Source organism: Watersipora subatra, chromosome 5 (assembly GCF_963576615.1).
Source record: "Watersipora subatra chromosome 5, tzWatSuba1.1, whole genome shotgun sequence".
NCBI lineage: Eukaryota > Metazoa > Bryozoa > Gymnolaemata > Cheilostomatida > Watersiporidae > Watersipora > Watersipora subatra.
The window spans coordinates 871,589-943,677 of record NC_088712.1 but is presented as its reverse complement, the minus strand read 5'-3'; the positions used below and the strand labels follow the sequence as shown (position 1 = coordinate 943,677).

Here is a 72,089-nt window from a genome sequence, read left to right as displayed (position 1 = left end):
TACAGTATTCTATAAAGCGGACACACAATCAAGCACGCACGCAGACAGACAGACAGACAACGATTGCCGTTCATGTAGTAGATTACAACAGTTACAATAGAACTTCAAACCTCTATTTGAAATATGATTAGCAAAAACCGAAAGAAGTTTGAATATAACGGTTTGGTCAAACTCGGTAACCAAGGAATGTTTAAAGGAAATGACAAAATCTACAACTTAATGTTTTTCTCACTGTGCATTCAGTTTTTATAACTTTTTTGAAGTTATTTAAAAAACAATTGGCAGTTTCAGAATATGAAAAGTAGCTTTAACAATAGTTAATCCAAATAAAGCATTCCTCACAATGACTAAAATAAGAATGTGATTGTTGTCTCCATCAACTGTCCTGTAAATATTATCAGACTAGCTGTGCTACCCGGCAATAATAATTTCCTTATCTTGCTTTTGTATGCGTGTTCGACTACCTACACAGAAACCCAGCATGTAGCGATTGTATTGTACTTTTAACTGTGAAGAAAGTTAGAGTGACTTACCTTGCAAAGTATTACTCCAAACATGGTCACAGCAAGCTAGAATTAAGAAGAGTTGCTCGCCAAGAGCATAAATATGCAGAGCAGAAGCAATGGTGTGTAGACTTCTTATCTAAGCTGACATGTCAGGCCAGCCACTATGGAAGAGAAGGTTTGTGAAATTAAAGTGAATGGGTTATAGTTTTGCCTTCTTTTTTTCAATTTATTTTGCTTTGTGGAAAATCTCTAGTATAGAATCTATTAGGAATGGATTATACCTTTCACTGTGCTGTTTTAGGTGCACCTGAACAAAAGTACCTCAGCTCTTAATACAACATTCGCCGGCTTTACAACATCTTTGTGGCAGAGAATCATGATCGGAACAGTATATAAAGTTTAGTTACTTTTCGGGAGTGTTTTCTTATAGCTTCAACGTTGAATTTGGCTGTCCATCTACTAATGTGTGTGCAACTTGCACCCAGCTAAAATTGAAAATCAAAAACTCCTCCTTGTCAGCAGAGGATAAAACTGTTAATGTTTCTTTATTGATTGTTCACAGGCGTAAATCGAGATAATTTTATAACAAGCTGAATGCCACCACTGATGATAGCATTACTATTGTCTTTGATGTAATGGAAAACCTTGTTTTACCAAAGACACCTGTTTGTCAAGCCTAGTACAGCAGGCAGCTCTACCAGTATGTCTGTGCTGTTGTGCTACATCTGGAAAAACAATCGCGACAGTCTTTGGAGAATGTGCTGTTTTTTACCTAGAGATAAGATCAAGTTTCCAAAGATTCTAACATAATCTCTTCAGCTGTGCGGCGCGCTTTTACAGAACCATTCAAACATCACTGGAACATTGTAAACCAATTACGAATTTCAAGCGATTCATGCTTTGGTCAAAACAAAAACATGTGCATGATGTCTATGTTTCTGGCACTCGCTAATTGCCGATCACCCTCTTCACCCCTCAAAATACATGTAGATTACACCTTTTCTGTGAGAGGTCACAGCTATCTTTTAGGTGACTGTGTTTTTGGAAAGATTGAACAAGAAATCCGACAAAATGACACAATAATGTTGCCATCTGACTATGACAAGATCTTGGAAAACCATGGCATTGTTTTAAAGATACAAGACAATTTGATAGCTTACTACTTCAAAAAAAAGTCAAAAGCTATGTAAAGTCTAATAGAAGCTTCATAATATTAGATGCCCAAGTTATTCAGCTGAAAGATGGCAAGCTGGTAATGAAAGAAGCTTATATTGGTACGATGGCAGAGCATAGGGGCCTACTGCTCCCAAGCAAAAAAAATAGCGGATACTCTTTTGGCCGTCAGTTCTAGCTACTAGATCCTGTGTTAAGGCAGCAAAAGCTGAGGATGTACGAAAACTGCTAATTGAAATAGTGATAATGACTGTTAGAGACTTTATGTTGAACATTATGTCATAAAAATCTAAACTTTCTTTCACCTTATTAATTTGCTATCAAAGTTTAGTATCTTATTCTATATATTCATGTTTGTTCTCTTGCTCTTGTTCTCCTGTGTTTAGTGTTTTATTAGACTAATAACCACATTAATTATTAGTTCATGGAAAGCTGTGGTTAAAGTCAGGCTATTATTTAGGACGTATTGTTTAAATCACTAGTTGCCGATTATTTCATGTCAAAAGCAGTTATTTCTGAAAATAACTGCCTTTGAAAAGAAATGCAAAAATCTGTTGGCTGTTTACCATGGTTTTTGGCTTAAGCATTTTGGCATAAACTTTCATTGCCTTTGTTTGAGAAATAGCTAAAAACTATGCCAATTATATTAAACAATATGAAGTATACAAAATTTTCTTGTTTGTAAGAAATGCTAAAATCGGAAATACCTGGTTTTGGAAATGAACTCCTCATATTATTATTAGTATTATTTAAAAAAAAATTCACAACTAAGTAGTTGGTGGCAAGTAAGGCCAGGCTTTAGATTAAAACTGAAACTGTTTCGCTTTACAGATTTCTTTTACTGAATGATCTTCTTTATTATTGCAATAATATCAGCTTCTTGGTTTTAAGAGGTATCTCGTTGTGCTTTCTAAAAGCTTTCTGCTTTTTGTTACAATAACCTTTTCATAATACCTTTTCTTTGTTCACAGATGAACACAGCTAATAAAGTTTCTGTCAATAAACCAAAGATTCAAAGTATTTAAACAACAGGTTATGGGCAAAGTCAACCCATTAAATATTATCAAAGAACTATGGATGAGAAAGGCTGGACTATAGATAAGCTGAACACTGATAACTATGCCACATGGAAGTTCAAACTCAAACACCTACTCATAGCTAAGGACTTATTTGGACATGTGGATGGAACCATTACTCTGGAGGATGATGCTAATGCTGCCGCTAAAGCCGAGTACAAAAATAACTCAAGCAAAGCTTTTTCCCCACATGGTGCTTTCTGTGAGTGATAGTCTTATTTATCTCATCAGTAAATGTGAGGACCCAGGAGTTGCGTGGAACAAGCTCAGAGCTCACTATGAACGTGATACACTGGCGAATAAATTATTTCTCAAGAAACGGTACTTTAGGACTGTTATGAGCGAAGGTTCATCAATTGAAGACCACCTACGTCACATGAGAGCTATCACTGATAAACTTGCAGCTATTAATGCTAATATTAGCAAGGGAGACCAGGTGGTGACTCTACTTGGAAGCCTCCCGGAAAGCTATTCAACAGTAGTGACTGCACTCGAGGCTCGCGGTGACGATATAACTTTACAGTTCGCCACACAAACACTGATTAATGAAGAACAAAAAAAGGAACAAAGAGCACTGACTCCAGCCAGTGATTCTGGTGGTGTCAAGTCTAAAGCGAACTCTGACACTGCTCTACTGTCAGCAAGTAACCGCTTTAAACATAGTCAGCAACAATACAAAGACTGCTATATCTGTGGGTTTTACAACATTATCAAAACGGTTGTCCTAAAAACAACTATAATCAGAGCCGTGAATCGCGTCGCGGCCGAGAACGAGGTCATGGATATTAAAACAGTAACTCAAATCCACACCAGGCCAAAATATCTACATACGATGATACATGTAATAGCAAAGATGATGAATCGGCATTTACTGTATTGGAGACAAATGTTGACTCTCAAAAATTGCTGATTGACAGCGGTGCTACCAGTCACATGGCAAAAAATAAAGCTTTATTTTGTGATTATTTAAAGCTAGATTCACCTGAGTACGTTGTTGTTGCCGATGGGTCTCAAGTTCAAGTAGTCGGTAAAGGTATTGTTCAGCTGCAAATAAAAATTCATAGATATAAAACTAGACATGCTACACTTCATGATGTACTACACATAACTGACCTACACAGAAATCTATTTTCTGTAAAAGCGGCTACACAAAAAGGATATATAGTACAGTTTGGACATTCGAGATGCTGGATTAAGAATCAAAGAAAGATGTTGATAGCATCAGGATCTGTAGTAAACAGGCTATATTATTTTGATGTCAAGTTAGCTATTTATACTGCTAATGCTGCCGTGTCCTCCTCCCTACTGTGGCATCAACGTCTCGCTCATGTAAACGTAAGTAGCCTTAAAAACAGTAATCATTGATGTGAAATTGATTGTAATGTTACCGGCGAAATAGGTGTCTGTGAAACTTGCGTGATAAGTAAAATGTATCGACGTCCATTTCCAACTGACCATGGCATTAAATCAAGTAGGGTTCTTGAATTGGTACATACAGATGTGTGTGGCCCTATGCAAAATGAATATTTAGGTGGTAGCAAGTATTTTGTTTTATTTATTAATAATTTTAGTAGGCATGTCCAGATATATATTTTACGTGACAAATCTAGCGTGCTCCAGGCGTTTAGAACTTATGAATCATTAGTGACAAATCAAACTGGTCAGACTATAGGTACACTTAGAAGTGATGGTGATGGAGAATATACATCCAATGAGTTTGAGAGTTACCTTTCAGCCCAAGGTATACATCACCAAGTCACCACTCACTATTCTCCACAACAAAACGGCTGTGCTGCGAGATTTAATCGTACTGTTTGTGAAGCTGCTCGCTCGTTAATTTCTGAATCTCACCTTCCAAAGTCATTCTGGGCAGAGGCAATATCGACCGTGGTATACATTCGTAATCGCCTCTCCACACGAGCACTTGAATGGAATACAACTCCTTATGAAAAATGGAACAACAGAAAACCTGATCTTGGACACGTGAAAATTTGTGGATGTTTAGCCTATGCTGCCCTATGTTGACATAACCCTATATCTCTTCAATTTTTCAAAATTGATTTTTTAGTCTCAAACTCATTTTCCTTGCTCAATGTATGCTGGAAAAAAAAGTTTCTCAAATATTTCCACAGGAAAGCCATTTTTTACACCTCATAAACCCTATATCTCTCACTAATAAAATATAAACTGCGGACATAACCCTATATCAGCTAATACAGGGCTTTGTCTGCATAATGTGCTGTTTAATTGATGTCCAACCTGCAGACAAAGACAATCAACAACATTATGCCTTCAATTGTTTGCAATTCTTGCCGCTATAAGTTTGCCTTGTTGTTAATGACTAGACTGTGAGGCTTCATGGATAGGATTTGCAGAATGGTAATATATTCTGATTTCATGGAATCATATCACACTGTCTGAAGTTGTGTGATATAAGTTTTGCTGGCAGACTAATTTCACCAGTGAGTGCTAGTCAACCAACAGCAAGAGTTCACAGATATATTCAACTATACAACTCACAGCTATATTCAACTTTACAACTAAGTACTACTTTTAATATATATTTCCTCATATCCAAATGGATGGAGAAGCCAGACCACTTGATATCGGAACTCCAGCAGCAGCAGCAGGTATGCCTATTTCATCATTGCGATCCATCCACCACGAGTATATTTTGTGCGATAAACTTGTTCCTATATTAATATGATATAGCATATTTATCTTGCCATATTTTAGTATGTTCCAGTGACATTAATTAATTTATGGTTTATGTTTTAGGAAACCAAAATGATATTGGCACCACACCAAAACGTAGGAGGACAGATGAGGCAAAGAGGCAGCATGATATTGAGAAGAATCCCTTGCGGGAGCCATGTGCCTGCAAAGACAAATGCATAGACAAGATTCCACAGAGAGGTCGAATCAACATCTAGATAGCATATTGGATGCTGAACTATTATGAACGTAAAAACTTTATATATCAGTCTGTGGATAAATGTAACACCAAAGCATCAGCAGAATCTACTCGAAAGCAAAACATATTTAACAAGTACAAGCTAACCGATGCTAGTGGACAAAAAGTCAACAACTGCAAGGTGTTCTTACTCGCCACATTAAGATATAGCAGAAAAAGCAGCATTGTCCACGACACCTTAAGCTCCACTCCAGACCACTCCTTCACCGCTGCACAAGATCGGCGTGGAAAGCATAGACCCACACATGCTTCTGATCATCAGCTGATTGACAATCACAATGATTCATACAACCCTGGCATCTTTCACTACCGCAGGGCACACACTCCCAAACGCCTGTATCTCCTACATGAGTTCACTGTAGACGAAATGTGGAGTGACTATATCTTAAAACATCCTGAGAATAGTGTACATTATGCCACCTATCTGAGGCGTGTACACAGCAAAAACATCAGCTTTGCCGCACTGGGCATGGAGGAATGCGAAATCTGTGATGAGGTATAGCCCATGGAACATAACAAGGTCGATGGCACCTGCTTGGAGACGTGTAGGTCTTGCAACACTGTTGCCCATAGAGTAGCATATACTCAAGCCCAACAGGCATATGAAGCGGACGGGAAATCCGTGGCAGATAGATCAGTTGTTAGGAGTGTGGACCTGCAAAAGGTAATCATGTTACCACGCATTCCTGGACTGAAAACTGTATGTTTTACTCGTCGTCTAGTTGCATTCCACGAAACATTTTCCCCTGTTGGAGCATACAAAACTAACCTCAGGCCAACAGAGAGTGTTGCATGATACGAAGGCATAGCTGGTCTCAAGTGTCAAGACATAGCTTCTGCGTTTGTCATTGCACTATGAAAAGATCGTGACTATCAACACATCACATACTACATGGACAACTGCGCAGGTCAGAATAAAAACTGGACTCTGTTTACCGTGCTCACCAATTTCATAAACTTTGACGAAACCGAATCCAGCAGCATCACACTGAAATACCTTGAAGCAGGACACACATTTATGAGCGCCAACTCAGTTCACGCTGAGGTGGAGGGCAGAATGAAGAAGGCTGTAAATGTTTACGACTTTGATGACTTCACAAAGTGTGTGGCAGCAGCCTCAGTTAAGGTTACAGTGCCAGAGGTTACTCAGTTTGTTAATTACAAGAGCCACCAATCGCAACCTAAGCTGCAAGCAGCTGGCCATCCAATGCTCAGTGAAGTTAGTGTGATAAAGTTTGTAAGAGGAAGCAGAAACTTCTCTTACAAACTTAATCATGAAAATGGCACTCCATGACTGAAGTTCGACTTTCTAAAGTCACGGTATAAACTTTCGGCTGACCAAGGACTGTCGCAGTCAGCACATTGGCGAGTAAGCGAGCAGAAGAAGCAGGGACTGGTCAAGGACCTGGTTGAGAAACATGCCACCAAGCCGTCACCAATTTTGGAAAAATTTGGTAGTCAGCAATGCTGTAGACTTGGTCACTGACTTTGAGTAGACCCATATAACTATATGTTTAGCAAGTGGTCCTTCAATTATTATATAGCGTTACCGAGGTTTTACAATCGGTGTGGTATAATAATTATATTTGGCTGATCTCCATATGTGTTACGCAATGTTTCTCTCTTTTAAACCATATATCAATAATTCAATACATATTTGTTTAAACGTACATGCTAATATGTGGATTATTGCAGGTGATAAATTGCAGACAAAGCCCTATAGCTCAAGGTAAAGGGTTTTGTCTGCATAACTTTAGTCAACAAATGACAATATTAGCTCACTAAACCAATTATACCATTGTTTACCCTATTGTTTAACTCAAACCAAAATTTCACTTGATAATTATACTTGAGATAACCATACAAGCATAGTGTAAGAAATTTTTTTTTATTATAACCATATGGTAAGGCTAGACAACAAGCGCTCTTAAATCATCTCTGCTGAACAATTTCACATTCCGGAGATATAGGGTTATGTCAGCACAGGGAAGCATGCTCACATACCCGATCAGCTGAGACGTAAACTCGATGAGAAAGCAGAATCAATGGTGTTTGTGGGGTATAGCCTTAGTTCTAAAGCCTACAGACTCTACGATCCGATCACTAGAAAAATAGAGGTAAGACGTGATGTCACCTTTGATAAAACCAAGCTCGGTTTACCAAATCAGTCGTCAAAGCCAAGTGTAGAAAACTCTGAAGCGGTGAATATTGACCTATCAGAAAATGAAAAGGCTCCTCTAACACCGATGGTTACACATAGGCGATCACCAAGTTCCACTCAACCCATTGTTAGGTTTGGTATTGATGATTTCACAAACTTTGGTCACTCTGCTCGCTCAGCAACCAGCATTTTGGAGCCTCTTAGTTTGTCGCAAGCACAGGCTAGCACAAATTGTGATGCCTGGATCAAAGCCAGCAATGATGAGTATCAACCATTGATCAACAATGGTACATGGGAACTAGTTGATCTTCCGCCCGAGCACAAAGCGATTGGCTCTAAGTAGAGTTTCAAGGCTAAACACTCGTCTGATGGGTCTATAAGTAGATTCAAAGCTCAACTTGTGGCGAAGGGATATGCACAAAAGGCTGGGGTGGATTACGATGAAACATACGCCCTCGTGATTCACAGAACATTTCTGCGAGCACTCTTATCGGATGCTGTTGAGAGAGATATGATGATACACCAAATGAATCTACAAACGGCTTTTTTGAATGAAAAACTGTCAGAAGATGTACAGGTGTATATGGAACAGCCAGAGGGTTTTGTTGTGCCGGGTAAAAAAATTTAGTCTGCAAACTTAATCGCTCGCTGTATGGACTTAAACAGTCGCCTAAATGTTGGAACATGGTATTAGATGAATTTCTTAAATCATTAGGTTTCATGCAGTCCTCCGCTGACAACTGTATGTATATTCACTGGAAAAACGACCAGAAAGTGATGATTGGTGTCTATGTAGATGACTTGCGTACAATGTCAGACACTGGTGCTCAGTTGACCAAATTAAAACCGGCTCTCTCGTCTCGTTTCAAAATGACGGATCTCGGACCGCTTCATCATTGTCTGGGATTACTTATTGAGAGAGGAGAAAATTCTATGCGTCTAAGTCAGAAGCCTTACATTCAACAAATAATTCAAAAGTTCAACATGGAAAACTGTAAGCCTGTCGCAACTCCGGCAGCATATGATGTAAAGCTGAGTCACAAGGATGGAAGCAAATTAGCAGATCCCAATCTCTATCAATCGATGGTAGGAAGTCTCCTATATGCTGTCGTATCTACTCGTCCAGATATTGCTGAAGCAGTGGGAGCTTTAGCCAAGTTCAACGCTTGCTTCACCCAGACTCACTTGACCGCAGCCAAATGAGTAATACGCTACCTGAAGGGCACCAAGGATTTATGCTTGAATTTTAGCAAGCAAGGTAAACCAATGGTTGGATACACAGATGCAGATTATGCGAGCGATGCTGACCGGCACTCGAAATCGGGTGCAGTCTTCATTAATGCTGGTTGTCCAATCAGCTGGTCCAGCAAGCGTCAGTCAGTCGTTGCTCTCTCTACTACGGAATCAGAATATATTGCGTTGTTTGATGGTGTTGTTGAGTGCATGTGGTTACGTCAGCTATTCTCATATATTGGAACCACGCAACTTAATTCTACAATCATCTTTGTAGATAATCAATCAGCTGCAGCGATCGCAAACAGTCAGAAAACTGGCAAGCGTACAAAACACATAGATGTAAAATGCCACTACGTTCGTGAGGCGATTGAAGCTAGTGATGTCTGTACCGAGTTTTGTTCGACAAATGATAATATCACTGACATATTCACGAAGCCGCTGCCACGTGAGCGATTTGTCAAATTTAGAGACATGTTGGGTTTAAGTTAATTGTCTGACCACTGAACACAAGACTGTTATATTTTTGCTTTTTCGTTCATTGTATTTTTTGTGTGTCACAAACTGTCTGTTGGTGCAACCATGCAACTGAGTGGGAGTATTGTAATAATAGCAGCTTCATGGTTTTAAGAGCTATCTCGTTGTGCTTTCTGAAAGCTTTCCGCTTTTTGTTACAACAGCCTTTTCATAATACCTTCTCTTTGTTCACAACTGTCAAGATGAACACAGCTAACAAAGTTTCTGTCAATAAACTGAAGATTCAAAGTATTTAAACAACATTTATCATCTGTGCAGTTTCTAAAAGCGCTGTTTTCTGAATTGTTTCAAAAGACAGTTCAGCACTGACATCAGTAAAATATAACATAAGCTGGCTAGATTTTAAATGTTATTATTTTTGATATTATAATTGTTATATGTGCAACCATACACTACATGAGTGCTTATTACAAAAATGCTTGATATTAAGAATACGCCAGACACATTATGAGTATTATTAGTCATTAGGAATCAGTAATATGTAATGAATTAGTTGGTTGGTTGGTTCTGTTGTGTTAGTAGTGGATCATATAGTAGAAAAGCTGACTCATCTGTAGTGAACAGAGAGGGAAGTGAAGGTACATCAAGTGGTGGGATCGATTGAGGAATGTTGCTATGGCAGTAGTTGGTAGACTACAATGTTTGCTTCACTCCAGTTGGCTACATGTAGTCTGTCTTTGAAGATTTGCAGATCCACCTTGTCTTCTTGTCCAATATTAGAGTCTGTCAGTTCAGAGACTATTTCACCTGTAGAACAAAAGTTAAAATATAATTATCCCTGTAATACTGGTTATTATAGTATATTTATGACGATTTTTCTACCCACACTGCTAACTTTCCCATAGGTTTCCATGCTAGCTGAAAGGTTCAAAAACTATATGGTAGTATTTATTGTAATATACCTTACAAGATGAAATTATTCTTAAAGTTGAATTTGATGATAATTGTTTGTTCATGCAATCTCGCAGACTCAATTATTCGTTGATGAACACATTCGCAAATAAATTAGTTGGTAGTAGTAGCTGTGATAGGTCTAAAAAGGTTGGTCATCACTAAAAGGAAATTGTAACAAAAATAACAGTTTTTGCAAACCAAAACTCTGCTCAGCCTGAGCTGTAAACATATTTATTCTTGCATATATTATTCCTTGCTGTTGGCCAAATGTGTGCAGAATTGTTTTTTTTTTTCAATTAAATACAAACATGACTGGCTACTAATTAATTACTCACTAATCAAAGATCTTTGGTACAAAGTCTGATATAGTCTCAACAGGTGGCACTTAAACATAATCAAACTCTTGCTGAGCGGCACCCTGCGACTCAAGCAGCACAATGAGGTAAAGCTAACATTTAAAAGACTGTTCCAAATACTTTATCTGCCTTTGTACCTATGACAAAACATGCGTACTCTGAATTGTCACCAACAAACCCAAAAAATGTCAAAGATTCTAATCAATACAAATGTGTGAGTTTTTGTTAAAATATTTTTTATTCACAAATCCTTTTGATTTTTATTGATAAACAATTAAACAAGCGGCAGATATTGTGATCGAATCAATGTTGATAAAAGAGAATGAAAAGTAATATTGTGAGCTAGTTTCGATGCTAAAATAAGCATTTTGTTCCAAATTTTTGTTGCTGGCTTAATAAATAAATATTATTTTATTTTATAGCAGTCTGGTTATTGGCAATTTTTTCATTTTGTTTTTTTGCTATTATGAAAAGTCTAATAAAAGTAATTATCAATATTTTATTACCCACAAATAAACATATAAACCAAAAGCATTACCTACTTTATTAAACCCCGAAAGAGAGGCCATTTTTACCAGTTCTGTTTTATCAAACTTTAATCATTATGTAAAATATGATATTTTATTCAAATCTGAATTGTTTTAAAAGTAAACTAATTATTTCACAAACATTTACCTACCACATATTAAAATCACTTCTTGGTATCTTCTTTCATTTTATTTTGGAAATCATATTAGTTTTCTCAAGCAATCTAATACAACTATTTTTCAACTAACCAGTTCTATTTATAGCAAATACATAAACAAAACTAAACTTTCAAGCATTTATAGTTTGCAGTATATTTAAGCAAAGAAAATTTAAATGTAAAGAATTGAATATTATTTAAATTAGGTTGTGAATTGCAAAAAAATATGAAGTACCAAACTGATATTGAAAAAGGCAATATTAAAGGAATTAGTGAAACAATTTTTTGCAAAGTAGTTTACCGATTTTGATTAGTTGAGTGTCAAAAACCTGCTTTAATTAGTGGATTATTTACTAGAAGTTTTTGCATTTGTCACAGTTTTGAACCATTATTTCTAAAATGACTATTTTAATTTAAATTTTAATTAAAATGTTAGTGAGTAATTGCCGCTGTACATTGTTAATTGAATACAGCCCTGTTAGTCATATTTAGCGTGCTTTTAGTTGAAAATATATCGAATTCCAGCTTTTTATTGAAATATCAGAAAACAGCTTTAAAATAAGTGCTTTTTTAACTAAAAGAGATTGAATTTTCTAATTTGGTATGATGTATAATGTGCATTATTATTTATAAAATTGGTAACCAATCAGCTCTTAATTTTGTTTTATAAAACTTGAATTTTGATGACATACACCAAACACTACCATTGTTTTATTTTTAGCATGTATTTTATGTAACAAATGAAGTTGAAGTAGTTATAACCGGGTTATTTAAAAAGCAACCGTATTTATCCTTGCTAGTCTTCATCAATAATTGTAGTGGTACATTTAGTTAAATGTACCACTACTTATAATATTTAGTTACTTGTATCTATATTAGAAAAGGTAACATATGCTCATCTACACAGTCAGGTTAATAGACTTAGACAATATTTCAGTCTCATTCGACAGAACTGGTCTAGGTATTTAATAGTCACCGACCTGTGGAACTATCCAGCACTCTTATAGTGGCGCTACCACATGCCACTAGCACATATCTCTCTACATAGCATGTCACTCCTTGCGGACCACTAACATCTTTACAACACCAAGGCAGCTGGTCACTGGTTATGTCTACCATAAAGACTTGGGATGAGCTGTAGTCTGACACAACAACCTTGTTTAGTCCTGCAGCACACAGTGAGACTTCAGCTTTGCTAAGCTGAGAACATGAGCTCTCTTTGATTTTATCACCGGTCAGAGAGTAGATGATGAGAAGCTTGTTGTTCCTGTCAGGAGCAACTATTTTATCACAGGTTATGGCTAGCCCTGTCCAATCATCATAGTCGCTATGCTTCCAGGAGTTGACCAGCTTTCCCTGCTGATCATGTACATAGATAGTCCAATGATTTCCAGCAACTGCTGTATACAGTCTATCTCTGTAGACCTCCATTGCTCGAGGATAGTTGTTGAATGTGAGAAATGGACCCTCAAGAGTGTGACTGCTATCAATAGTGACGGTTTTTTTATTCTGTAGGCTCGATAATATTTTAGAGTTGGAAACTTTTACAGAATAAGGACGGTCAGGTAAAGGTATGGTATGGAGGAGTTTGAGGGACTTAGGGAGAGTCTTACATGACTCGAATGTCAGTTTCTCATTAAGCCGAAAACCATCAGAAGATACCATTTCCAAATTTATCTCGCATTTTCGAGCTACAAACAAAAATGTAGATATTTTAAGGTAACGCTGGTCTGTGAGCATTGTACAACTATTTCGTAAAGCTATTGCATTTGGTATTTATACCTGAATAAAACATCCTGATAAAAGAGAAAACCAAACAAAAAACTGCTTTTATTTAAAGAAATTATATTTTATTTTTGTTTAAAAGCTATCAATAATCATTTACACATTTGAAATTAATTTTTTGAGCAAAAATCGGACAGAGAAGACAACTTTAAACAATCTCACATACTCCTGAAGTTGACAGTAATAATTGTCAAATAAAATAAATTAACACTGCTTAGTGAACAGTGTACAACAACTTGTTCTAGCTAGTCTGATTGGCTATTGATGCCTAAATAAATCATTGTAATATAACTGGAGAAAACCAAACAAAAACAGTTTTTTTAAAGGAAAATTATGAGATTTTATTTAAAAGCTATCATTAATCATTTACCATCTTGCATTTTGATGTCTTAACAAAAAATTCATCTGAGAAGAAAACTTTCAAATTAATCTCACAGCTTTTAGCAGCTAACAATAAGAATTATTAAGCAGAATAAGGTAACACTGGCTAGTAAATCGGTACAACAATTCATGTTGGTGTATTCAACCTCGAGCCTTAGAGAGGCCAGTTAAAAGCAAAATCTTTCAAAAAAGTTTATGAATCTAGAATTGAAAAGTACACACTGACAGATTTGTATATTATGGTTACATACACTAATAATTATTAGCTGAGAAAAAAGGTATATGAAAGGTGAATAAATTAAGAGGAGATTTTTGTGATATTTGTGAATAAAGTGTGAATTCATTGTGGATAAATGCAAATTCTAAAACTAATGTATTCAACAATAAGACACTAGAAAATATCCAGTACTTGACACCCAGGACACAATGACCTTAATTGTATTAGTTGGTGTCATATAACCTCTCCAGCATTGAATTCTAATTGTTGGAAATATTAATTTGTGTTGCTATATTACAAATGTTGCCGCAGCAATTGTGTCTTGGTTGGTGGTTTTTAAAGATATGTTAACAACTTGATAATAAAAAAGTGAGTCATATTTTTGCACATCTTGATGAAATACATGTATGTGCTAAGTTAGAGCTTTTTTTTCTGAATAGTTTGCTATGAAGGTATGTGGCTGAAGGAAAAGCAGAGAAAACAAACTGTTTGATTTCTTTAACCAAATTAAGGTCTACTTCAACTCTTCTAAACTTACCTTTGTCTTTCAATTTACTCACTACAGGGACATCCAGATATGGTAAGACTTCTTCAATCAATCTCTGTATCTCAGTACTTGCATCTCTGTATCCTGATACTATGTCACACTGAATATGTATGTTATATCATTATGTTATAAGTGCAATTAAATGTTCGCTATATATTTAGCCTTTAGTATTAAACCGTGAATAAACAGTTATAGGAAGATTAACTTTTTTCAAACAGGACCAGTGAGCAGTTGGCTTAATGCTTAATAATAACCTAATGCTTTATCACTAGCAGGTTTTCATTGAGATATCAGTAAAACCTGTATGACCGGTTGTTATCAGTGTTAAATATTTTTATAGTTTCCAGGTTTCAAAGAGGTAGTTTGTCACACAGTAGATGTGGTGACACCCCGAACTCTTATCTAACGACCCCTTGTGCGGGTCTTTCAAGAGAATATTTAAACTTTTCATTAGATGTTGTCTTTTTTGCAAGTGAATAACAAATGAATCAAGCCAGCTGCATGTCAGTCCATAAATACTAAAAAACATTACTTCAGTAATTTCCAGAAAAACAGCATTATTAGTCAGTTGCTAAAAATAGAATATTGTGTAATACCTGAGTGAGTGAACTGTGTCAATAAAGAAATAGTATGACTCAACTATGGATTGCCCCATACTACATCAGTTATTCAACGATTGCGCATCACTATTACATCAGTTATTCAACGATTGTGCAACATGCATGTACAAAGTTAGCAGTCTGATGCAGATTATATTGACATAGTTTTTGAGGTAGTAATGGGGTAATTTTGAGATTTTTGAGATGGTAATTGTAATGATAGAGATCGGATAATGCAAATACATCAATATAAAAAAGATGGTAATTTTGTCAGTGAATGATTGCTATAAACGAAAAATTTAAACATAACCAGTTCAAATGTGATATTCTAATAAATTTTTGAATCGATTAAAAATGACCTCCAAAAAACCAAATACATGCCTTTTCAACTCATTATGTACCACGAGCTGCATGGTGTGGATCGACCATGTGATCTCACATGGCCAAGATCAGCAAGGTACACCATGTATAGGCTTTGTACAAAGCAATTATAATTAGTGAGTAGTAACCAATACTTTCAGTGTAACACGTCGTTGTCTAAAAAAGGAAACAATCTTATGAATGTTTTGAACCAATAGAAACCTGTTTACAGCCACCCTGGGTATAGTTTCAATTTTTAAAAAACTTATATATTATTACAATTTCTTTTACGCAATGATCAATCATGTCAGACACATTACAGCTCTGTTGATTTCATTAATTGTGGATCATTTAGCTGCTAATGATTTTTGTTTCTAACAACAGTACTAGTGAAGGTAATTATTTTATTTAATAATAGTTGTGTCATGAGCTATATTAATATTGACACGCCATCAAAATCGAAAAATGCTACACTTGATCAATTGCCAATGCTGATTTTGCTACATATTTCTTGCTGTCTCTGGGTGGTTGTTAGCTGATTTCCAATATTATCACAATAGAAGCTCCTATAACGTATACCTACTACAACGTAAATTCCAAAAAACATAAACAATTTTGGTGATGTTTTTGCTACATACAACATAAAAAGTTCCATATAATGGAAAGTGACAAGTCGGGTGAGTTTTCAAGTTTGATTTGATTGTGAGGTCATTTTGCCACAATTGCAAAATAAAAGGCGCCGTTTGTGTAGCATTATTCATAACTTTTGTGGCATTCCAGTTCATCAATGTAGATTGATAAATGTGTCAACAAAAAGGCGACAAGGGCAGCTGCGCAATTGTTCATAAATACAAAAGCGATTGATTGGTTCAGGTGTTACAGTGGCAATGTACCAGGCCTAATGTCACAAGTTGAAGTATCGCCAAAAAAACTATTTTCATCTTAACCTTGACCTCGGGATAGTGATAGACTCCAAACATGTAAAACTGCTTTTTGTAGTAAAAAGAATGTACTATGAAAGAGAATTTACTAGGCTTCTGACAGAAGTCCTCACCTAATATGAACAACTAATTAAAACAAATTTCTAGAGACCATTGCAGTTCTGGTAGTATAACTTACATCATGAGCATGCTGAGCCCTTGACTCCGCATTACGATAGAAGTTCCTCAGCTGACTCCACTTAGACCGCACATCATCCTCCAAGTAGTCAGTAATTATAGTCTTAGTTTTCAGTCTTGCTTCTATAAACTCCTCCTCCAGATGCTGATATTGTAGTCTCAGACTCTCCATCTATAACAGTGTTTCAGCTTAGATTTATGCAACTGTTCCTACTAAGGTGACCTAATAAAGTTATCACGCTCCTTTATTTTTTACCATAACACAGCAAAGCGGTTAATTTCAAACTATCTACACCATGACTCAAGTGTAATCAATAAAATATAGACAGCTAATTTGTGATTGATTATATGTATAATTATAGTAGGTAGCCATAGGAATCCACTAATGTATGCGCTAACCATTTGTGTACTATACATAAGAGTCACAGCTGCAGTGCAGCTAACAAACTTCCATGTGAAATAGAACAAATCCAGTCAAGTTGAAGAAGTCAGAGAAAGACCGTCATATTCTAAAAACTTACATTTTATAGACAGTATTTTTAAACTTTGCTTGTGGAATATAACTTTGAATATGAGTATTCAGTAAATATTTTACAGCTGATACTAATACAAATTAAGCAAAAACTGATATAAATATGGCAAATGATCTCATCCAATATTATATCACAACCTCTTTAGACAATCAAAATATAAAACTTTGTCTGTTTTTATGTACATTATATACACACGTCGAAAGTAAATCTGCAGTAAACTTCAGGAAAAACACCAAAATTTAGTTCCATATTTGTTCATGATATAAGCATTGAGCTAATTTAAAATGGTAACATAATTTGCATGAGCAACCTGTTCATCTCTATTTTTGTGAATCTTCTGCAACATTTCCTCTGTTTCTCTGTCATAATCAGCCAGGGTTTTAGATGTTGACTTGAAGACTTTCTCTAAAGTCTCTTCCTTCTCTACGATTCTCCCCTTCAGTTTGTTGAGTTCATCATTCAGTTGAACTACCAATTCCTCAAGAGACATCATCTTGTGAAAGTTTCCTGTGGAACATATTTTATAATAAACCTGAGGCTTTTGATTTTTATTGTATGTGGCAAAATCTGTAGAAAGTAACTCTGTAAGGAGTCGCAACTCTGTAAGGCTGTTATTTTATTATTTCTCATTCTGCAGTTTAATAAAGTTTTTAACTATTTGTCTCCTTTATTTAATGTCGTGTATTAAATTTTAATTATAGTTTTTAAAGATGGTTATGTCAAATAGATAGTTTCTTTTAGGTTAAAAACTGAGCAGTTTCTATTAAACTTGATTATTATTATTAAAGTATTATATTTGAAGATAGAAAGTTTTATCTGCACTTACCTGGAAAAAGTGTTTAGTAGGTTTTCAATAGAACAGTTAAAAATTTTTTTTTAATCTTAATGATAAAAGATAGTGTAACTAATCATTTTATTATACTTTTTTCTTCTCTATTCTCGATTTTTTTTTAATTTTTTGAGCTATCATATTTAAACTCTCTAACGGCAGGTTATTGATATAACTCCAGACAAACAAGAGCCTTATTTTCCTAGTTATTTTTAAATATTTTATTGGCCTATTCTTCTTCATATTCTTATTACACCTGCTATTATTATTCACCTAACACAATTACCAGAACGGCTATATAACAAGTATTGACTATGAAAGGTTTTTTCCAAGTTTAATTTGCTCAACCCATTGTTACTTTTTGCTTCCATCATCTACAGCAACAGAACCAAATTAAAAGGTTGGCACAAATTTTCATATGTAGTCACCTGTGTAATTTGCTACGCTTGCAATTGACGAAGTTTTAATTAATCAAGTATAAAATTCTATTCACGCTTCAGATAATCTTCCTGATCAGTCATTTACCTTCTGAACATCTTTCTGCTGAAGAACGACATCCACTGCAAATAATCTTTAGACACTTTCTACAGCCAATGGTGAATGGCTTGTTGTCATGATCTACACAGACTCTGCCTTGCTGACTGCTTCTGTGTAGCTCAAAGTGCTCCATGGTCATAGTGTTGTGTGAAACACCAAACTCCTTTAAAAACTCATTGTGCTTCTGAAAGATTAGAATAACTATATTAGTTAAGGGTTATGCTCTTTTTCAGCAATATGAAATTGGTTTTTACAAGATCTGTAATAATCATTGCATTGATCTGAATTGCGTCGATTTACTATTTTATAAGTTTTGTCAGATGTGCGAATACAAAATTGTAACAGAGAAATGTGTTCTACAAACCTTTAGTGGTTAAACTACTGCAAAAGTAATTATTGATCCAACACCTATCTACTCCATGATCTAATTAATTATCTCATCAAATGGTCTCAACAACTTTAATTATGAATACTGATTGAATAAACATGGCTAGAGTAAGCCAAGTTGTTTTCTGTTTTTATTTAATTGCATTCACGAAAGTCAAAATGTGAGAAATCCAGTTCCTTGAGATTAACTATTATATAGAAACAATGCAGATTTCTTAATGTTGTTGTGCCTCATTACTTTGAAGTTCTTATAGATGGATTTGTTTAGCTACAGCTCTGTTTAGTTTGTTTACTTTTCTGTTCAGTTTGAGAGAGGAATAAAAGATACATGCCAAGTTTTATGAAACATAATTCTACATTTAAAGTTAAAAAACAGGTATAATTAGCTTGAAAACTACGAAACCATATGATAAGTTTATCTATGTTTTATACAACATCAAGTAAATCATGTTTTTCTATTCATACATTGTATTTGATAAGAAAATAGTTGATATCAGCTGACATATAAACTAATAAACCATACAGTTGTTTGTACCTCATCATGATTGGCACAGAAAACCTTATCACAGGGTAAACAATAGACTACAGCTACTCCATTCTCTACTCCATTTGTAGTGCAGGTGTCACATGGTCTTGGTTTAACCTTAGTTACGTTATAAGCTGGCAAGTCATTTAGGGGGACCTCAGACACCTCTCTGTAAATAAACATTCATCTAAGGAGTTTAAAATGCTTTGAGAGCCGCAATTATATTAGAGCTGTTGTTTTGACTCTCAGATAGATGAGCTGGGTTGCTAATTGTTTCTTAATAAAAGACCAAAGAGTATGTTTACAAAATCTTCTTTGTTCATGTAGCCAATTTTTTGGCCTAAGTTTGTTGTATGAGTCCAATTTTTATATTTTTAAAATATTGTGTTTCTTTTTTGGTTTCATAGCCACTAGTCATTATAGATTTTTGTTGCTCCTGACCTAAGTAATATGTAAAAAAGTAATATGGTATTAAGCTTAGATTGACGTCATTTTTCCAAGGATAATGGAGATTTTTTATTCGATTTTCAAATGTCGGTATGTTGTCTTTTTATTCTATTCTCACCTTTCTTCTCCTTGTTTGTAGGCAGACTCAGTTGATGATAATTTTAGTGATGCTGGTGATAATGAGGATAGAATGGAACATAAAGGTGATGGCAGAGTCAACATCAATAACAAGTAGGAAGGGATGAGCCAGTTGCCAATGTAAATGATCAAGAGGTTAAGAGGTATGAGGTACTAGCTATGTCTTAAAAATGGATGTTGTTGGTTCAAAGGGAGAATTTGGTGTAGTGTTTAAAACATCTGCTAAGAAAAAGCCAAGTCGGTGTTTAAAGACACGTTGCCGGCATTCACATAAACACCTGCTATACCTGCAGATAGTGGTGAGCTAGAAGGAGCAGACTCTATATCACGTAACTGCCTTTGGGGTGAGACGGTGATCTCGGATCTTCTCTGGGGTGTTGGAGTCAGTCCTATTTTAATCTTTGATAAACTAAACCTTATTGTCAGTATCCACAAAAATCAAAGTTTATTTTTTTGGATAAAATTGTGGTTTAGTGTTTAAACAAAAGAAGTCTAGTTAAAGGAAACAAAAACACTGTGAACAGCAAAGCAAAATCAAAAAAGTAAAAAATTGCAACTAAAGTATCCTTAAAGAACAACAGAACATTAATCAATACCCACACAGGTAGATTTATAAATACATATGTACATCAATTATATTTTTACGTCAATTGTGTAGCAGTTCGAGCACACAACAGTGTATAGTTTTTTATATGTAGCATGCCGTTTTATTGCATAGAGCTGTAATTTTTTTCCACTCTCACTGTAGATTTTGATCCATAAAACTCCATATTAAACAACCATTCACTTTGCTTGCATCAACTACGGTTGCCAGCAAGTGCAGTTATACATGTATGTGCAGCTTAACACAACTTTTACGGAGAACCTACATGTATTTGTGAGCCTCAGACTATCATGAGTCAACTCAGACTATCATGAGTCAACTCAGACTATCATGAGTCAACTCAGACTATCATGAGTCAACTCAGACTATCATGCTATTGATGGCACTACCAAACAACGGCAATCTTGTTTTAGCTAGAGTTTTAACTCTGTGTAAAACCTAGTAATAGTTAAACTATTATTTTGATAAAGATATGGCTTGAGACAGAAATGATAGAATGTTTACTAATATATTTCTGAAGACTGCCAACAAATTATGAAACATGGCTAATATATGATCTAAAACTGCTAATGAATGTGAGCCAAAACAAATGCCGCATTGCTGGACCATGAAGGAGAAGACGATCGGGAGACCTAGCATTGCTTTTACCGCTACCACAAACAGAGGCAGTTTTGAACATTATGACCTATTATGTTTTCAGCCAAGACTTGTTTACTCATCAACAGTGTAAATGATGGCGGTCGTCATGACTATTTCAAAATGCAAGCTATGCCTTCAAGTACCCCTGTTTAGCTACCAAGCCACAGGCAAATGTATTAAAGGTGTCCATCTCAGCATTGCAGTGAGGGCTGATGGTTATGCATATAAAAACAAAACACATTGAGTCGAATCAGCATATAAGCCTATGTGGAAGAATTGAAATATATCAGAAACAGTGGTCACCTCTTTTGCAATAGTAACCTTGAATTATTATTGAATAGCTTTTTAGTGTCCCCAAATGCTTCCTTCTCATTTCGTACAGTGAACGTGGCAAGCTCGTTCTCCGAAAAACCTCCCATGTGTAAAAGTGATTGAGTTTATTGCAACCAACTGGAGAAGACATGCTCCAGATTGCCGAGCACTCAAGTTGCTTCCCATGTGCCATGTATAGGTTAATAGATCAGCTAAAGAGGACTACATCTTGCTATTAAGCAGACTAGTCTGCTGGTACCCGCAGCAAGTTCTCATCTTCCCCAAAGTTTACCAGTCGGTCCAGTGTCAACAAAGAGTTTTCAGTAGAAAAATCTTCCAATGGAAAACAATTGCTAACAAAAATGAAAACATGGTCAAGGGCTGGCCAGAGTATGGGTGAGCTACACCTAATCACAAAAAAGGTTTTCTCAGTCATGACAGTACATCAAAAGATGTACCTCATACAATTAATTATGGCTTTTTTTGCTTCGCATTGTACGTAATACTTTTTGTAAATATACTTTGCAGCACAAATAAATAAGCACTGTTTATATGTAATGACTTAAAGATAATTCAAGAGCTACAGCTATAATCAAAAACAGTAAAAATTACATGGTAAGAATTAATTGTAGTTGATTATAAAAATAACTGAAATAAAATCTCTAAAATTCTAAATTAGATGTACTTTGTACTGTTGCAAATAAATTAAATATGAAGGATTATTGATTATTGTTAATGTTAGAATGTGTGATACTTTATTATAAAATGCAAGTCTGTTCCTTCATAGGTATAGCTATAGAAAACAGCTTTCAGGAATTATAGTTGTGATATGGTAAACAACTTCAGCTTTGTTAAATTTTTGTAAGTGATTTTACTTTGCAAATTACCTACATAAAATGAGCTGTCATTTTTCTGACAGCAAAGATGGGAGTTTTGATGTTGAAATCGTTCTCATTTATGCAGTTTTACTTTTCAATAAATATAAACAAGTGTTGTAAATACTACCGTTTGAAGTTATAAATTAATATAAAATTTTTAGCCTTAAAACGATAACGACTGGATCGGTTTTAACAACTTATAAATTGGCATACAGATATTTTTGTTAATACTTTCAAAACTCATGTAATGACATGATTCGGTGGAAAATGGTACATAATAACACTCACCCACAGACTTCCAAAGGACAAACCAGGTAATGGTTCTCCTCAAAGAACCCAGCAAGACAATCAAAGCAGTGTACATGGGTACATGGTAACTGTCTAAGTTTTGGAAGAGCCATGTCTTGTCTCAGACAAAAACCACACGCAATGGTTTTATGTCGAACATCTTCCATTTCAGCCATGTTAATATTACAACTATAAAATAATAATAAATTTGAGACAACTGTGGTTTAGTTACTCATGACCTCATATATGGCTATTGTATATTCTATTTATTGTACCTGTACAGCACTAATGCTATCCATTACAAAAGACATAAATATAGGAGGAGCTTTCAAACACTATAAAATACAGCATGTTTGTTTAATTTCGAATTACTGAGTTTTTAATTTAAAAGGTTAGAGCTTTTCCCATATTGGTTATTGTAACTAACATAACTAACAAGTTATAATTTTACACAACTTAGCCATAATTTATCAACACCTCTGAAAGTGGCTTTGGTCAAAAGAACAGGCAGACTCTTGCCAATCTCACTAAACAGACAGAATCTTAGTAACGTAAACACTTAAACATGTGATACTGAAGAAATCACCATGAACTTTGAAGCAAAAAACCTATTTGCTCCATAAAAATGGGCAGCAGTCTGAGTTATTTTCAACGATAATTACAAATTCTTTAAAAAAACAGTCAATCAGTTGGTAGAAGTTAGTAATAAAATATAACCAACTACTATAAAAACGAATTTTAACATTTAACTAAATTTAAACAATGTTTTAAAAACAAAAGTACAGGTATAAACACGTGACACTTCTTACTTCACATGGCATGGTATGCAAATAAATATATAATGGAAAGAGATGAAAGCCATTGTGAAGCAGGATTTTATAATAATAATAATCTGTCTATAATATTATGCTTCTCAAGTGGTATACAGACAATTACAGTTTGTTTTTATGTGTTTGATTGAGTTGAAGTGAAGAAACAAAGGTACCAGCACCTCAAACAGAAATAATAATAAACAGAGATTGGATAAAGCACCACATTCTGTTTTTCAGAATGACATAACAATATAAAATCTGAGATAAAATTATGCTCGCACTATTCATCAATAAGTTAATTTACATTGTTATATGGTAGTTTGTGAGCAGGTTTTTCCCAAACCTTTTTTTAAATAGATAAAAATTAGAAATAATTTCAAATATAAATATATTATATATAGTTTATATAAATGTATAAACTTTTTTGTTTAAACAAGTGTTTTTTCAGTGTTAGCAGGTATAAACCTATGGGAATTGTATATGTATAAATTAGTTTTTGCATGTTTGTCTTTCATTGGGTCGGTCCACCCATGTGTTCAGTTATATGCAAAAAAAATTAGTAACAAAAAATTAGGTTAGGCGTTAGATTTCAACTCGGAGCCGCTAGTTCTACAGACAGAATTTTGTTCCAATACATTGTCCTGTCTATCTGGCTATGCTAGGGGATAAACTGTGCGGATGTATTACACCAGCCAATTTTTTATAGCTTCATGCATAACACTTCAAGTAGCATTACATGTGATGAAGTGCCAGTGATGAATATGTATCAGAAGAAAAATACCAGAAGAAAAACATGTCTAGAAAAATGCTTACACTCGTCTCGCCAACAAGCCTATTGCAATCAATTTAGAGCTAGAGTGGGCAAAGCAGCCGGTACAGTTGGAATGGAACAAAAATAAACACAATACACAGAAATAAAATACACCTTAATGTGAAAGATAGGAAGGTAAATATTGCATGTTTATTAAAAAAAGGTTTTCTGTGCAAAAACTTTGTTGACTACTTGCGCAGCACCCGGCATACAACTAGTCCTGCGACTTTTCTGGTATCCATAAAATAATCTTTGTTCACACTAATTCATTGTTGTGTATACTTCTTCACAGTATATTTTGCTTTTAACTGTTCTGCTTTATATATTTTATTTTTTATCTCTAATTTATAAGTAATTTAGAAAAAAACAGAATATAGCACTTTGTGCAGCTAATTCAAAGCAAATTCCCTTATGCTATTATTATTACTATTTAGACATTAAAACTGTCACAATTATCCCAACTCATCAGCTGGCAATCCATGAATTCGTAACTGCTGCGCTCCGAGCCCTTAGAGGGTTGAGTTACTAGGCTACTTACTTACAACTGTGAGCTCGAATGATTGCAAACAGGCAAGATTGATGTAGACGGAAGTGATTTTGTTAAGCGTTTTTTACGCAATATTCTGTTTCGAAATGATAAAGTCTTTAGATATTGCTAATAAAATCAAAGTTAATTAGTTTTTCATTAGACAATATACATGTATGTCAATACCTTGTTTACAGTACAAATGGTTCGAAGTGTAACCCAACTTCTAGACAAAGAGAGTCAATATTAGTTATACATTATTACCATCAGGGTAATGAACTAGGAAAACCATGTATCAACTGGTCACTCTCCGTCTGGCAATAAAATGAAACTGATTAAGCTGAAGCGACGCCCACTGCCCAGTTAAAACCTTTACTAGTCTTCTATTGGCTATTCCTGTCAGCACTACACGCTAGTACATCATCTTACTAGCGAGCAATGCTTGAGCTATCATGTGATTATTTACTTTTCTTTGTCTGTAAAAGCAAGAAAAGCATTAAGATAAGTGTTGTGTTACAGCCCGGCTAACCGATCATTGTTGTGTTACAGCCCGGCTAACCGATCATTTAACATTAAAAAGTAGCCAAAAGAAAAATGTGCAAATGTTTCATATAGACATCAGTCATGGAACCTGTAGGTTCCATGACTGATGTCATGATTCACTGCTAGTGCCAGTGTTGCTAGATTATGCAATATTTAATAATTTTTCATAGGTGTGATGTTTGGTTTTACAGTAAAACTGTTTAACCTTGATTGCTCGAATATTAATACTCATATATGACTGTATTTTGATGAGTATGATGAAAGATCTGGGCTGTATTTGGAGTACAGTCTATTGATATAGCAGTCACCTTACAATTAGCTAGTTGCTATAAGTTATAAAAGTTTGTAACAATAGCTCATGACCAAATATCAACTTGTTTTCTTCCACGTTCCTCATTTGGCCACAATTTCAAACTGCGAATGAAAAGTATAGATTCCTATAAGTTATAACAATTGTAACAGTTCCAACTTTAACAATTAAATTTTAGCTATTAGCTTTTAAATATCAGAGCGATCAAAATATATTTGATCACAATTAAAAATTTGTTTGTGCGAAACCCAGTTTTTAAGGTCATTAAAAAGTGAGTCATAAACTAAATAATCTGAATGGATATAAGCGACTGAGATAGAATCATCCATATTGGCTAGTCACAGAAGACCGACCTATTTGTCTTTGAACAATGTATCAACAATTGAACCCAACAAGCTAAAAATTAAACTGTCAACAAAAAAGAGACAATACAAAGACTGTCAATAAAAATACCGAGTTTGAACATTGTTAGGTAAGTAATAAAGAGCTAGAATGTAACAGACAGGTAAGTAGAATCAAAGTTGTATCAGTTTTGTGAGTCTGTTCTCCAATGCTGCTACATTTGCTTGTTTAGTAAAGATATTTGAAATCTAGAGCTGCATTCGTTGTGGATACTTAAATAGTAAGGACAGTATCTTAAAACATTTAAAACAGCCAACAATGAAAAGTAACTATACCTGATTTCATTAAAATCATAAACATGACACATGTTTGCTGTCAATATAACATAGCTAAACTTGTAATCATTGCTTGCAAGAAAACTGATCAATGGTCAGCAAAGAAACCCATGTTGAAAAGCTAGCATTAAGTATATTCACCTGGCAAGATGACTCACAATCTTGAAATGTGGTGAAAGCATGCACAGCCCCTACACCCAATTCTATAATAGTATCATATAATTGGTGAAATCTATTGAAATATAGTCAAATTTGATGAATTGAAATTAAAGCTCTGTAAAACCAACAGTAACTACATATAGATGTGATAAACGTCTCTACTTAACGTCTCTACCAGCACATTTGAAATAAAACGAAACTGATTGAGTTGGAATAACGCAACTGCGCAGTTGAAATCTTCCCCAGCCTCCTATTAGCTAAGTGTGTTAGCACTACTCATTAGCGCCTAATCTTACAAACGAGCAACACTTGAGCTATCATGTGCTTATCTACATTACATAAGTCTACACTAGCGTATAGCGTCTACACAATACGTCTCCGTCTCAAAAAGTCACAACACTGCGTATCGACAAACTCAATGTATGATATTTATGATAAAAATAGTTGATAATAAATAATTGATTTTTTTATTTGAGAACCTGATAGGTATGATCATTTCTGTATAAGGCTATCTGTTACTTTATTTTATAATTCAACTACATGTCTACACTCGCAAAACATATTGTAATCCTAAATCGCCGCAATTAGGGTTATCTTTAATTTTTTTATAATTTTACATTTTGTGTGTGTTCACTTCAGACTTAACCCCAATTTAGCTAATAAAAGAATTAAAGTTTGACCAAAACACACTTATAAAAATGAATGCAGACCAACTCTAACTCCTGATAATCTAATTACTTTTCTAATATGTTGTTGACAGGAGCCTAACGTTTTGCTATAGTAAATGTTAATCAGAGAGCAATGCTAATGTTGACTGATTATAATACAAATTGAATTGTTAATCTTTACTAAATCAAACAACCTAATAAAGTTATGTAAACATATGATTCCTATATTGAAAAGAAACTTCACATTAAGTCCGGCTCTCATATACACCACAAGCATTGGTGGTCGGATGGCAAAGCTATCTGCAGTGAAATGAAACCCTACATCACGAGTACTGCCGGCAGCTGCCAACATCCGATGCAAAACTTCAATGCTGTTCAACATCCGTAAAGAGCCTAAATCTAAACCTTCCTGAAATACATTGGACAGGTAAAAGTCAGCACTTTTGAAAGGGCATGGCCTGTGACTATGCTTGCCAGTGGCAGCCGTTTTTGTTAAGCTGGCGAGGGCTCTTTTCCTCGGGGTCGTAGAGAAACTTGTCAGCAGCCAGTGCGCGGGGACGGGGACTCGCCAGTGTCAGAAATTTACTGGTGTCAGATATTTTATGGTTATAGGTTCTTTTTTGACTTTGGCAAAGGTAATTCTCAATGAGCTGAGTTTGGTCCTTTCTCTAATTGGCAACCTAGCGGTTTTTGAGGTCCATACAAGCCCAGTTGTGGTCACAACAGACCTCAAGTGTACTGAGGTACTGTCATTTCTTCAGCTTTTTGTACCTCATTTTTGGCTGCCACTTTTGCAACAGCTTGCTGGTCTGCTAACTCTCTAGAGAGTTGTTGGCAACAGTCGGTTTCAGAGAGCATGATTGCCTTCAAAGTTTGTTGGGCACCATCTCACATGCAGGAATAGATTCAAACAAGCCTAAGTGGCCAAGTACTACATCACCACATCTGGCATTTCAGTGTGTTTTCCTGGGCAAAATTAGCTGGTCCTACAAAATCTGCTGGTACCGCCAGGGGCAGAGGTAAACATCAAGATGCATCATAACTTGCAGCTAGTTTTTGGGGCACCTGTAATTACTTCACACAGGCTGCAAATGTCAATTTTTTTCTGTTCCCAGGTATCATTACAAATATCTTGCTAATCACGCCATAGGAACTACTTTGTTTTTTGCTTTGGCCGGTAACGTAGCCAGCTTTGTATGCAGTTTTTGCATAGATGCTTCTGTAGAAGCTAGCAACAGTATGAGCTTAGTCTCAGCTCTCTTCACTTATTGTAACCAGTTGATGTGATTTTGAATATCCTAGGGCCACTCAACTGTTCTGCTGCTTGACATAGTTTTATCGATTTTTATCGAGTCTTTTGTTACTGGTCAAAGACAGTCATGGTGTTGACCAGTAGTGCCTCCACCTGAATTATATATGGGTAACAGATTTGCCTAGAAAGACAGCTTTGTCAGATTGCTTTCTTTAGTTGTTAGAGGGTCCAGCTGTCTCATCAAAGACTGCTGAGCCTGCGCTCTAATACACAAATGTGGACTCCTTAAAGCTCAGGGAGCTTTTCAATATATTTTCCTATCATCTTTCTGCTGACTGTAACATACTTAGCATGCTAATTGAAGAGTTAAAATCAACACTTGTTTAGCCATTATAGTTTTGATAAGATATCGGTAGTGAAACTATTGCTGTGCTTCATTGCGAAAACCGGGTAACCGTCGATGCAAAAGCAAATGACTCTGAGTCACTAATCCCCCAGCTCCCCCTTTCTCCTCAGCCTCGGTACTCCCTACACCTGTGCCTCTTTAGATTGACTGTCAGTACATGTAGCTACATCAACTTCCTATACTGGTCTGCTTGCCAAGTAAGCCAGGCTACCCCGTGGTTATGTCAAGTGGCTCCAAGAGCATCTTTCTTCAAGCTCCAAAGCTGGGCTGGCCAGAGATTTGTGAGCCAAGCTTGATCTCACGGAACAATGCCATCTTGTTGTTCCAGCTACTTCTAGTGTGTCAGTAGCCAGGATTTGGGTGTTTTGCTGAAGGAAAGGGTAGTGGAGGCTTTTGCCTTATGCTTTGCTAGCTTCAACTTAGCTTCAAACTAGCTCTAAGCTAGGCTTCCTTTTGGCTTAACTTCCTTTTGGCTTCCATTCAGGTGTGAACCTAGTTTGAGTTTTCTGCTTCTTAGCCTTTGTGACTTTCATGTTGGAGCTTTTCTGAGGCTTAATAGCGGCAGGAGCTTGTTTGAGTTTTCCCTGGCAAGCATGAAAAGGTTTCAGTTGACTCTTGCTCTGCACCAAAGACTGGCCTTTTTTAGCAGATGGGTGTAGGTTGGTCATGCCTTTATAACTTACAATGCTTAAAAACCTTGAACTGAAGCTTATGTGCCTATTTGTTTAAGCATCCTGTTAAGAAATTGGACCTAATCTCTAAGCGAATGCAACAGTGGTTTATTTAGTCTTCTGCTATATTGCCTTCTGCTTTTTAAATAAGGCCGCATGCAGCTCTTTCAGCCTCTTCAGTGTCATTATCTTTGTTGTGGGATAGTTGTGTTTTAATTCATGATGGGCTAGACTCAAGTTGGACAAGTAGTTGTAAATCCGGATCGGGAATCAACAGGTTGGACATCTGTTTAGTGGCCAAGTGTGATTTTGCTCCATACATTCTCGTCAGCTATATTAGCCAATTTTCCTGCTTCTCTTGACCTCATGTCAACCCTAGTACTTGCAGGGAGTTGCCAAGCTATCTATCGTTGCATTTGATGGCACCGTTAACTTGGAGCTGCCAAGGCGTAGTATGATTTTTATCTACTTGCCAATGTTGGTGCGGTTCAGTCATTAGCTGATTCTCAAGCTGCCCACGGTTGATGCAGATCTGTTCCGGCAAGCTCATGTAGCAAACCATATACTAGACCAACGCACTTGCTACAATGTGAGCTGTTACCTTGGGGAGCGTTAGGGTATCATGCCATTTACAAAGTGGTATGTCAGTACTAGGATATAGTTGGGCTTTGGGGTGTCTTTGGCATCAGCCCCACTAAGTTTATGAGTATTTTTGGTCATAAGTGTTTGAAATGAAGTCTTTGACTGATGCCAGGTTTGATGATACCACTATGCTTCGTCGCCTATCAGGCTTCGCAGCTGTTGATTAGAATCTTTACTGTAGCTGTCATATTTGGCCAAGACCAGGTCAGTAACAGTCCGCTGATTATCCCACCCACCCAAGAGTGAGCAAGAGTGTGAGCATGTCAGAAGGTTGTCTCCTTGATGGCCCGTAGACAACCGTACATCACCATGACTGACTTTGAGAAAATGTCTGAGCCTCGAGTATTTTGCGGCTCATGGCCTGAGTAATGGTCAAACTTGGTGCAGTTGTCCAAGTTTTTTTGTCTTCTGGATCAAGCTGTTCTCCAGTCACTTTACCAAACTAATGGCATAGTGGGCCAACATAGCCACCAAAATAGTGACCACTGTTCCTAACAAGGAGCTTCCAAATGAACAAGTGTCCTTTTGGCGTCTTTATGAGTTTTCACCCATGCCGATATACAGTCAGAGATTAGCCTCGATTCTCTTGGCTACTGTAACAGTGAATTGGTCCAATCAACCAGCTGCTTCACTCGTTGTCCTAATGATTCCTGACACACTTGATAGGTTTTCGTCAGGTCCTTTCAACAAGTGCTGGTCTTCCAAGACAAGTTAGCTGTAAATCTGTCTTCAGTCTTTTAGATCGATGAGCTCACATTGTCAACAGTCTTTGTAGTTCTGCTAGCTGAGCCTTTCAGCTCTTTCCTGATGGTGACCGACCTTGCGCTCTAGTGTATACTAAAACTTAGCCTGGATCTGTTAGAGATTGTGTGCATTATTCTTTCGCAACAATCTTGACCGGCTCATTTTTATCAACTACATTGAGCAAGCTGTTGCCTTTTCTTTATCTATTCCAGCAATTTTTTATTTGTCTTGTTTGCTGGTTGACTCGCCTCATCGGTGGCTGAGTTATTTTAGCTCTGTTATACTGGTGCTCTTAAGGTCAGTCTTGCAGCTGCTGGCAAAGCGCGTTGTGGTAGCCAATGATCACCATCTTTGTATAAGTTTTATTAGATGGTATTTTGTGTCACCCTCGGATAAAAATTTTGTGTAATTATGATTGATGATATGCAATCAATTCTTAACATAGAACTGTCCCAACATACAATAAACTGAAGATATGATCTAATTTTTTAGCAAGTTTTGTTTGGCGATTGCATTAATATTTGCTGTATAAGTTTGCGTACCTGTTCTCAATGGCCAATTGACTATATGGCAAAATTTGTACATGAAATAATAAACTTATCTACATGTGTGTGTGTTTAGCTAATTAAATCAATTGAAATTGAATTTAAAGTATCTGACACACAGCTTTCAGGTCAAAAAATTTTGGTGGCCCAAACGTCTTCTTTCCTAGGTCACTTTCTCTGTTTCAAAAGTGAAACTTTGTACTATAGTATAAAAAGTGATGTTACATTTTATTGCAGATCATAACAACTAAACAGGCATTTGTTACAATCTTAGTATAGTTATTACAATATTATAATTAAAATTTCTTTCTTTACTGTAGTATTCACTTTAGGCGGTTTTTTCATTACATGGTAACACACTAGGTCTTGCTTAATATTTTTATATAGGAACTGAAGCTCTGAAATTCAAGTGCCATAAAGCAATAAGCTTGCATGGCAAAGTATAACTGTATAGTCCAAATTAGAACTGACCCAATTATTGAACAATTAATCTCGATCAAATTAAAATATATGCTTTGGAGGAAGGGTCACCATTATTAGCAAAAACATAATTCTAGTATGGAGACATTCACTATAAGGTAACTAGCCTACTATTTTAATACTTTGAAATTATTTATTAGCAAATGGGTCAAAAGTTGCCGTATTGGTTATACTATAACTTTAGATTCCAGGGTTATCTTCACTTGTATTAATATTACAAAAGCCGTTTGATAACTCTAACCTATGTATATCTGAGTATTCGTATTGATTCATATAGGTATTATTATCAAAAAAAAAATCGTATTGTGCCAGGAGTACCACCAAATTTAAATACGTAATCAAATGATCACTTTGTACAAATTGTTTCAAAATATCTCATACAACAACATTTAGTATTTGAACAAAATTAAATGTTACGTACATGCAGTCATTCTAACCATCTGCCCATTAAGTTTTGTAGCACATATGAGTGTGATGCAATAGTTTTTTCTATTTTGCGAATGAAGTAACTCGCTGTGTTAGGGCGATACTTTTAAATTTCATTATAAGTCATTTATTAATTATAATGAGTGGTTGGATCACAAAGTAAACGTTTGAGAAGAAATGTTAATTTTACTTCACTATGTCTGTATGTAAATTTACTGTTCTAATTGGTGTGTTACTAGTGTTATTATTTGTGGTATAGTGCAGCCATCACGCGCCATGCCTCTCATGGAGCAGTTTGTTGCCCACACACCCCAAGAACGAGTCGGCTGGGCGCCTAAAATTAAGACCTTGTGTTACCATTTTAAATACCTAAAAAATGTAAGTGGAACCAGCAATGGCTGATATAAGGCCTGTCTACTGTAAACTTTCAGTCTTTAAACTGTATTGTTAAGCACTTAAGACTCGTGAAACTTTGTTTTTTATTCCAACTTGATTAAGTAAAAAAAACAAGTCAAAAATGATTAAAGGGTATGGATTAAAAAGGATTAAAGCGTATGGAAAAAAACACTAACAGATTAAGCTAATGAACACAGAATATATAAAAATATGCTACATAATCTCAATCATGGTACTTGCAGTGCCACATACCATTCAATCATTCAAATTAAACATAAACTAATACAAGTCATTGAAAAAGGTTTTACTATAACAGACAGTATTATAGTTTGGCCATTCAAAATGCGTTGTTTACATTGGTTGATTACATAGGCGCTAGGTTATAAATCCATAGCATTGACCCTAGTGCATGCGGTGTCTTACACTTGCAAGTACTGTCACACTCTATACATGAATTATGTATTTTAAGACCCAACTAGTTAGTCTATCTTGACATAGTATTTTAAAAAGTATTTATTCCATTCATCAGTCTCTTCACCACTAATCAGTTAAATTTTTAACTAAAAGCCAACATTTGAGAACCGTGTTACCTCCTTCAGCACTAAGTTTTAATTTCAATCTTTGTTATCTTATTGTCAGCCATGTTTTCAGAAGCTGGCAAACACTTAGAAATATCAGAAATATCAGTTCAGTTACTTATCATACATTATTAACAGTGGAACACAACTTGACTAAATAGACTGTCAAATAAAAATATAAGTTATCTATAGGTCCTCTTTTTTGCTATAGATGCGCTGCTTCACACTAACTGCTCCAAAAGAGAATACCCAAATGGAAGTTATTTACATATAGAATAAATCAGCTATGCAAATATAGAAACTATTGGCTAGTCTACTTTAAGCAGGCATTTATAGCTGATGAGTAAAAGTAGAAGAACATTAAGCGAAACTTATACACAGTCTATCTGTTGATATATCATGTTGATTAGCAAATCATACTCGTCTTTTCATTATGCAAAAAACTGGCTAAACGATTGCAATGAAATTCTGCTATGCTAAAACATTGTGCAACACACAATGAAGTGTTGGTAGTATAGCTAATCGCTTTTGCACTCCATAGAACACTAGCAATCATCTATTTAAATATTACTTTAACTGTCAGCAGTCTTTTGGAGACTTTAAAAGGTTTAGGTAGACTAACCCGCTAGGTTCTTGAATTTTCTCCTATATATAACTTTGAGCTTGTTGATTCTATACAATTTCAAACTGAAATCATTCAATTGATTGATATGGCTCTGTGATAAGGCATTTTTTTGTCTTGTTGACTATTAATGGATTTCAGTAACAGCATTCTATGAGCTTTTTTACTAAGATCAAAAACAAACCCAGGTATGATTTTTAAGTGAATTACTTCAATAGCAAACATGTTTGTCACCCTAACGGTGATAGGTAACAAACACGTAAAATAAACAGAGTTATCATATGAGCAAAGTAAAGGTCTGGTTGGCATAAACCAAAAAAATGGACATTTGTTTAATCAGGCTTGTGGCACTGATCCTACACAGAAATTAGAGGTTTCAGCAGTTGCCGCTATTCACAGAAGTTACCATAAGCCGATAATATGGTTTTGTTAAAGTGTATATCCAAGTGGAAGAGAAGAAGCACATAATGTGTCTTCTCAACTGTTTATGTGAGTATTTACGCTATATTTATACAACATAATTAAAATACAAATTATTGTAAAGCATTCTTGCAATTTTTAAACACTTTGTTGCTTTAAACCCTGTAATATTCCATCAATTAACAAAGCATTCAAGCTATAGTATTTGGCAATTTTAACATTTAAGATATTTGGCTATTGTTCTACCAATTTATTAAATTTATCTATTGTTTTACCAATACTGCTATTTAATCACTCACATGAAGCAGAGACTAATATCATTAAAAAGGTGTCACCATGAATGAAAAATTGGCTGACAGTATTTAAAGAGTTGTATTGCAGAAGGGCTGGATTACCTTAATTATTTTCAGACCAAAAATATATTGGCGCTAAGTGCTATTTTTAAGCGGAGTAACATATTTCACATGACTCTTTTCTGTCAAAAAATATCACTTGTCGCTATCCTTAAACTATTCTTGAACCTATTTAGGCATTATTGATGTAATCAAAAAACTAACAAAAAGATAGCAGTTAATTTCAAGTTGTTCAGCATTTTGTGTAGTATTGTATCATATGACTGTTACATAGAATGGTGTTGCTAATCATATTTACGGTTATTTGGTTCATTTTATAAACTGCAAACCAACACAAAAGATCTTATTACCGCCAAACACACTATATTGTGTGACTTGTTAAACCCCTGAGCTTTCAATGAATGTGGTATAGCTCAGTGTTAGCTAAGTTTTCAGGATTTACAGTAGTAAACAAATATAGTGATTAGTTGCTGGGTTTGATTAAACACTACTCTGACTACCCCTACCTACTCCTCCTAATTATTTATGTTCTATGACTATGCTATAGACTATGCTGTCAGCAGCAATTTACTGTTTATATATTAGTCTCTCATCAGCATAAAAAGTTAGAAACAAGTAATTGGTTTCTGATGTCTGAAACTTATAGGTCAATAAAAGTGTATACAATCAATAGCAATGTCTTCTATGGTTGATCAAATATACATGTATGTGTAATTTTTAAACACTTACAATTGTGTTTGAATAGTTTGCTTTCAGTTTTTAAAGGAGTCTTTAAGTGCATTAAGCTTAGTATCTTAAAACTCAAAGTTTCAAATTAAATTGTTGTCATTTAAACCTAAGCACTTATGAGCAATAGTAACCTCACCCAACGTTGTTTGTATGGTATGTGACAACTCTTAGCCATGTATTATCAATACTATGACATGTTTTATTATGAAACCAGCTGACATCTTGCCTCTGATGATACTTGCAGCCTGTTGTCCACGTAGCTGTTTTAGTAGTTTTAGAGTACTATGGGCATAATAAACTTAGTTCACCCCTATAAACTAACATTGCATCTTTTCCTTCTCGGCTGTATATTCTGTTGTTTGATCAATATTGAGATTTTTTCCTATCAATATTTAATTTTTATCTGTTTAACCATATAGCGTCGTGTTACACCATTAATTTCAAGCATAAAACAATACAGACTAGTGCAGCAATCTTGCTATTCCCCGTTAACAGGTTAACCTTAACTACAAGCAAACACAAAACAACTGTATAATCTCTTTCAGTGTTAAGTTACTGTTATTTTATGTACCAGCTAAGGATTAGGAGGCTGCAGTGACAAACAAAAACAGTGAACAATATTCACTTTGGCTCCAAGTCATCGTCAGTTGATATAATATTTTGGTTTTCCCAACTCTGTAGTCTGCTGCATTTGAGCGTTTGTGCACGTTACGACATGACCATAAGTTGAGAAAGCGTTATAACTCTTTTATTAATGAGCCAGTAATCAGATCTTTAAAATCCAAGTGGAAATTTTCTAGCATCGTTTTTTTCTTTTTACCTTAATTTTATACATTATATTTTGTTCTTTACAATACTTTATACATTATACACTTTTTAAACATTATTTTGAGTCAGCTCCTGTTAAACAAGATGCTTGAAACAAAACTGTTTACATGAATACCAGATTGGATCAGCAAGCGTTCTTCAATTATTAGTTTATAGCTGATGAGTAAAAGAAGGTAAAAAATTTACAAAACATTCTACACAGTATATCAGTATTGGCTTAAGTTCATTAGTAAATCATACAAGCTGATTATGGCAACCATCACAAAAAATATTTACCATCTGACTAAAAAGTAGCTCATCTGCTACCTCTTATTCCGGTAACTAAAATCACTAATCAATTAACAGTAGTGAATTTTACCATCTTAGATCTGTCACAGTAAACAATGCCAAACCTGGGTTACCCTTATTGCCTGTGCATCCTGAATAGCTAAAACTACTATATATTGGCATATTTACCTGTGCACAGCTTTTGAGGTTTTAAAGAAACTTGAGAGAGCAAATATGCTAGTATCTCGCTATTTTCCTTATATCCAACTTAGAGCACACAGATGCTTTATGACAAGTTATTGATTTAATCTCAGTGACTGTTTATGCATCTTAGCAACAGCATTCTATGAGCTCTTTTTGCTAAAATCAATAACAAAAGTAGAGCTAATTGCTTAGCATGTGTTCCTTGCCAATTACTTTGTTAGCTTGTATAGTTATGAAAAGTCATATTAATACATGTTTCTAAGTATCTAGTCAACAACTTTATACATAGGCTGTATGAGGCAGAAATATGGGTTATTGTGCTATCCTGTTTAATAGGCCGAACTATTTTTAGAACCATCAATGACCTGCTGCTGCGGTCTGCAGTAATAGAGTGTTTGTATAATTTACAGTACAACCATAGGTTGAAAAGTCACTATAAATTATGCTTGAAGCGCATATATATCTTTGCGTCTTTGATCGGAATTGTGAAATAAGATATAAATTATTTAGCAGTACTTCTAAATAAAAAAATTATTTCAAGTCAGCCAATCTGAAAAAAACTTGAATAATATTTGACGAGAGAGTCGTTCATCTACAAAATTTCCTATTTACGTCATAAAATAACTAGTTACATCCTGTAGTGATAGCTTACAGTGGCAATACTGCAAATGTATTCAATGCAGTCTAAGTAGCACCACTAATTCCACCTTTAGATTATGCAGAGATTTAATCATCATCTATACAGATCGTTGCCTGTAGGCAGCTTTTAGATGTCTTTGAAAGAAGTTTAGATTAGTAGACCTCCTCGTGTCTAGTTATATTTATTATATTTAACTTCCAGCAGTCAGACTCTGTCAATATGCAACTGAACACACATCATCAATAGCTACAACTCCATGACCAGTCATTTCTTTTCTATCAATGAATGTTTATCCATCTTAGCAACAGCGTTATATAAGCTATTTTTACTAAGAACAAAAACCAACAGATTTCATTGTTCAGCAAGCGCGCTTTGTTAACTATATCAATGGCACACACATGTATCATAGATTATGCAAATAGACGGGGTTATTGGTCTAGGCAATAATCTCTGTGCCTAGCCTGTAAAAGGCAAAACTTTATGATTTCATGTTTTTATAATAAACGCACAACAATACATGTAGAACCTGCAATTACCAAGCGCTAAGTTGCCTTTGACTTGTTAGCAGTAAGAAGGTATTTAATTCTCATAAAACCTTTTTTCTTCATACCGACAACATAATATTTTACTAGGTGAAAAGTTAATAAGAAAAAGCTTGGATGTGGCATGTGAGAGCATGAGCCAAAAGACACAGCTTATAGAAATGACCTGAACGGAGTCGGGTAACAAGCACCTCAAGAAAATTGTGTTATCACATTCTAAAACCGGCAGGTCTAGAACAACCACAAAAAAGAGTAACTATGGTAAAAGGCTCTTCAAAATGCTTAAACATTATCTCAACACATAGACAGAGTACTATTCAATAAAGTTCTAAATTATCCTGTTATAAAGTCAGTATATTTTTTCAGTCGTCAGGCTATTATTGTTTTACTAAATTCCATGCTTGCCATTAACTGTTAAACCTAAAAAGAAAACTATGCATTGAAAAGATGCTACTATTAAGAACATATTTGTGATAGCATTCAAAAAGGTTTGTTGCAAAAGGATTGGTTTTCCTTTTCTAGTTACATAATTAGTTTATAAATAAAGAACGTTGTCTTTAGCGCTGGTAGTGTTTGCTATGTGCAAGCACTGTCATACTTTTTACAGGAATTTTGTCTGTCAGCAAGTGCTGATTGCATTTATTCCTGATGATTTTTTTTTAAATTATTTATTTTCTCATTATTAATGTGGAATATGTACTAGCTAAAATAATGACAACTGTATTTACTGTAAGTTATTTGTTATTTTGTCTAGTATCACCTCACTATATTCATTCATTGAAGGCTTTAAACTAAATAAATCTATTGCTATTAATTTGATTCTAAAAACTGCAAACCAACAGAAAGGATTCATGGGCAATGACAACCAAATACCATTTAACTACTTCTGTTACATGGTTGAAAATGTATTGAGCCACATTCTAATGTTTAAATCAATCTTACTTTGGGCAGCGACTTTTAGCGGCAAGAAATTGATTTCTGAACTTTAAAAATTATGGAAAAAAGCTGCTACTATACCAGCTATGTTTTGTATGGTTACCAGCTATGTGTAAACGTTTCTCAACACGTATTGTATTGCAATAGGTTGCTTTTGTTTGTGAAGAAATAAAAAACTGTGCTAAACTAAATATATTAAAAATAGCTTAAATCCCTAAATACAGTTAACGGTTTGAAAGGTAGCAGCAAAAAGAACAGTTTGCCCTAATTTTCGTTGTCAGTAAATTGATGGCTTTTAAGGCTAGCAGGTAGTTATCAATGCTATAGTCTCTACCTGTGTTATTAGTTTGTTATTTGCCAACTCTCATTTTGTCAGTATGTAAAGTGAGAGTACTATGGTTTGGTGTGCAATAAATGTTGTTCTATTATTTTAAAAAATCACGCAGTACTGACACAGACAGACAGACAGAGGTATCAGTGCAGTACTGACACTTCAAAAAGCTTCATTGTTGATAACTATTTCTCCATGACACTCAAAGTGGCTTGGTGTGCAATAAATGTTTTAACAAGACCAGAAACAATGTGATAAGTGATAAATCAATATGATCAACCTTACTACTAGCAGTACTCTGCATTGGAATAAATTGTCAGATGTGTATTTTGTCTTTCAAACAAATAATAGTTGGACTATTTTTGACATAGCTTTCTGAAAGCATGTATTTCACTATAATTGATGTAGAAACTCCCTAAAAGCTTTAATGTAAGGTTAAAGTTCAAATATATTCATGCAAAAAAAACCTTGTTTCTAATAACTTATTAGACCTATTGTATGACAAGTCCTGTTAGTGAATGCAACACCAAAGTAGAAAATCATGCCAAGAAAAACTTCAAAATGACAGCTGTTACTATGTTTTGTTACTAATATGTTGGCATCAAAAAACTCGACTAGACTACTACTTGTTTACCCTTTAAGGTCCTAATGAAATTTTGATTCTTGCAAAGCAACAAGACATTTTCTGAAACTGATTGCTAAGGATTCTCACAACTGCATTTAACTATTATTTACACAAAATGAAAAAAAAAACCATTGAAAAATGTTTCATTGTTTTAAGTGATCACTTCGATTTGTTTATTGTTCGACAATAATATTTCCAATTTTCTGAAATCGTACAGTTTGTGTGATTAGCTTTTTACAAACACAATTTTCATATTATTTTAATTACATGTAGGTCTCTGTGATCAAGGGGTCTCTATGAGTCTGTCCAGGGTAATTTTATTTAATTTCCCTGGTCACTTGAGAGCCTTTTCATAAATACATGTTTGTAAGCTTCTGGAAGCCTCTAATTCATACCAGTTATAACAATTATAATACTACCACTATAATTTTAGTAATCAACCGTCTAAGTATCCCATGGCAATTGTTAAATGTTTTACTGCTCGCATCTGTTGTTTTACACAATCACATATTGATAGTTGGAAACCTTTTAAAACAATTGTAACAGTATGTTAGCCCGATTTTCCATTATTATTTATACGTTGAATGCATATGGTTTATTTTCCCTCTTCATTAGTTAATAATTTGTCTTATTCGTCATCCTTGTCTTTGTTGTACTACATTATGTAACAACAATACATAAAAATGCACTCTAGCTTAGACGCGTCTCTATTTTCTAGCATCGTCTGGTGAACTATGTAAAAATACAAAATAATCGTGTCACCTCTGTTAGCATAAATACTAAACCATTAAAAATAGCTTCATTTTAGTTTTGTACTGGGTCCCGTAGATGACAAAGGAAATGTATTTCAAGGTTTTAAGGTAATATCTAGATTTATTGTATCACATGCTTGTTGAACTACAATCTAGCACTCAAGCAAACCAAAACTCAACTAGCAGTAGACGCAACAGTTTAATATTAAAAATAGTACAAATTTATATGTCTGTTGTATGAGTTGTATAATCAAGGGAGACAATCAGGTTAGGTAGGTTTACTTCTTTATACGAACATAAGTTAAAGTCACTCTGAAACAGAGACACCAGTTATATAAAAACGCAATCGATTTTAGGAAAATAAATTATAAAAACTGTTATACTTAAAGTCTGTATTTTTGCCTGATTGTTAGGAATTTACAGAACGCAAACATTTATCATAGTTGGGTGTCGTTGCATAATCATGTTACTAATTTAGTAATCTATAAATATCTATGTATTGCAGTGGGAGTAAAGTGTGTAGTTTTTGCGTTTCAAATAATAAACTGCTTTGACCCGTAGCAGTACACTAGTTGCATTTTTCTTTATATTTACAAACTTTTTAAAGATTTCAGATTCCTTATTAGTTGCAGACATAATGCTTTAAAATTTTAACCCCGAGGTATCAAATCCAGTTTATTGCGATAACAAAGAAGCATATCAAACAGTTTGCAGTAGGATAATTGAGCCTTACATTTGAAAACCTAAAAACTTTTGGACAAATATCATTCTAATTTTAGTAACTAGTTGGCTTCATCACAATTTCAAGTTTCAAGCTGGCAGCGCTTGTTTTTCTCCTATTAGTAGCTACTATATAAAATCAACTCGCTTGTGCCAGGTGATTGTTTGCTGTTCTGGTACTTGCACATTGCTACCATGATTAAATTTTGAATTCAACAAAAACCTAATTTCTATTATGTTTGCTTTTTCGTTTTATATTTCTCATTATCTTTACACACGACTTTTGAAATGTGCCTCTGAATAGAGACTTGTCTGAATTTAGTTGATTTTTAAGTACCAGTTTTATAAAAAAAAGGAAAGAGCTTTCACTTAGTTATGATACATTTACAGTGTCTTCTGAGGTTTTATATTATAAATTTCTAATCAAAACTACTGTACTTCTAAAGATTTTAATTTTCAAATTTGAATTAATTTTTTTTATTATCACCGTATAAGTGACCATTGTAAAAAGGTCTGAAGTGCTATGTAAAATTGTTTGCCCATTAGTTAAACTGTAAGCGAGTGTTGCCAAGAGAGTTTGCCAAACTATTTAGCAACCTATAATTGTTCAAAAATTGTTGATAAGCTGATATAAAACTGGTTTTTTTAAACGGCCAAACTGCAGAACAGATTTGTTAAATGTTATATAATATGGTTTTGTGAACATAAATCAGAGTGGAACAGGATTTGCTCAATCGTTTGGCTGGGTGATTTAAAGGAGTACGAATATAGTGTTGTTACTTTAATATGATAATGAAGTTACTCATATTATAAAAAAAACTGTTACAATGTAAGAATTTCACTTTCGATGAGAATTTGTTCTCACCTCCTTCTAACTTAATAATAATATGTCATCTATAACTTCATAATCTTATTCACATTACTTCGAGCTTACTATGGATATTGGTAGTAAAATTACTTTTGTTTGTAACGTTAAATTTATTTCTTTATGACTCTAAAAAATTAAGGAAAACAGCTAATGCAATTCCTAATATAGATTTTACCCTGCACAAACACTTATGGTTGTAGCATACGTTTTGTATATTTTGTATAAACAGACAATAAAAATATCACCAACCTCTAAATTGTAATTATTTTCGAAATCATTATTTATTTTTCATAGTTTTAATAGTTCATTGTTAGTTCACTGTTAGTTCATTGTTAGTTCATTAATAGTTCTAATAGTTCTCATAGTTTCATAGTTCTAATAGTGTAACATGTAATTTATAATTAGTTTTTCTCTGAACATGTATGAATTGAATTAGATTAAAACAATAATAAAGCAAAATCTGATGTACTAGCAAAAAATTTGTAGTCAAATTTGAATGCTTGGGTCAGTCTTACAGCGGATTCTTAGCCCTAAATGTCCCTATTGCAAGTAGATTCGGTTATACAATACATGTAGCTCATGCAATAAAAATTTATTTGATTTTGTTGTAATTTTACTAATCATTTACTAGTTTTTAACTTATTTTATCTGCTTTCACTACATTTGTTTAGAACAATTAAATTTGTACCATTTCATAGGTCTGATGTCTTTAGACATCGGTTGTTCCCAGAAACGCATGACGAAGCGACAGGTGAAATTATGTGTCAAAAAAATTCCAAAAAACTTTGCAAAATAATGTTTATCAGAATTTTAGTAAATATATTTAAACTTAGCTTATCCCAATGTTGTTACTTTGATATGATACTGTCACAATATACATTTTTCGTCAAACAATAAAAAATATAATTTAGGGTGTCTGATGTGTCAAAAAATCTTAATTCCTGTTGGTAAAAAAGGTTCAATTTTTGTATAAAAGGATAAAAGGAAAGAGTTAAAGTTTGAGTATGTTAAAACTATAGTAATAACGTCTGATAGTAATAACGTCTGATAGTAATAACGTCTGATAGTAATAACGTCTGATAGTAATAACGTCTGATAGTAATAACGTCTGATAGTAATAACGTCTGATAGTAATAACGTCTGATAGTAATAACGTCTGATAGTAATAACGTCTGATAGTAATAACGTCTGATAGTAATAACGTCTGATAGTAATAACGTCTGATAGTAATAACGTCTGATAGTAATAACGTCTGATAGTAATAACGTCTGATAGTAATAAGGTCTGATAGTAATAACGTCTGATAGTAATAACGTCTGATAGTAATAACGTCTGATAGTAATAACGTCTGATAGTAATAACGTCTGATAGTAATAACGTCTGATAGTAATAACGTCTGATAGTAATAACGTCTGATAGTAATAACGTCTGATAATAATAACGTCTGGTAGTAATAACGTCTGATAGTAATAACGTCTGATAGTAATAACGTCTGATAGTAATAACGTCTGATAGTACTATGGTAGCAGCTGGTAGACTAATATATTCTTTCTTCTCCAGTTGGCTACAAGAAGTCTGTCTTCAGAGACATGCAGGTCAGGTATGTCCCCTGATCCAAGGTCAGAGTCTGTCATTTCAGAGTCTATTTTACCTGTGGAATAGAAAGTACAAACAATTACCTCTGTTGAACTAAGTATCAAAGTATAGCTTTGATTATATTTTTGCTAACATCGTTGGCTTTCCTCCTGGTTTCCATGTCAAATGAAAGGCCATGAACTGTGAAGTGGTACTCTTTGTAATATAATACTTATGTATACATACTATAAACATATTTATACTCGAGAAATACAACGACTGATAATAAAACAAGGAATCTTTTCCAAGTACTAATAAATCACACCATATTATGATATCTTACTAACTGTTTCCCAAAAAGTAATTATTGAAAGTTCATTTCAGGCACTTTTAATGAATCAACTATTATACTGCCCAATGTCTTGTTAATTGGACAAAGTTAAATAAGTTGGTACACGTAAAATTTTACAATAGTGCACATAAATTATCATAACCTTTGAACTACAAAAATTTGAGTTAAAAGATTAGACGGCAAACCATTCAGTATAAAATTTGACTGACGCCAAACAAGTTTACATGTGTGTTTTAGGGTGGGCTCAGATACTTTTATGGAGGTTCCTCTACCAAAGTGACTAACATCTTGACCATGTCTAAAGACAGATGAATTACGGATATTACTGAAGCTTATATATTTATCATTATAGTAAAAAAACAATCTGCTAGTTCTAGTGCTAAAAAAATTGGAGATAAATTTTCTAAAATTTTTGAAGCTTTTGTTTAGTTTTGTGATTAGTTAGACAAGGTTGATCATCATGAAGAAGAAATTGTAAGAAACAATTAAGGTTTTTTGCAAACAAAAGTTCTGCTCAGTCTGAGCTGTAAACATATTCATGTCATTTATTCATGTCATATTCATATTTCATGCAGATGACGGTTTCTTTTTATTTAAACACAGGCACGAAATGCTAACGAAAATTAACTAAACACTTGGTATAAACATTTTGCGAGAAGTCTGATAAGTTAACACAGGTGGCACTTAGCCATACTCAAACAGTTGCTAGGCGGCACTTTGTGACTCTAGCAACAGAACAAACCAATTTTGAAGCATAAAAAACTGTTTCAAGTGGTCTACCTGTTTTTGTGCCTTTTCATAAAATATAGATACATTCTCTAAAGGATTGACAACAAGATTAGTCTGTTTTCTTTTGCCAATACTTTCGTAAAACACTTCTTTTACTACAGTATTTGCTACTTCTAATTAAGACACAAGTGTTCTGCTAACTGAACTAAAAAACTATTTACGATATCAATCAATCTAAAGATGGGATGTTTTTATAAATATATTCTAATCACTAAACCTTTATATTATTATTGTTGAACAATTAAACAACTGACAGATATGGGGAGTAAATCAAAGTCAATAAGAGAGCTCATAAACTAATATTATAAACAAGTTTCGACATAAGTTAAACATTTTCTTCAAACTTTCTGTTTTCGGTGTGATGAAATCATGTCTTTTTGTTTTATTGAAAGTTTGGTTTAGTTAACCTTTTTAATTCTGTTTAATCTTGACAAATTTACTATCGATAAAGATTAAAGTGTTTTTCTTATTAAGTCTATTACCAATAACCATAAACAATTAATTAGCCACAAATAAACCTACAAACATTAACGAATTTGGTACAGTAACAATAAGATATCCTTTTTAATAGCTCTATTTTATCAAGTTTCTATTACGCGGTAAAGTAAGATATTTTATTTTCTTTCTAGATTTATTTAAAGTAAACTATTTAATATGCAACGACTCATGTACACCGATATTAAAATAACTCGCTAGTCTTTTTTCCTTTGTATTTTTTAAATTAGTGAACCAATATATCTCTTTTCACAAAGAAATCAATAAAACTATTTTACAACCAATAAGTTCAATTTACGGCAAATCCATGAACAGAAAAATAAAAATCTGAGCAGGTATAATTTCAGTATATTCAGACAGATATACAAATGTTGAAAACTAAACTTATCATTTCTTGTTTGATCTTCTAGTTCATAAAGCTGAAAAATGAATCTACGTGCAAAAATGTACAAAAATTATCGGTTTATTGGCTTAAAGCTTCAAACAATTTTTTGCGTAATTTAATCAGTTGCTTACAGACATACAAATTACTAATAGATGTGATCAGGATGGTACATCTATGTATAAGAGGATGTCAAAATGTTTATAAATAGCAGAATTGGGTCAGTGTCAGAAAATTTCATTGAATCCAATAAATGATTTCGAAATATTTTCTCAATTAAATGAACGTACATTTGATTGCTTTAAATTAATTTATCAGTTAGTTTAATTAAATTCTAGAATTAGTTTAATTAATTTCTGGTTGGCGAATTTATGTGAATTATTGAAGAAGCATGAAGAGCAAAAGTATTGAAGCATTGCTGAAAATATTTGTAATACAATACTTATGTACACATAGTATAAACATATCTATACTCGAGATACTACAGCAACTGATAATAAAGCAGGGAATCTTTCATAAATAATCATAAGTCACACCATATCATGAGATCTTACCAGCTGTTTCACAAAAAGTAATTATTGAAAGCTCATTTTAGGCACTTTGAATAAATCATCTATTATACTGCCAATATCTTTTTAATTGGACATAATTAAATGTGTGGGTAAACGTAATATTTTACAATAATGCATATAAATTATCATAACCTTTGAACTAACAAGTTTAATTTAAAAGTTTTGACAGCAAATTATTCAGTGTAAACTTTGACTGCCGCCAAATAAGTTTACAAATGTGTTTCAGGGTGGGCTTAAGCCTGGTTCCCATACAAGCCGCAAAGCACGGGTGGCAGCACACAGGCTATTAGCAATGAAATGGGAACCTACAGGTCGGGTACCGCCGAGGACCGCCAGTAGTTGCCGGCGATAATGCAACAGTTTACCACTGTTCAAATTTCACAAAAGGCCGCAGGTAAAACCTTCCCGAAATGCACTGTACCTGTGAAGGTCAACGTTATAGAAATGGTATGACGAGTGAAAATTTTATTTGATTACATGATTATGTTTAGTGATGCAGCTTTTATGTGAACATATGCCGTCGAGCTTAGCGTCACAAGCGTTTTGCTGCACAAGTTACCACCGGAGTCTCGCAATCGATATGGGAACCAGGCTTTATATACGTTCGTGGAGCTTCCTTTACCAATGTGACTAACATAGTGATCATGTTTAAAGACAGATGAATTACTCATGTTACTGTAGCTTATGTATTTCTCATCATAGTAAAATAAAAATCGGCTAGTTCTACTGCTCAAAAAGAAAATATACAGATTAAAGATAGATTTTCTAAAATTGTTGAAGTTTCTGTTGTGGTGATTAGTTAGATAAGGTTGGTAATCCTGAAGAAGAAATTGTAAGAAACAACTAGGGCTTCTTGCAAACTGAAGTTCTGCTCAGTCTGAGCTGTAAACATATCCATCTCATTAGTATAATTTATGCAGATGATTGTTTCTTCTTATTTAAACACAAACAAAACATGCTAATAATTAACTAAACAATAGTTAAAAATATTTTGCGAGAAGTCTGATAAGTTAACACAGATGGCACATAGCCATACTCAAACGTTTGCTAGGCAGCACTTTGTGACTCTAGCAACACAACAAACTAATTTTAAAGTATAAAATATTGTTTCAAGTGTTCTACCTGTTTTTGTCCCTTTTCATAAAATATAGATACATTCTCTAAAGGATTGACAACAAGATTAGTCTGTTTTCTTTTGCCAATATTTTCATAAAACACTTATTTTATTACAGTATTTGCTACTTCTATTTAAGACACAAGTGTTCCGCTAACTGAACTAAAAAACTATTTACGATTGAAATCAATCTAAAAATGGGATTTTATTTAGATATATTCCAATCACGAAGCCTCTATATTATTATTTTTAAACAATTAAACAACTGACAGATATAGGGAGTAAATCAAAGTCAATAAGAGAGCTTATGAACTAATATTATAAACAAGTTTCGACATACATGTAAATTAAACATTTTCTTCAGACTTTCTGATGTCGGTGTGATGAAATCATGTCTTTTTGTTTTATTGAAAGTTTTATTTAGTTAACCTTTTTAATTCTGTTTAATTTTGACAAATTTACTATCGATAAAGATTAAAGTGCTTTTCTTATTAAGTCTATTACCAATAACCATTAACATTAGGTTGTACAATGTTTATTATGAATTTATTCTCTAAAAATGTGCATTGTAATGCAGAAGGTTTTTCTATAGAGCCGGTCATTTCATCAATATTTGCCATCAACTGCAACAATTAAAACTTGTAATGATTTTAATCTGTCCTTACAGGAAATATTTTAAAATTGACATATTTGTCGATGTCTTTTTGCCAAATTCTATATTGGTAATATATAAAAAAACATTTTAATCTGCTTCATTTAAACTAATTTAAAGATTTATCACTATCAAAGAAAGAAAACCTATAAAATAAAAGTAAATATAAAAATATAGAGTTTCTAGAATGGTTTTCTAGCAAGAAATAAAAAAGCAGAGTTTACTTTCTCCTAAAGATCTTTTAATATTCTTTTAATGGAAAAACACATAATTAGATATTTGCTAGATGGTCATGCAAACTTAATATGTTAATAAAAGAGGTAGTAAATATATGATGATACAAACAGAATTGCCAGTAGGCATGTTGCTAATCTATTATATAAATGCAATGAATGTAGAAGCTAAGCTGTTTTTCTGCTTTCATGACCCACTTAAATTAACGAAAGCCCTCAACTCAACAGCATTTCTTCATAAAAAAGTATTTTTCAGCAAATTAAGATATAAAGTTATATCCTTCAAAAGGTATGATAACTGTATGAATATTTTGGTAAAAAAACAAATGACAACAATACATGCTCTTCTAATTTATTTTAGCAAAACTGTAGTATCTGCAAAAGTCGTGGCTTTTGAAAAGCCAAATAAACTTGTAAAAATTTAAAGCAGGAACTTTAGCTCAGCTACTTCAGTTGTAGAACTCTCAATCTAATATTTATTCGAACAGCAAGAAACAAATCACTCAAACTTTTGTTTGAATATAACTTCTGTGCTCTATGACATTTGATGCACAAAAAATTAAGCAGATCTGTGCCTGGTTTTTATCCGATATTAGAAGAAGAAAAAAGTATGGTCAACAACAAATATCTTGTTCAAAGAAGTAAATATACACAAGTCTGTATGAGTTTGGCTTGCAGTGCATTTTACCTAAACAATGTTTTGTTCTGTGACTTGTCGAGGAGCGATTTTGCAAGACATCAAAAAGAACTAAACTGAATAATAGTAAAAAACCATGCAACCATTGCATAATATACCATTATAACATCAGTTGATTGACATGAAAACTCCTAAGTATTCTAGTAGTTGGATACGCAGTAACTGAAAGAGGTGAGGAATTGGTTGTACGCTAAATTTGTGGTTTGTATCATGGCAGCACATGACAATGTTTCACTGTTGGTATTCAAAAAAATTAAAGTTGGAACAAACATAGCAGAGCTCAGTGTATAAACGTTTCCGATCATTCATTGACAGCTATATCTAGATTGATAATTTCATCACCGAATGAAATTCATTATATTTTTAGCGGATGGCAACCACTATGTCATTCTGATTGATTTTAAGCTTTGGACTTTAAAAAAGGCGTCATCATTGCATCTAGTTTAGATGAATATGATTTAATATTAATTGAATATGATTTAGACGTAAATAAATTGTTTGTTAGATTTTGCTAGAGTAATAACAGGGTCAGTCACATATCATTTGATGCAGATGGTGAGACAATGCATTTTAAATTCAAGTCTGTTGTGGCCTGTGTCTTTCTAAGGTATAAGAAGAGAGTTTAAAAGTATTTCTAGACTAAGGAAAAATAAAATCAAGCAGCCTTTGACCCATATAATAATTTATTTCTCAAAATAACCATGCTCTAAAAATGTTTTTTTGTGACTGTTTTAAACAGTAAACGTCTTATGTCTCTGTTTGGAATCAATTTCAGACTCAATCATAAACCAAATTATGTATTTCTATTATGTTTATCTATTTGATCATTAGTGTCTGTGATTTATATATCAACATATGTGTTTTAATTGTCACAAAAAGTCCAGATAATGAGAATAGGATTGTCCAACTTCACAAGTATTTTATACCCGCAAAAGAAGATAAACCTTAACCCATTTTGTCTAATATTGTCTTGAATGTTGTTTTTACTTGAAAGGGAATTTGAGCATAAAACATATCATATCTACCTAACTTGGGTACTATTTATTTTTTCTTTTTATCAAATTTTTTGGAGTTTCCATATTTGGTTGCCTTTTGTGGATTTGGTTATCAAGTTGATATAAGATGATTTGCTTTTACAAGTTTAATCTGTGCTTGATACATGTTGAAAACTGTTTAGTTGAGTGTGAATATAGATGGGTCCCTACATTAAATAGTCTCTACATTAAATTTGCTCCAGTTTTGTTGACACTACATTTCATTTTTTCAGTTCGCACCGAAATATTTTTTATTAAAAATTGCAAAAGAAGAACCGCTATTGGTCAAGATAAGATAATTTAGAAGAACTAGCCAAACAGCTATTGTTGACAAATGTTAAAATAGATTGTCGCTTGAATATGCAAGAAAAATCACTTCGTTACAAACAATTTGGCTATAGTGTATAAGTTTTCTGTACTGTTTTATATTGTTGTCAGTTTAACCTGAGCAGAGCAATACTGCTATAACTAGACAAAATGTTTTAGACAAATATTTAGTAAGTTAAAGTTAAAAAATTTATAAAAATCAGCAGGTAAGTTGATGCGGTAGAGATAGGAAGTTTTCCTATATGTGTTTGGCTGAGATTTAGATCGTTATAACGGGAGGCAATCAAACACTGTGAAATTACTCACATTGATGGATAAAAATTTAATGGTCCAAATTAGTTAAATCGCTTTCAGAACAACCAAATGGAGATGAAAAGTATTAGAATGTCTAATGTTTATGAAAGTTGTTTTCTCCCAAGCATACGCTCGGCCATTGACTAAAATAGCTTTTGTGACTATCTGTAAGATATGATTGCAAATCATTAATTAACATAAGTTAACACATTCGATTCAACCACTTGCATATTAGGGAACTTTGTAAAACCTAAACAAGCGAAAGTATTTGTCTTCTATCGTTTCTAAAGAACTACTGTATGTACAACTACACACCGTAGGAGTAATTACAATAGAAAATATATGGTTTGATAGAAATATGTTGGTCTTGAGAAATCAATGATATATAATGCAGCTAATAAAGTTCTTTGTCCTTGATTAGTCATAAATAAAACATTATTAGTAGATTTATAGCAAGGAACATTAGTTCAATAACAAATATAATGACAACTTTCTAATTTTGGTCGTCAGATAGTTGGTTCTGTTATTCAGGATAGTAGACAGGTATCTAATAAAAGAGCTCGTTGGTTCATATTTAGGAGGAATAGACGTCAGTATAGTTAAAGTGATACGATTGGTTGATGAGTTCTGCTATGGTAGTATCTGGAAGACTACTATATTCTTTTCTCCCCAGTTGGCTACAAGAAGTCTGTTTCCAGAGATGTGCATATCAGGATTGTAATTTTGTTCAATAGCAGAGTCTGTCAGTTCAGAGACTAGTTTACCTGTAAAATAAAATATATAAAATAAAAATCACAGTAACACTAGCTATTATAGCATATCTATTAGTATTATTCTACCAACATTGCTAATTTCCCTGCAGTTTTTCATGTCCAATGAGAGTTTAGGAACTTTACACTAGTATTTATGTAATATGATACTAGTGTGCATTTATTACAAACCTAGTAGGTATCCTTGAGATACTTCAGCAACTGATAATAAAACTTTAAAACCAGCAATATTTCCTAAATAATCCTAAATCACACCATCTCATGAGATCTTACTTGCTGTTACACAATGAGTAATTATCAAATGCTCATTTCTGGCACTTTGAATATATCAACTCTTACACTGCCAAATGCGTTTTTAATTGACCATAAGCATATAATTTGGGAAACCTGAGATTTGTTACCATCGCAAATAGGTTCTCATAAAACTTAAACCACAAGGTCTAAGATAAAAGTTTTGCTATCAATCTAGTCAGTATAGATATTGTCTGCCACAAAACAGGTTTATAAATGTGTTGCAGATTTACCTTATAAACTTTTAGGGTTCTTCCCCCACTACCGTGTCTAATTTTTTGATCCTGTCACATGTCGGAAGAAATAAGACTGTTGCTAAAGCTAATTTTGGTTAAAAAAAAGATAATCACTGACAATAATACTTAATAATGCTTAATAGACAATTTTTAAAGGTAAACTTTTATAAACAGTTTAAAGCTCTGGTAGCTGTGACAGATCCATAAAGGTTGGTCGCTAGGCAAATAAAAATTGCAAAAAAAATCAGCGTTTGGCAAATCAAAATTAAGACTGGGCTGCACTGTAAAAGCTTATGAGCTGTTGACATGCTGTATACAGATGATTGTTTCACTTCAATTAAATATGGACATGACAGTCTGATAATGAAATCATCACTAATCAAAAATGTTTAGCAGAAAGTTTGAAAAAGGCACAACATGCGGCAATTAACTTAACTCAAACTTTCGCGGGTGACTCTAGCAGCACAACATGTTAAAGTTGATATAAAAAAGGCTTTCCAATTGTTCTGTCTGCTACTTTAAATATTCAGAAAATACATAATAATCTGAAGAGTTGAAAACAAGATAGTTTTTTTGCAAATATTTTTTGTAAAAAAAATTTTAACCTAGGACACTTATATTTCGTTAATATTTAGTTTCGTGAGTAGCATACAAAGTAAAATATTGCTGCTATTTACATGTAATTTCGCAGTTCTGATGAGTGTAAAAGTGTAATGATGTGAAAATAAATGCAGTAGAACAAATATAATTAGATACCTCAATATCGTTCACTGGTAATAAAAAAATTTCAATTAGAAACTAGTTTGTAATTGTGAACCGCAGGTAGAATTGTGTGGGCGAGATCAATAATGCATGTTAAACGATTGCTGCTATTTGTTTCTTGGACTATCAATGAACAAAGCTAGTTAATTCTGCGTTTTCGCTCGTTTGTTATGGTAGTTTAGTTTTGCTCCTAAATTTTTTGCGAGAGGATGACTCCGCGAAAACGCAAAATTTAGAAGAGGCGAATAAAGAAGTGTCCCAAGGTATATTAGAATAATGGTTACTTATATTTGAACACAAACGCTTTAGAAATACTTAAACATTGTGTATATTTAAAATCAATTAAATATGCAATTTTTACGTATATTTGTTTAATTACATATGTTTTTGATTATTTTTTGTTAAACAATTAGACCGCTGACAGATATAGTGATTAAAAATATAGTCAATAAGAAATTTTGTAAAATAATAATATAAATAAGTTTCGATGTTAAAATAAGATTTTTTTTTCCAAAGAATTTTTGCCGGCTAGATAAGTAAAGATAATTTTATTTTATAGCAATGTAGATTTTGGCAAATTTTTCATCATGTTTAACTTCTACTATTAAGAATCTATTGAACAAAATTATCAACCTTTTATTACTCACAAATAAACATATCAACCCGAAAAATTAACCTTTTCTGTACTGTTCCCATCGTTTTTTGGGTTAAGAGCACGGTCTCAGCATTTTAATCCCGTAAATTACCAACAAAATTTAGTCTTCGATAAATAGTTTTTAAACTCATTTGTTTTTCTAAAATTGGCACTAAAATTTATAATTAATTTCTTAATTAATTTCGAGCAATTTATATAGGCTTTTTAGTACTGTTTTGAGACTATAACTAGTCAGTTAATGCATGTGCATTGAGTATGGGTGGCACAGATTTGATCTTTCTTTATGGAAAGCTATTCATCATGAACAAGCGCAATTGTTCATACGCTGGTAACATGATTCATTTACAGGAAGCATCGACTGGTTTAAAAAGTGAAGAATAAGATTTTAGGTCTGAAGAATGTAAGGAAGACGATGGAAGTAAAAAGGAAGATCAACAGAGTGAATCAGATAGTGTGAGAGTGAAACGGCCGGCGGTGAAAGAGGGAGTAATGACGGATTTCGAAGAGGAGCAGATTTGAAACCCAAAGACTGCATTTCGATGACCACTTGGCAGGTGTGAAAAGTCGAATTCTTGGAAGGACACTTATTTTTGATTATTTGAAGTTGTTTGTTACATTGGCCATCATGAATGTTGTAGTTAATGAAACAAATATATATGGCCTTCAAAAACATGGCGATGCCTAGCAGCCTGTTGATGACAAAGATATTTGGCGAGTCTTAAGGTTTGTTTTGCTTATCAGTATTGTCAGAAAGCCTACTCTGTTGTCTTACTGGTCCAACATCTCTGTTATCTATGCCAGTGTTTAGTAAAATGATTACAAAAAACAGGTTTTATTGGTTTTAAACGGTTTGAATTTTACTGACAATTCGGAAAACCCTGCTGGCAATCATTTGTTCAAGCAAGGAAATGTTTTTACCAAAATACGCCACCGGTTATCTTCTGTTTTGCTGTCTGGTAAAGTTTTATCTATAGATGAAAGCTTGTTTGCTTGAAAAGGATGGCTCAGTTTCAGGCAGTATACTCCATCTAAAAGATCTAGATTTGGAATAAAGCTATTTGCTTATTGCAATACTGTCTCTGGCTATGTGCACAACCTGTCTCTGTACATTGGTGATGAGCGAGGACAAGCTGAAGGAACTCGCAGAAGAGTCACCCAAAACATAGTCATGAAATTAATGCATGGTTTATTAACATCAGGTCGTTGTTTATTTATGGATAATTTTTATAATTCGCCAGAGTTAGCAGCTGAACTTATAAAAAAATAGCCATGTTTTTGGAACTTTGCGTTCAAACAGAAAATGTGTCCCTAAAGTTTTGAAAATGTGTAATGGAAAACCTATTAAAAAGGTGAGACAACAAGCTAGTCAAATGGTGAAAGTATGGTTGGCAGTTGGAAAAATAAAAATATATTTCTGTAATTTCAAATGTGCATAAAAACATGGAAGTCGAAAATACAGGCAAAGTAAATTATTTAGGGGATAAAGTTTCCAAACCAGCTGCTATTTTGAATTACAACAAATACATAGGGGCATTGGCAAATCTAATCAAAATTTGCATTTTTATAATGCTGCACGTAAAACCATTAAATGGTACAAAAAAATTTTTTTTTTTATTAGCTAGTTGTCTATACAATGCAGCCATATTTTATAGAATCTTTAGCGGCTGTAAAACAGCTGACATAAAGTTTTGACAGAAACTAATTGATCAAATATTTGAATACACCGGATCTTGCCGGAAGAACAGTATTCCCCACGATTCAACTTCTTCAACTCATCGAATAGTGACAAATAGTCCAGAGAAAGGTAGACTAGCAGAATTCAAAATTTGTAGGCACTGCAAAAAGCGCGCTGATGACAAACACCCCGGCGAAGCAAAACTAAGTTTAAATGTCTAGCATGTGGAGTACCTTTGTGCAAGTCATATTTTGATCTTTACCATGCTAAATAAGTTCATGTGCAAATTTTATTTAGTTTCTGCAAATGCTTCACTGCTTTGTATCGCTTGCTTTTGCACATACACTTGCTGAAACTTAATTATCTAATCTATTATATTTATTGTGCAAAATTTGTTGACAGCTTATATTTTTTGTAACCTCCTCTTTAGGGCACCCAATTAAATCACAGAGTTCAGTTCTCTTATTGTTCTGCATTTAGCAAACCATGGGTTGCTGTTTCTGCTCGTATTGACTGTTACACCCTGTCTTACGCTGCTTCACCAAATCTGTTATTGCAAGATCACCACTCAAATCTTGTTGTGCACAACCAGTTAATTTTTGTTGCAGCACACATGAATCTGTGCTGTGAGTTTATCTGCAAAATTGTTACATAACTCTTTAGTTTCAAGAAATGCATAAAAATCTGACAGCAAAAAATCATAACTATCGATATATAGATCTCAGGTTGTAAAGGCTTCGCAAGCTGTCTGGAGGAGGAAAAAATCAGTCTAGAAAATATCTCAGCTTTCAAATGCATATTCATTTGCAGCTAAATGCCAATTTGTACAAAAGTTATAGCAGAGTTTGAACAGACATGTCAATGAGTTGTCTTGCACGGTGTTATGAGCATTTCCAGGATCTGCACCCACAAAGGAGTTCCCAACTACTTAAACTGCACTTAGACAACCAATTATTTGCAAACTTGCCAACATGAATTTGTGCAGAAGCTTCTGATAAACAATTTTCATAGAGTTGTTGCTTCTAAAAATACATTTGATTTTTTATGAGAAAAAAGGCAATAGCTTCAACAAATTAGATTTTTGACCAAAATATTCTTAAGCAATTTGCAAAAAATATATAGCTGCATGTTGCAGAATTCTTAAGCTTTCCACTGCATATTTATTTATAGCTCTATGCCAATTTGAATGTAAGTTATTGCTAAGTTTCAATGACCATGTCGAGCATTCATTGTCACTGCTAATTGTGGTCACGCAATGAGCATTTCCGAGGTCGCGCCTGCAATGCATTGGAGCTCATAAGTTCACCTTCAATACACCTGAACAACAACTTATTTTGCCAATTGTGGTAAACCTATGGATTTATGCAAATATTATTTATACAACATTGTCATTAGCTTTTATCAATTAGAAAAATGTAATGATAAATGGCATATTAAAATAAAAAATCATAGTTTCGAAAAATTAAGTCTTGTGCAGTAAGGTTTTTGCAAGCTACCTGCATAAAAAAATATTAGCTTGCAGAGGAATTTCTCAGCTTTTCTAAGCAGGCTAATTTATGTATCTGCCGCAATTGTGATGTAAGTTAATGAAGTTTTTATGGAGTCGTGTCGAAGTCTTAAATCGCCCTAGTCAATGTCTTAGTATGCCTGGGCTTTCTCAGTCATAAGTACACGGTCGCTAACAGGTTAACTACTTTATTACATCTCCAAAGAAAGGCTATTTTTACTAGTTATATTTTATAACACTTTAATCACGATGTAAAATATTGTGCTTTATTCTCCTCTTAATTTTATTGTTTGTAAACTAATTATTTGATGTAAACAAATATTGATGTATCACGAATATTACAATATCCTCTTCGTCTTTTTTTCATTTGATTTCTTGGAATTTGTAATTCAACTGTTTTTTGCATGAAAAAGCCAACACAACAATTTTATAACCAACAAGTTTTATTTGAACTGAATTCATAAATAAAAAAATTAAAACTTCAATATATTACTTCAATACTTGCAATATATTCAGACAGATTTTTAACGGTAGAAACTAAGCTTGTTTTTCTCGTTTTAACTTGTATCCCTAAAGCTGAAATTTGAATATGGATAAATGTAAAAAAATTAATGAATATGAACACTATTTGACTGATTATGAACTTCAAATAATTTGTTCAATAAGCTTCAATAGTTTAGTAACTTTATTCTGTTACTTGCAGATAAAAACTTTGGAAAAATCCCAATAACTGTGATCAGGAGATTGTGTATAACCAGTAGGGTTGGAGAAACATATAGTATTTGCATAATAATTAAAAATTTAAATTAGGTTTTGCTTTTTAACCTTTCAATTTAATTTCTAAAATAATTGCAAAAATGTTTAAACTAATTAATTCCTATGCAGAACAAATCGTGCATCAAAACATCAAATTCGCTTTGTAGATACTTGCATTATAAGTTACAATAGCAAATTAATGAAACTTCCAAAAATTATATTATGCATTAAATCCAGGAAATATTTCAGAAATAACTTGCATTAGAGTTAACCTATTAATTTGAATAACTATTAAATTAAGTTATGTATTGTAATAGGTATGAAGTACCAAACTGACATTGAAAAAAGCAATAAAAGCATAAGTCAAACAACGTTTTAGCAAAAGTGGAATAGCTCACTGATTTATTAGTTAAGTGTGTGAAAAACCCACGTAATTACCTGGATTAACAAAGTATTTACTAGAAAATCTACTTTTGTCATAGAGTTTTGAACTAATATACTAGAATATGTCTTTAATTTAAAGTTGTAATCAATAAATAAGTGAGTAAATGTAACTATTGATGTAAACTAATAATTAAACACAGCTCTGCAGGTCATAGGTGAAAATGTTTTTAGATAGGAAGTTACTGAAGTTCAGCGATTTATTGAATATGTAATATTTCAATAAATATTCTATATTTCAATAACTTCAGCAGCTATAAAGTGAGTGCTTATGCTATAAAATCTTAAATTAAGTTTTTGAGGAATGGTAACCAATCAGCTATTAATTTCATTTTACAAAACCTGTAACTTGATGACAAAACTACAATTATTTGATCTTTTATCAAATTTTTAATGAAATAAATGAAATTGAAATAGTTATAATCAAGTTATTAGAAAAGCAACAATATTCTTCCTAGCTAGGTTTTATTTGTGATTACAATGACACCTTTAGTTGAATGTACAATTTTTAAAATAAGCTGTCATTTGATTCTATAATAACAGTTCTTATAATAACTGGGTACTTGTATCTATATTAGATAATGTAACATATACTCCTCTACGCAGTTAGGTTAATAGACTTTGACTAAGTTTTAGTCTCATTCATCACATTTATTGTATGTATTTAATAATCACCAACCTGTGGAACTATCCAGAACTTTTACAGTGGTGCTCTCATATGCTGCCACTAGCACATACCTCTCTCCATAGCATGTCACTCCTTGAGGTTTAATCACATCTTCACAACTCCAGAGCAGCTGGTCAGTAGCTATGTCTATCATAAAGACTTGGGACGAGTCATAGTCTGACACAACAACCTTGTTTAATCCTGCAGCACACAATGAGACTTCACCCTTGGTAAGTTGAGGACAAGATAATTCTTTGATTTTATTACCTGTCAGAGAGTAGATAATCAGAAGCTTGTTATTCCTGTCAGGAGCAACTATTTTATCACAGGTTATGGCTAGCCCTGTCCAATCATCATAGTCGCTATGCTTCCAGGAGTTGACCAGCTTTCCCTGCTGATCATGTACATAGATAGTCCAATGATTTCCAGCAACTGCTGTATACAGTCTATCTCTGTAGACCTCCATTGCTCGAGGATAGTTGTTGAATGTGAGAAATGGACCCTCAAGTGTGTGACTGCTATCAATGGTGACCACTGTTCTATTATAAAGGCTTGCAAATATTTTAGAGTTAGAGACTTTTACAGAGTAGGGACTCTCAGGCAAAGGGATGGTATGGAGGTGTTTGAGGGATTTAGGGAGAGTCTTACATGACTCGAATGTCAGTTTCTCATTAAGCCAAAAACCATCAGAAGAAACTATTTCCACATTTATTTCACATTTCCCAGCTAAAACAAAAATGTAGATATCATAAGGTAACATTGGTTTGTGAGCATTGTTCTACTATTTGGTATATCTATTGCATTCGGTCATTTATACCTAAATAAAACATTCTGATAAGAGAGAAAACCAAACAAAAGACTGCTTTTATTTAAAAAAATTATATTTTATTTTAAAAGTTATCAATAATCATTTACTCTTTTGAATTTAATTTTTTGAGCAAAAATCGGACAGAGAAGACAACTTTAAATAATCTCACATATTCCTGAAGTTAACAGTAAAGGTATAAACACACTAGGCGATTTTATCGCGAGCGTCAAGAAGAGGGCGGAAATATCGCTAGCGTGTGCATAAACACACTTGAACAATTCACCAGCGATAAGTAAATACATGTAGAGCGTGCTCGCAAATAGCCAATAGAATTCTGTATAACCAGTTACTCCGGAGTTCTTAATAATTACAAGTAAATATGGCGCTTACAAAACAACGTCGTCAACGACTTTTGATTCTACTAGGACTATCTCACATTCATAAATTGTGAATTACCAAAAGAAACAAGAACAAACGTTTTTGGATTCAAATGCCTAACCTTAATAGAGCGTTGCAAGATGGTTATAACAGTGTTTTCGAAGTTTACCAACGCAACAACTCCCACGAGCACCTTTACCGAGAAGCTGTCCGTGTCACACCCCAATGCTTCAACCACATATTAGAATTTATTAAAGAAGACATTGTTAAATCGGACGCCCAGTTGAGAAAAGCTATATCAGCAGAACTGCGACTTACACTCACTCTACTCTACTTAGCCACCGGGGACAGCATCAAATTGATAGCCATGTTTTTTAGAGTAGGGCTGTCCACAGCGAGAGAAATAATTTATACCACTTGTGATTCTATTTGGGATCGTTTGCATCATACTTATCTGGTAACTCCATCTACCGAGGATGCCTGGCTCGATATCGCCAAAGGGTAATTAATATAGATCTTATAAATAATTGTTCATTTTTTCTCAGTTAAATAAAAAACGTTGTTTAGTAATGTGCTATTTTGTACCTGCTAAATTATCATGTATGAGAAAACACTGATTTTTATCTCAAATACTTTAGTTGTTCACATCAATTTATGCATCATGTAACATAATGTCTCAACAATTGATTCTATTTGTATTACAGATATGGGCAAACATGAAATTTTCCCAATTGCTTGGGAAGTGTAGACGGGAAGCATTGTCAAATCCAGGCACCACGTAACAGCGGCTCAATGTATTTTAACTACAAGAGGACTTTTAGGTAACAAAATGTTTGTAAAGCATTTCTAGCATGGTTTTTTCTTATTTCGCCTCTCCCTCACCTTCTCTCCACACATTTCTTGTTTAGAGTAGCAATTTTTTTATTAGTGATGAGCCAACCTGTGAAATATGTTACAAAATATAACCATGTTGCCATTTGAAACCAAGTGTTGGGTCTTGGCAATCTGCTTGTAAACTAGCACATTACTTGTCACGTGGCAAATATCTTTTTAATTATTTTGGTGTTGTACTTAGGGCAATGTGCGATGCCAAGTACAGATTTACGTATGTTGATGTTGGCACTCCCGGACGATTTTCTGATGGGGGAACCTTTGGCCAGTCTTCATTAAACGCTGCAATGGAGTCTGGCCAGCTCAATATACCGTCCCCAACAAACTTGCCAGGTAATTAAAAATTTTGTCAAATCACAAATTTCTTGCCTTTAAATATTTTCACAAAGTGCTGAAATATCACTTAATATTAATCGGCATCCTGAATTTCCCAGAGTGACATGTACAATAGGAGTCATTTGATGATTTTGTATTTATTTCAGGAACTTCTCAGCCATTACCATTTGTGATGGTAGGAGATGAGGCGTTCCCTCTTAAGCCATGGTTAATGCGGCCATTCCCAGGGAGAGTGGTAGACAGCCGTGGCAAGAAGATTTACAACTATCGGCTAAGCAGGGCACGGAGGACCATTGAAAATGCTTTTGGCATAATGACCTCTAGGTTGGTGTTCTCAATACACAAATCTGCAATCTACTTTACTGCTTGAAACACCATGTGCAAAAAGTATTATTATATTACGCACTATGTGACATTTTCATTATGCGCTGTTTACAATTTGCTTCACTTGAAATTTTTTAGATGGAGATGTTTGAGGGACAATACTTTAGTCATGTCACCAGATAATGCGAAGAGAGTTATCCTAGCAACTTGTGTTCTCCACAATGTTATGAGAGAACAGAACATAAACCCATACAGCCCACCAGGGTTTGCCGACTCCATAGCACCTAGAGGAGAAATCGTGGAAGGTATCTGGCAACGCGAGACACCTGCTCATAACCGCAGACAAACAAACCGCAGCTAAAGTCAAGATGCCGCCGACATCAGAAACCACTTTAAATCATACTTCACTGGACTTGGGGCTGTGGAATGGCAAGATGCCCATGTACGCAGAACGCAATGAGCTCTGTTGTTGTCTATTGTATACAATTTTAATGTCACAACAATTTTAAAAGCAAATACACTATTATATTATTAAGCAAAATATTATTATATTAATATGCAATCTATTATTATATTATTAAGCAAACTATATTTGTTATTATAATATCAAGCAATATATATTTATTATTATATTACCAAACAATATATATTTACTAAGTTTGTATTAAAAATGAAATCATAATATAAAGCTATCCGTTCAACTCCTCAGTGTGGGCAGCATGTGCACTTCTGGTAAACTTAGCCCTGAATATTATGTCCTTTATCTCTCTTATAACTAGCTCCTGTTCTAGTTCTCCTTTAATGGAGCGAATGTCTCTGGCCACCTCTGCTCCAAAACTGTCAAGTCTATCCTTTTGATCCATTGAATCAAAACGTTTAAGCAATTCCTGGCCAAAGTCAACTTTGGCACACTTCCTCTTCTTACTCTTGGACAATGAGGGAGCTTGGGATGTTTGGGAGGCTGATGCAAGTGAGGAGATGTTTGTAGATGGGCATTCTTCCTCATCTATGCTCACAGCAGCCACTTCCTCTAATGTACTGATGGTGCTTGTAGTGCTAAAACGACAAAGCTTATTTTATTAATTTTTTTGGTGTTAATTTATGCATGTGCATCTATTTGCAAGCACATAATAATTTATTGCAATTACTGAGCATGCACGTGAGGCTGACAACAGCTGCTGTAGATCAAAATTTCCTTCACTCATTTTAGGTAATGGTTCAGATATCCAACTAGTTCATTTATATTGGCAATCAGATTATAAGTCTATGATTCAAGTCTATACTAACTGCAAACGTGTGTCCATTAACTAACCTTCGATCAACATGGTCTTTAAGCCATTTCAGAAATGGAAACCATTTCCATTTTGGATCTGGGCAAGCAGCAGCGTCACACCGCTGTGCTCTATTCTTTTCAAGTATGCATTTTCTAAACTGATCTCGCAGCGACTTCCATTGTTGCTTGGCTTTTGTTACTAAAACAAATAAATATTAGTTACATCCCGTTAAGAAAGCTACTTTAAACTATTTGATTAAATTCATCCCACAATGTCATGTAGCCGATGTACTTAGTATAGTTAAGTACAACGGAGCCGTTTACATAATAAACAATAATTACTTACCATTCTCAATATGACCAACTTTCAGCACAATTGCTTCCCAAATGTTATTTTTCATGTGTGAATCTTTGTAGCTTTTGTGTTTTGTATCATATAATACAGGGTTTTCTCTTATTAACTCGATAAAAAGTTCAAGGTTCATTTCGCGTGTGCTCAGACAGTCGTACCTCGGACAGTCGTTAACAAAGGAAGAAATATGGTACGCGAAAATCGAAGCATCATGGGGGAATGAAAACAACCAATCAAAATGCACCTCACGGGCGATAAAGTTGTGTAGAGAAAGTCTAGCGTTATCGCTCTGCATGAGCACGCTGAGTGAATTCCAGCGCAGATTAGCGCCACGCAGCGCGATATCGCTCTAAATATCGCCTAGTGTGTTTATACCTTAAGAATGGTCAAATCAAATAAATTAACACTGTTTAGTGATCAGTGTACAACAACTTGTTCTAGCTAGTCTATTTGGCTATTGATGCCTACATAAATCAATGTAATATAACTGGAGAAAACCAAACAGAAACAGTTTTTTAAAGGAAAATTATGAGATTTAATTTAAAAGCTACCATTAATCATTTACCATTTTGCATTTTAATGTCTTAACAAAAAATTTGTCTAAGAAGAAAACTTTCAAATTAATCTCACAGCTTTTAGCAGCTAACAATAAGAATTATTAAGCAGAATAAGGTAACATTGGCTAGTAAATTGGTACAACAATTCATGTTGGGGTATTCAACCTCGAGCCTTAGAGAGGCCAGTTAAAAGCAAAATCTTTCAAAAAAATTTATGAATCTAGAATTGAAAAGTACATACTGACAGATTTGTATATTATGGTTACATACACTAAAAATTATTAGCTGAGAAAAAAGGTATATGAAAGGTGAATAAATTAAGATGAGATTTTCGTGATAATTGTGAATAAAATGTGAATTCATTGTGGGTAAATGCAAATTCTAAAACTAATGTATTCAACAATAAGACACTAGAAAATATCCAGTACTTAACACCCAGCACACAATGACTTTAATTGTATTAGTTGGTGTCATATAACTTCTCCAGCATTAAATTCTAATTGTTGGAAATATTAATTTTTTGCTATATTACAAATGTTGCCGCAGCGATTGTGTTTTGGTTGGTGGTTTTTAAAGATATGTTAACAACTTGATAATAAAAAAGTGAGTCATAGTTTTGCACATCTTGATGAAATATGTGCTAAGTTAGAGCTTTTTCTTCTGAATAGTTTGCTATGAAGGTATGTGGCTGAAGGAAAAGCAGAGAAAACAAACTGTTTGATTTCTTTAACCAAATTAAGGTCTACTTCAACTCTTCCAAACTTACCTTTGTCATTCAATTTACTCACTACAGGGACATCCAGATATGGTAAGACTTCTTCAACCAATCTCTGTATCTCAGTACTTGCATCTCTGTATCCTGACACTACGTCACACTGAATATGTATGTTATATCATTATGTTATAAGTGCAATTAAATGTTGGCTAAATATTTAACTTTTAGTATTAAACCGTGAATAAACAGTTATAGGAAGATTAACTTTTTTTTTCAAACATGACCAGTGAACAGTTGGCCTAATGCTTAATAATAACTTAATGCTTTAGTACTAGCAGGTTATCATTGAGATATCAGTAAAACCTGTATGACTGGTTGTTATCATTGTTAAATATCTTTATAGTTTCCAGACTTCAAAGAGGTAGTTTGTCACACAGTAGATGTAGTGACACCCCAAATTTTTATCTAACGACCCCTTGTGCGGTCAATCAAGAGAAGATTCAAACTTTTCATTAGATGTTGTCTCTGTTGCAAGTGAAAAACAAATGAATCAAGCTAGTAGTATGTCAGTTCTTAACTACTAAAAACATTACTTCAGTAATTTCCAGAAAAAAGCAGCATTATTAGTCAGTTGCTAAAATTAGAATATTGCGTAATAGCTAAGTAAGTGAACTGTGGCAATAAAGAAATAGTATGACTCAACCATGGATTGCGCAATACTACATCAGTCATTTAACTATTGCGCATCACTATTACATCAGTCATTCAACGATTGCGCAACATGCATGTACAAAGTTAGCAGTCTGATGCAGATTATATTGACATAGTTTTTGAGGGAGTAATGGGGTAATTTTGAGATTTTTGAAATGGTAATTGCAATGATAGAGATCGGATAATGCAAATACATCATAATAAAAAAGATGGTACTTTTGTCATGGAAAGATTGCTATAAACGAAAAATGTAAGCATAACAAGTTCAAACGCGTTATTCTAATAAATGTTTGAATCGATTAAAAATGACATCCGCAAAACCAAATACATGCCTTTTCAACGCATTATGTACCACAAGCTGCATGATGTGAATCGACCATGCGATCTCACATGGCCAAAATCAACGAAATACACCATTTTCTAGGCTTTGCACAAAGCAATTCTAATTATTGAGTGGTAATCAATACTTTTAGTGTAACACGTCATTGTCTAAAAAAGGAAACAATCTTATGAATGTGTTGAACCAATAAAAACCTGTTTACAGCCACCAAGGGAATAGTTTCAATTTTAAAGAAACTTATCTTTTATTACAATTTCTTCTACACAATGATCAATCATGTCAGACACATTACAGCTCTGTTGATTTCATTAATTGTGGATCATTTGGCTGCTAAGGATTTTTGTTTCTAACAACAGTACTAGTGAAGGTAATTATTTTATTTAATAATTGTTGTGTCATGAGCTATAACAATATTGACACGCCATCTAAATCGGAAAATGCTACACTTGATCAATTGCCAATGCTGATTTTGCTACATATTTCTTGCTGTCTTTGGGTGGTTGTTAGCTGATTTCCAATATTATCACAATAGAAGCTCCTATATCGTATTCCTATTACAACGTATATGCCAAAAATCATAAAAACTTTCTGTGATGTTTTTGCTTCATACAACATAAAAGGTTACATATAATGGAAAGTGACAAGTCGGGAGAGTTTTCAAATTTGATTCGATTGTGAGTTCATTTTGCCACAATTGCAAGAGAAAAGACGCCGTCTTTGTAGCATTATATACATGTATAACTTTCGTGGCATTCCAGTTCGTCGTTGTAGCTCGTTAAATGTGACAACAAAAAGACGACAAGGGTAGCTGCGCGATTGTTCATAAATACAAAGGCGATTGATTGGTTCAGGTATTACAGCGTCGGTGTGCCAGACTGAATGTCACAAGTTGAAGTATTGCCAAAAAAATCTATACTCATCCTAACCTTGACCTCGGGATAGTGATAGATTCCAAACAGGTAAAACTGCTTTTTGTAGTAAAAATATTGTACTATAAAAGAGAATTTACCAGGCTTCTGACAGAAGTCCTCAATAATATGAACCACTAATTAAAACAAAGTTCTACAGACCATTGCAGTTCTGGTAGTATAACTTACATCATGAGCAAGTTGAGCCCTTGACTCAGCATTACGATGGAAGTTTCTCAGCTGACTCCACTTGGACAGCACCTCATCTTCCAGGTAGTCAGTAATTATAGTCTTGGTTTTTAGTCTGGCTTCCATAAACTCCTCTTCTAGTTGCTGATATTGTAATCTGAGACTCTCCATCTAAAACAGTGTTTCAACTTAGATTTATGCAACTATTCCTACTAAAGTGACCTAATAAAGTCATCACGCTCCTCTATTTTTTACCATAACACAGCAAAATGATTAATTTCAAACTATCTACATCATGGACCGAGTGTAATCAATAAAATATAAACAGCTAATTTGTGATCGATTATATGTGTAATTATACTAGGTAGCCATAGGAATCCACTAATGTATGAGCTAACCATCTGTATACTATACATAAGAGTCACAGCTGCAGTGCTGCTATTGAACTTCCATGTGAAATATAATAAATTCAGTCAAGTTGTAGAAGTAAGAGAAAGACTGTGATATTCTAAAAATTTACAACTAATATATTTGTAAACTTTGTTTGTGGAATATAACTTTGAATATGAGTATTCAGTAAATATTCTAGAGCTGATACGAATACAAATTAAGCAAAAACTGATATGAATCTGGCAAATGATTTCATCCAATATTTATATCACAACCTCTTTAGAAAATGAAAATGTAAAACTTTGTTTTTATGTACATTATATACACATGCTGGAAGTAAATCTGCAGTAAACTTCAGCAAAAACACCAAAATTTAGTTCCTTATTTGTTCATGATATAAGCATTGAGCTAATTTAAAATGGCAATATTATTTGCATGAGCAACCTGTTTTTCTCTATTGTTGTGAATCTTTTTCAACATTTCATCCGTTGTTCTGTCATAATCAGCCAGGACTTTAGATGTTGACTTGAAGACTTTCTCCAAAGACTCTTCCTTCTCTATGATTCTTCTCTTTAGCTTGTCGAGTTCATCATTCAGTTGAACTACCAGTTCCTCAAGAGACATCATCTGGTGAAGGTCTCCTGTGGAACATAATTTATAATAAACCTGAGGCTTTTGATTTCTAGTGTATGTGGCAAAATCTGTAGAAAGTGTTCGCAACTTTGTAAGGCTGTTATTTTATTATTTCTCATTCTGCAGTTTAATAAAGTTTTTAACTATTTGTCTCCTTCATTTAATGTCGTGTATAAAATTTTAATTATAGTTTTTAAAGATATTCATGTCAAATGAAAAGATCCTTCAGGTCAAAATCTGAGCAGTTCTATTAAACTTGATGATATATTTAAAGACAGAAAGTGTTATCTGCTTAATAATTAGCTAGAAAAGCCTTGATAGTATGTATTCAATAGAAAAGTTAAATAATTTTTCTTAAACTTAAAGATCAAAGATAGCGTAACTAATCATTTTACTATACTCTTTTCTTCTCCATTTCCCAAATTATTTTTTAAATTTATGAGCTAGCATATTTAAACTCTCTAGTGGTAGGCTAGTAGTATAACTCCAGACAAACAAGAGCCTTACATTCCTAGTTATTTTTAAATATTTTGTTGACACATTCTTTCTCATATTCTTATTACACCTGCTATTATTATATACCTAATACAATTACCAGAAAGGCAGCATACCAAGTATTGACTATGAAAAGTTTTTTCCAAGTTTATATTTGCTCAACCACTTGTTACTTTACGCTTCCATTATCTACAGCAACAGAACCAAACTAAAAGGTTGGCACAAATTTTCATTCGTAGTTTCAAGTGTAATTTGCTATGCTTGCGGTTGACGAAATTTTAATTAGTCAAGTATAAAATTGTAAAAGGTTCAGATAATCTCCCTGATCAGTCACTTACCATCTGAACATATTTCTGCTGAAGAACGACATCCACTGCAAATAATCTTTAAACACTTTCTACAGCCAATGGTGAATGGCTTGTTATCATGATCTACACAGACTCTGCCTTGCTGACTGCTTCTCTGTAGCTCAAACTGTTCCATGTTCATTGTTTTGTGTGATCCACCAAACTCCTTTAAAAACTCATCGTGCTTCTGAAATGTGAGATTAATTAAAGTAGTTAAGTGTTATGCTTTTTTCAGCAATTTAAAATAGTATTTTAATTAATCAGGAATATTCATTACATAGATCTGAGTTTCTTTGATTTATTACTTTATAAGCCTCATCAAATGCGCCAACAAAGTTGTAACAGATAATTGTGTTCTACAAACTTTTATTAGTTAAAATATTGCAAAAATAGTTGTTGGTTAGGCAGTAATTTTATCAATGATTTAATAAATGATCTTAACAAATGATCTCAACAACTTCAATCATAAATAGTGATTAGATAAAGAGTGATAGAAAATAGTGAGAAAAGTGAATAAAGAAATTATTAAAATAAATTTATGATTTTTTTACCATGATCTACACAGACTCTGCCTCACTGACTGCTTCTCTGCAGTTCAAAGTGCTCTATGTTCATAGTTTTCTGTGAAACGACAATCTCTTTTAAAAACTCAGTTTGCTTCTGAAGGGTGAGAATAACTAAATTAGTTAAGAGTTATGCTCTTGTACAGCACTTTAAAATAGTCTTTGTTTAATGGTCAGTAATAATCATTACATAAATCTGAATTGCTTTTATTTATGACTTTATAAACTTCATCAAATGTGTCAACACCAAATTGTAACAGAGAATTGTGTTCTTTAAACCTTTAGTAGTTAAACTATGGCAAAAATAATTATTGATTAAACAATTGTCTGCTCAATGATATAATCAATGATTTCATCTAATGATCTCAACACCTCTAATTATAAATATTGATTAAATAGATATGTCTAGAGTAAGCTAATTTGTTTACTGTTTTAATTCAAATGTAGTCCAAAGGTCAAGTTGTGAGAAAGTCAGCTTCTTGAGAGTAACTATTCAAATAAACAGTGCAGAATTTTTAATGTTGTTTTACCTCATTACTTAGCAGTTCTTATAGCTGAATTTGTTTAGCTGTAGCTTTGTTTAGTATGCTTTAAGAATTGAAAAAACTGATACAGGCCAAAATTTATGAAACAATAGTTTACATATAAATGTAAAAAACTACTATATTTAGCTAAAAAACTGAAAAACCATATGACAAGCCTATGTTTTATACAGCATCAAATACAGCTCGTTTCTCTAACTTCACTTAATGAGGAAATATCTGAAAATAGCTGGCATATATACTAAGAAACTATATGTATATTAATGTATTACCTGATTATGATTGGCACAGAAAACCTTATTACAGGGTACACAATAGACTACAGCTACTCTATTCCCTTCTCCGTTTATGGTGCAGGCATCACATGATCTTGGATTAGCCTTAGCTACATCATAAGCTGGCAAGTCGTTTAGGGAGACCTCAAACACCTCTCTGTAAATAAATAATCATGTTAAGGTGTTTAAAATGCTTGGAGAAGCGCAATGATAATATAGCTGATTTGCTTACTCTCAAATAAATGAGCTGTGTTGGTCATTGTTTTTTTAATAAGTGACCAAAAAGTTGTTTTACAAAAAATTCTCTGACTATGTGGCCAATTTCTTTAGCTTTGGCTCGTTGTATGAGTCCAATTGTTACATTTTTAAAATAGCACATTTTTGCTTTGGTCTCATAGCTACTAGTCATTAGCTTTTTGTTACACCTAACACAAGTGAAAATGTAAAAAATTAAAATGGTAGTAAGCGTAGATTGATGTCATTTTTTCAATTGATGATCGAGGTTCCTTTTGTTTTTGCAAATTTCGCTTTGTTGACTTACTATCCTGTTCTCACTTTTCTTCTCCTTATTTGCAGGCGGACTCAGTTGATGATGATTTCGGTGATGCCGGTGATGATAGAGATAGTGATAACCACCATGCCTGTGATACTAAAGACAATGTCAATGACAAGAAGGAAAAGATGGAAAAAATTAATTTGAAACTGGCTAACGTTAGTTTATCGGTTTAAATGCACATCCTAGTCAGGTGGTCGATGTGTGAAAACTCCATTGCGCATCATTCTTCAATTTTTGACAACCATTAACCAATGAGAAAAAAATCTCAAGTGTTCGTCAAGTAGTTGCTATACAACCCAAGAAGATGACGTTGTTGCCTACTTTGACAACGACACCTCCGCCATTTTCGAGAGCACTTTGCAGCTCTTGTGCATGAGCTGCACTAGAACCTACAAACACTTTCAGCTGCCTTAAGGCACACATTATGGGTGCACGACTATGGCCTCAATATCAGTTGAGTCCTAAACTATGTGCAGTATGATACATCCGGGTAAGTTGTGAGTAGGAAAGCTAAACCCTTAATAGAGAAGCTCATAGAGCTTAATAGAGAATTCATTGTGACAAAGAGATACACATTAGAGAAAGTCAACAACAGCAACCTGACGAGTGTTGGTCTCAGCCGACCCCCAGTAGACAACTAGTAAGCTATCTGTAGTGAGAAAAGAATGTAACCAACTATAAACAGAATTAAGATCAGACCGATGAGGAAGATGGTGGGAAGGAAGAGGGGGAATTGGAAAAGTGGCATCAGTGGTAGTGGATGCGCACGGTTTTCCTAAGCAGACTTTGTACTAAAACGTTTTTATGGCTTGGGCTTTAATATCAGTTAAGATTGAGACCAACCTCTATTTGGTAAGCATGCTAAAAAACTGACTCATCGCTGGCTTCGATTTTTTTTTTCTTAAAATGAAACTACAGCATGATGTTCTGATTATGTTGATGAAGTTTTTCAATGTAAGAGCTGGGCAAAATTATTTCAGTGATTAATTTGGGAAAGGAAACCTGGCGGTGGAGACCAGACACATTGTACCTTTTCTACTGCCTTAATAACTCTCTAAATCTAGGCCGATAAGCAGCAACAATGACGTTGGGACTGGTTCGAGATTACCACAAATTTGTTTTCGAGAAAACAAAAGGTTTACAATGTAATTCGAAGAACGTTGTACATTGATGGTTATGAGCATATGCAGACCCCTCAATTGGCTAAGAGGTATGCGGTATGAGCTATGTCTTGAGAAAGAATGGCGTTGTTCGCAAAGATAAATTAGGTGTAGTGATTCAAATGTCTGCTATGATAAAAGCCACTTCAGTTTCAGTAAGGAGCCATGACCGATATTCACTCATACACCTGCTATACCGGTAATTGCAAAATTGCTAGAAAGAGCAGAATCTCTCGAGCTCGTATCTTCCTTAGGGTGTTTTAAGCTTTTGTTTTTGTTATAATTATTGATATTGAATGCTTGCACATTAAAACTGACTTTGGCATGATACCCACATATTTTTCTCCGTCAATGAGCATGAACCACTGAGCATCTTAATTTGTAGTAACGTTCATAGTTAACCGTGAGCAAATAAAAATTGGGTTTGTGGAGCACAAGGGTTCATGCTACACTTTACTACTGGTGTTTTAGAGCCCATGATTTAAGCAACAGATCTGATGCAAACCATGTTTGAGACTTCATGATTGGCTAGAAGTAGTATGTAGAGAGCAGATCTACACAAAAAAGTGACGGATCCAGCGGGGGGATAGAAAAAGGGGGTTGCGAATTAAATTGGCTAGGGGTGTAGATTGAATTGCGTGGAGTTGAATGAGATGTTGGGGTTTGGGGGGAAATTGTGGTGTAGAGTAGGGGGTTGAATTCGAGGGGGTATGGATCCGCTCCCGGCGTAATCGGCGGATTATCTGTGAATGAGTCATCCGATTAGTGGGGGATGAGTCATCCGATTAAACGTGGATTATCGCGGGATTAGTCGGGGGAATCGTTGCGGATTAGTCGGCCGAATCGTCGCGGATTATCGGTGGATTA

The 72,089-nt window shown here is 33.9% G+C and overlaps 1 protein-coding gene across 1 annotated transcript; it reads right to left on the bottom strand.

Annotated features, from left to right (window-relative positions):
• Positions 1-50,688: 50,688 nt before the first annotated feature.
• On the bottom strand, positions 50,689-68,262 carry LOC137396709 (uncharacterized). Its single transcript, XM_068083024.1, has 6 exons — positions 68,118-68,262; positions 67,096-67,292; positions 66,262-66,432; positions 64,165-64,273; positions 58,492-58,821; positions 50,689-51,483 (listed from the first exon to the last, which is right to left on the bottom strand). The coding sequence occupies exons 1-6, from the start codon at positions 68,260-68,262 to the stop codon at positions 51,350-51,352; spliced, it is 1,086 nt and encodes a 361-aa protein (XP_067939125.1). The 3' UTR covers positions 50,689-51,349.
• Positions 68,263-72,089: the final 3,827 nt, after the last annotated feature.

Excerpts from the sequence above, each read along its gene's own strand:
- LOC137396709 (XM_068083024.1), bottom strand. The coding sequence starts at position 68,262 with ATGGAACAGTTTGAGCTACAGAGAAGCAGTCAGCAAGGCAGAGTCTGT. Across the intron at positions 64,274-66,261 it reads GGGCTCAACTTGCTCATGAT|TGTGACGTAGTGTCAGGATA; the intron begins GTAAGTTATACT and ends ATACATATTCAG. Across the intron at positions 58,822-64,164 it reads GAGTAAATTGAATGACAAAG|GGCTAGCCATAACCTGTGAT; the intron begins GTAAGTTTGGAA and ends ATGATTGGACAG.